The 72,089-nt window shown below is 41.2% G+C and overlaps 1 long non-coding RNA gene across 2 annotated transcripts; it reads right to left on the bottom strand.

Annotated features, from left to right (window-relative positions):
* Positions 1 to 36,231: 36,231 nt before the first annotated feature.
* On the bottom strand, positions 36,232 to 66,544 carry LOC123364488. 2 transcript variants are annotated; one of them, XR_006577127.1, is made up of 5 exons: positions 66,426 to 66,544; positions 64,422 to 64,519; positions 55,554 to 55,620; positions 37,140 to 37,351; positions 36,232 to 36,399 (listed from the first exon to the last, which is right to left on the bottom strand). It is a non-coding gene; the product is annotated as an uncharacterized LOC123364488 (long non-coding RNA). The 2 variants fall into 2 exon arrangements; XR_006577128.1 differs by lacking the exon at positions 66,426 to 66,544 and adding an exon at positions 66,275 to 66,299.
* Positions 66,545 to 72,089: the final 5,545 nt, after the last annotated feature.

The following is a 72,089-nucleotide window of genomic DNA, read 5'->3' as shown; positions in this document are numbered from 1 at the left end:
AAAAAATGAAAGCAGGTAAATTTGACAGGCTCTATCTTCCATAAACCCATGATGATTGGCATTAATTATATTACCCTCCTTGAATTCTTTATTAATTGAATCCCATATCCACTGAATTATCTTACCTGGGATCAAGGTCAGAGTAACAGGCCTATAATTACCTGAGTCATCTCATTTGCTCAGCTAGAACAGTGATAAACACAGTATAAAAGCCTAAACAGAACAGGCAAGGGGTGTTGTAGCGGGCCGGTGTGGCTCCCCTCCTCCCCGGAGAGGGTTGAGCCCCGGACACAGGAAGGGGCAGGGCTACAGCGTGGTGAGCCCGCCCCTCAGAGGGTCAGACGGCGACCCGGAAGGATAAAAGCCGGGCCTTCCAGCCCAGTCAGAGCCAGACACTGGGGAGAGCAGACCTGTCTGAGGGAGCTCCTGACGGAGGAACCGCTGGAGCCCCGAGCAGCTGCCTGGACTGGCCGGAGAGCACCCTACCCCGCTACTGGGAAGACCTGCCGGAGCTTCCCCGCGCCACCTATGACGAGGAGCCAGTAGGAGCTCCCCCGCTACCGTGCTGTTACCCCGAGGAACCCCCGGAGCAGGATTGGCCGGACTTCCCCGGGGAACTACCCGATCTACCCCCTAGCCCGGGTTGTGAGGAACCCATGCAGTGGGACTTCCCAGGACCAGACGCCGTGGACCAGGTAGGACAAGAGGGGGATACTGGAAGTGGCCCGGGGGCAGCCGACCTCAGTCAGGGTGCTGACCAGACAATACCCATGTCAGTGTGTTGCGGTCAGGATCCCCACTGACCATCAGCGGTGACGACCGCTGCCTAGGGCCCCGGGCCGGGACACAGTGGAGTGGGTGGGCCTGTGTCCCCCCTGCCACCCCACTCACAGGTGGCAGTTATCCCCCTCACCCTATTGCTCAGCCTGCCACAAGAGGCCTGAGCCCCTGTACTGTTTACGGCTCAGCCTGCCACAAGAGGCCTGAGCTCCCCTGTACTGTTCCCTGCTCAGCCTGCCACAAGAGGCCTGAGCTCCTGTACTGTTCATTGCTCAGCCTGCTGTAAGAGGCCTGAGCTCTCCTTGTACTGTTTGCAGCCCAGCCCCTGCACCAGAGGGCCTGGGCCTTTTCTAAACTGTTTGCAGCCCAGCCCCTGCACCAGAGGGCTGGGGCCTTTCCCAGACTGTTGATACTGTTTGCAGCTCAGCCTTGCAGAAAAAGGCCTGAGCCCCAACTGACTCTGTCTTGGTCACCTAGCCTTAAAGGGACAGGACAGAACCCTCGTGAGACCAGCAGGCCGGTGTGGCTCCCTTCCTCCCCTCAGAGGGTTGAGCCCCGGACCCGCCTGTTACAGGTGTGAACAGACATAAGATGTTTAAAAAGTCAAATAGTATAAGAAAATGTTTTCTAGTAGTCACCCAACTAGAATACACCTCCTTCCCAGTGTGTCTGTTTGGTCCACATTTTTAATAAGTAATATTTCTAAAATATTATCCTCGTGATGAATTCATCATGAAACAATCTTTTGAAGTAAATATCGGGACCCAATTATTTCAGCATAAACATACTTTTAACATAATGCTGTTTAGAATGGGTAAGAACCAGTGTACTTCTGAACGCAGGAGCCTGTGTGGCTTGCAGCCAGAAAAAGGCTGTTTATGGGGCAATCTAGTTCTAGGTACAGACCAGGTACAGGTACAGCCCAGATCTACAGTAGGAGCACTATACTGGTAGAGCACTTGCAACGTCCGTGGATGCCCCTGACACCAGCAAAGGCAGGAGCTTTGATCAGGCTCTAAAAGGGAAGCTGGAAGCAATGTTTTATTGGTCTGACATAGTCTGCAAAATGGTATGGGGAGATGTTTGAGTATAGAAGCCTCATATTATATCCATAGCTGCAGCTACAGTAATCTAAGAAGAAAAGCATTGCCACCAAATCATGTTCAGTATAGAAAGTAGAATGTTCTAAGGCTGAAAAAGGTTAACAAAAGACTAAGGTAGTGTATTGCCTACTCAAGAAACAGAATAATTCTCCTCAATTCAGATTGCAAACTGAAGTCGACATCTGGACCACTGAAAACAGAAATTTAATTCACATAGAAAAGGCATTTGACCCTGAGTCACTTTTCAGGTAGGGAATGACGAGGAGCCTTGTCCTACTCTAGCAATGGAATTTTTGCCATTAGTAAGAGGGCTGCTGCTAAAACTGATTTCTAACTCTACCAGTAGAAAATGTGACAGTTAGAAGATATATATTGTATTCTCAAAGAGAGTCTGGAGGCAACATTTTGTACAAGTCTAATTTAGAAAATAAAAATTCTCAGAGAATTAGAATAAAGAGAACTAACGTATTTAAGGGGAAAAATGCATATAAAATACAGGATATGAAATTAGAAGTTAACAAGATTATAGAATACCTGAGGTTGAATATCTATCCCTAGTACTAATTTGATCAAGAGCTATAACCAAATTACCATTTTTACTTAGTTTTGATTCATTGTATTTTCAATATAGGATTTCCTTGTGGAATGAAGACTTCATTGGCCTTTATATTCAGTAGTTGTTTTACATTGATTTCACTCATTTTAACTTGACATTTGGACTGCATTCCTAATAATATGTCTGGCATGTGATATGAGACAAGATCAGAAATGTAAGGCAGATTAGATTTGTGTAAGGTATTGGGTATGGAGCAAAGGGGGTTAAATTTAATATAGTGGAAAAGTAGAATTTTGTCCTTCAGGTAGCTTTTTATGTTCTAGACTGTTAACCTTTTTATTATAAGCCTCTTTCATATGCGCAGGTGACTTTTTTCAATATTTGATCAGTGGTGCATTTAAAAAAAATACACAATCTGATGTGTATATCTGATATTCCATCAGAAAGGAATTAACTTTTACTTTCTCAGCCATAGTGCTTTTTAGTTTTTCTTTTCTGTACATTTAGTACCCCCATTGGTCTTGTTGCTGAAGTTTGTCTCTCACACATTAATAATTTTATTTTGTTGCATTTACCTAATTTGTATCAGAGATTGCTGAAAACAAATAAAAAGACAGACATATTTCTGGCTCTATTCAAAATAAAGACGACATTATAATCTCTTTGTGTAGAAAACCCTGATGGGGTGTGAAAATTAGTTTCAGACTAAGGACAGGTCTACACTACGGGGGAAAATCGATATAAGATACGCAACTTCAGCTACGTGAATAACGTAGCTGAAGTCGAAGTATCTTATATCGATTTACCTACCGTCCTCATGGCGCGGGATCGAGGTCCGCGGCTCCCCATGTCGACTCCACTACCGCCGTTCGGGTTGGTGGAGTTACGGAGTCGACAGGAGTGCGTTCGGGGATCGATATATCGCGTCTAGATGAGACGCGATATATCGATCCCCGAGAAATCGATTGCTACCCGCTGATACGGCGGGTAGTGAAGACGTACCCTAAGGCTATGTCTACACCGGCAATTGAAGAACAAAACTTTTGTCTTTCAGAGGTGTTAAACCTCCCCTACCCCGAAATACAAAAGTTTTGCCACAAAAAGCACCAGTGTGAACAACGCATTGTCAGCAGAAGCACTCTCCTGCCGACCACACAAACCCCACTCATTGGGGGTGGAAGTTTTTTGTCAGCAGGAGAGCCCACAAACAGCGGCTACACTGCACGACTTTTACTGGCACAACTGTAGTGACACAGCCATGTCGCTAAAAGCTGTGTAATGTAGACAAGCCCTAAGAGATACATTCTGTCTCTTATGCACGTACTCCACTGATATCAGTGGGACCACTTATGAAAAAGGGGAGTAAGATGTGGTCACTAGTCTGCAGAATTCTTTAAAAAAAAAAAAAGCAGCATGGATGTATGTGGAAAATACCCTCCCCTTATAGATAAAGAAAATGAGAGTATGAACATGCTTAGAAGGTCCTGCTAAAATCATCTGTAAATGTGTTTGATTGCAGGCATTTTATTAGCAGGAAACAGTTCCAAGAACAGGAATATTAAAAAAAAAATCATCTAGATTAATGCTTAGGCTCATGTCTGTAGAGCTGACTACATGGAGCTGTAAATTATGAGCTGTATGCTTCAAAGAGTGACTATGAATTACATAGTTTCCATTTTGTCCACATTACGTAATAGAAGCAAAACCTGGCAAGCATTATGTTTTAGGGCATTTAGGGCAAAATTTTTAATCTGATTACTCTCACTTGCTCAATGTAATGCTCGCCAGTCTTATCTTTCAGCTCTGTAAATTAACGTGTTATAAAATTCTAGCATTTACCTCAGAGAATTGTCTAAAGCTTGTTGCATTTTAATACACTAATAATTTTACGAAATGCTCGTGAAATTTAAACTTGCTAATAGTCAAACAAAATATTCAGTTATGAATTTAAGTATCTATAGAATAAACTGCAAAAATTAGCATCACACAAGCAAATTACTTCTTGGGTTTTTTTCCAAGCACAATCAGCTATAAAAACAATTTATTATGAATCTGTCTAATACAATTTAAATTTCAGAATGTTCAGGTATCAGGATAGTTCAGGTATCATAGATACGATGAAAATGGATGCATAGCATTTTTGCTTACCACTACATTTAAATACTTTGCTTGTTAAGGTTCATTTATGGAGGGCAATATTTCTCAAATTCTGCAGCTACAATCTCTTCAAAGGTAGGCAGATTCTGCTCAGGGGAAATTAAAAGATATTTTTTTCTTGCTTGCTTGATCATTTTATGTGGGTCTAGGCCAAAGTAGACCTGTACAGTAAGGTACTGAATATAGTCTGAGTCTGAAGTACAAGTGATCTCGGAAGAAGGAAAAAATGAGGGGCTACCCAGTCCACATTTCCAAACACAGATTAATTCTTTTAGGAGAAAGGGGCAAGTGATGATTCCCTTAACACACCTTCTTAAAAAGGTATCTACAAGCATTACCTGAGGTGCTCTCAACCCAAAGCTCGGGGTAACTGTACTCTTTGTCAGGCGGTGTCAGGAACAAATCAAAGGGGGACACAGCACATCTATCTGATTAAAGATTGGCACAAACCCAATCCAAACATACTATTTTATTAGATCTCAAGCATACACAAATATGCAAAAGGGTTAGAACGCCTCCAAACAATAGTTACCCACGGTCTGGAGAGGTCTTGAGTAGTCACACAACAAGGTTTAAGTGGCCAGCAATCCGCGCGTCTCTGGGGATTTCAAGAGATGTCCAGAAGGTCAAATCCAAATCACTCAGACCTCTTTCTCTTTTTATGCTCAAAATGTCACATAGCTTATCAATCACCAATAACTGCTGAAGCAGTTTATTAAGGAGAAAGTTTCAAGCGGCTAGTTATACACATGTATTTTGCAGAGCCTGTAGTCTCCTGCCCCCCTGAAGTAAAATATAGATAGACTTCCTGTCTTTCCAAAACCGCATACTTCAGCAGTTTGAAAGAAGCAGGACAGGATGATGCAGGATCATGCTCAATTCTCATGGTCACTCCCCCTCCTTTCCTGGCCGGCCTAGTTATGCTAAGGCTGCTACAAAGGCCTTGCAGGTGCTTTTGGCAATAGGCATAATTATCAACTTTCCAGTACTGGCAGTGGCCTAGGCATTCTGCTGCACTGCCAATGTCTCCCCTAACACCGGGGGAGGCCTAAATATTTTAACCGAGCCTTATAGAAAAATACTGTAACAGTATTTAAGAATTCTTGGTACAGGGGAAAGTTCTTGATTTAATTTATTTTTGCTCTGGTTGATCTTCTAATAGCCAAACATTTGATTTTGTACATAGAATGATACTATTTGGCCCTTATGTAGCACTTTCATTGCCTGTTATTCCTCTGTATTTCCTATGTTAACACTTATTGTACCTGTTTTATACATAGGTAAAATGTGGCATAAAGATTAAGTAGCTTATGAAGGTCACACTAATTCAGCGGCAGAAATGGAAAAATAACCCAGATCTCCTGACTCCTCAGTTCTTTACTCAAATCACTAGAGCACATTGCTTTCCCAATAGAATATAGAAAAAAAGTAGCACATGAGCATGGTTATTTCTAGTTAGAGCTCGTCTGTAGTATTAAAAGTCACCCAATCTCAAAATTGAAAGCAAAGAATTAGATAAAGAATGAAACCACAAGGCCTTGCTCATTAGAGCACACAGATTATAAGAGCCTGGTTGATGTTGAACTAGTATTTAGTTTATGTTAGCAATCACTGCATTCTGAGAAACAAGGTTAGGGCAGCCATTCTTTTCGGTTCCTAGTTCTATAGGTTATTAATTTGTGGAGAAATGTCCTTTGTTTTCTCCCACTAGTAAACCTACAAATGCTTTTAGAAACATTTCCCCCCATAGTTATTTTGAGATGAGCAATGGCCTATCATCTGGTTGCCAATTTGCAAGCTGATAACCATTAGCCACTCAGGAGCCACCACAGATGTTCTGAGGTGAAATCAGATGCACAGTTCAAGCATTAGGCTTTACAAATACCAAGTTCTGGTGAGCCTAGTAAACTTTCTTAAACAGGTAAAACATAACATAAAAATCCAGAGAAACCTAATAAAGAAAGATAAGGACAATGGATAGGGCCTCCACATTTCCTACAAAGAGAAAAAGATGCTGCTTTGCACAGAAGCTCCTGCTAGCTTACAAAATGATTACTATAAGTTAAAGAAGCAGCTTCCCTCTAGAATTTAAAGGGCCACCAGTAAGTAAAGGCACATCCTGGGAATGATTCCTATCTATCAAAGGAGTAAGTTTGTTAGTAAAAAGGTGATTATGGGCTATGACCCTGATTCTGTAAGTACTTATGTATACAAGTAGTTCTATTTATTTCAATAGCACTACTCGTGCTCAGATAGTAATGTGTAAGTGTTTTTAAGACTGAGTTGTGAAAAAAACATATAAACAATTTAAGACTAAACCTGTTTGCATTGAAATAAATGCAGTAGCAAGTCCTCTGCTGGAATATTAAGATAAATTAACTAGATTGAGAACTCAGGTTTCCTTTAGTGGTCTCTCAAGCTTAAAATGAAGTTCTACTCTGGAAAAATGACTACGAAGTAGTACCATTTTACTCAACACATGTATATCTTGGTTGTACTCAGGGTAATATCTGTAAGAGTGACAAATATTTTCCTTCTGTTAGAAATACAGAGGTAGTATTGCTACAGGAGAGAGAGCATTACATATAATTAAATGAACTAAGTTCTAACCTAGGCCCAATTCTGCTATTAGCTGTAATTTTGCAACCCAGAGAAGATACTGGAGATTTCACAGTTATGTCTGACGTCAGATTTTAAAAAGATTATGCTTTATTATTGTTGGACCAGAAAGAATACAACTTGACTTTCAGATCCCAAACTCTGTTTACAGGGCTGACAGTTATCAAAAAGTGTTTTTTGTGGAGGGCTTTTTGTTTGTTTGTTTATTTGTTTTTTGGTGTAAGTATGGTTTTATCTGAATTCAGAGTGACTATAAACAGAATTTTCTTGGCTAACTTCCACAAAGATAGTTTTCAGAGAGGTGCTGCACTTTAATTTATGCTCTCGCTTTAGTATGTCTACATTTTTTTAATTAGTTTTCTTAAATTACTTCATCTTGTGTCTTAAGCCTCCACCAAACCCTCATGTATGTTTTGTGGATGTAACATCAGCTGCATGGAATAAATCCACCAGGTCCTTAAAATCCTCTTACCTACCAGTCAATCCAAATGGGAGCCTGTGACGATGGTAGCTGTCATCACAATCTTTTGGGATCTTTTTGAAAGTAATGCTTGGAGAGTCAGTTGAAAAATTTGCAATGGAATAGTTTTCCATTAGAAAATGATGATTCACTGGAATAGAAACATTTTGTGGGAATATGTTGATTCTGTCAAAACTTTTGATGGAAATCAGGCAGGCTGTCTGGCAGCCTGGCTGATGGGCAAGCAGGTTACCTAGCTTCCTGGCTTCCCCACTGGTTTGCCCCCTGGCTGCCAAGATCTTTGGCTAGCCATCAGACTCCTTGGCTGCCTGGCCAGCTGGCAGGTGGACACCAAAACAGAGTGTTTTCTTTCATCAGAAACTTGCAGTGTTAATATTTTGTTCTGATGTGAAATTAAACAAAAGAAATATTAATTAAGCAGTAGAATAGACTTCCAAGGGGAGTTGTGGAATTCCTGTTGTTGGAAGTTTTTAAACACCTGTCTGGTATACTTGGCCTTGTCTCAGTGCAGAGGGCTGGACTAGATGACCTCTTGAGGTTCCTTCCAGCCCAACATTTCTATGATTCTATAAAATGTCAACAACCCAGAATTTCCCACAAAATGGAAATTCTTTTCTGGCTAGCTCTGAATGAGTGTAGTCATTTTAAAATTACAAGGCCATCCACCAGGCCAGGTCTTGTAGTTGACTTAGCAGCAGCTCATGAACAACTGTTCTGCAGGCCACTAGCAGAAATAAGTGTGTCAGGACAGATGTCTGATCTCTGTCAATTTCTCTGAGGAGATCAATAGACTAACACTGTGTCTGTATCATATTCTGATTCGAAGTTTGACTGCTTAGGAACTAACAAATGGGAGATAATAGATGCTACTGGTATCAATTAACTAGCAGCATCTAAATTGTCTTCCCCAGTAAGGGGAGATTAGAGAATGAGTGATAATGAATATCGTGCAATAGTTTCTTGAGGAATGACTGTATAGTCCAGAGCAGAAGGACATGGCCCCATGTCTTAGAGTTCCATACTGACCATAAAGCAAGAGAGTTGTAGTGAAAAGAGGCTTTTCATCCCCCACACATTGTGTAATTTAAATTATTAGCCTAGCCTAGTCTCAGTCTAGTGGAAGTATCTCGTGAAGAAAAGAGCTCTTCATATCCTAGATTGTAAGACCAGGCTGGATCATCATAATGGTGCTTTCTGATCTCCAGTGTAATACAGGCCCCAAAGTAATTCCTACAGCATTTAAAAAAAAAAAAAATTAAAAAAAATCTAATCCTGATTTTGAAAAATTGCCAGTGATGGTTCCAGCATAACCCTTGCTAAATTGTTCCAATGGTTAACTGCTGTCAACATGTTGCAGCACAATATATAATCCAAAAGTTATTGCTGAATTAATAAGTCAAAGTCATATCTTGTGGTGTGTAATGGTGAGCTGTCGATACTAAAAGTGACAGCTTATGAAATACAGTTAACAGAAGAATTGAGGAAGGGAAATGCTTTTTTAAAAAATGTGAAGATTAATGAAAATCACTTTAAAAGCAGAAAGGAATCTAAAACTAATGCCCATACACAGTTCAGACTGTCTTTAAAACATTTTTATGCTACAAAAAATCTACAAATAAAAATTTATTTGGGGACAGAGTGCAACTCCTGAAAGAACCAGTATGTATCTTCTCAAACCATCTGAGGTTGGAATGATTGACATCACTCCTAAAATGAGTATTCTCAGGGAGTGGCTTTATTATCCTCTCATTTACGTAGGTTGTGTTCTGGTGTCAATCCATTGCGGCTGACTTACCCCTGTTTAAGTAAGAGGAGAATCAGGTTCAGTATGTTGTCAGTTGGACTCTAGGGTTGCCAAGCAGTGTGTGGGTGGTTTGAACAAAAATCTCATTACTAGCTACATTTTGTGTATGAAATGCACCTCCCACACACTGCTTTGAAAATGTAACCTTATGAATTCTTATTGTGTATCCATGGTAAAATAATTTCATTTTAAGCTCTCAGTCTGTGACCAGCTGTCCTACTAGCAGATCTATGTGATTGATTTTTTTCCTAAGCCTCTCAGAAACAACACTTTTTTCACATGTAGATTGTAAGACTTGATTTCAGATTAAATGGCACAGCCTTGGGCATCAGCATGTTAATATTGCATGATTCAATTTGAGGATCTGAGTTTTGACCTCATGACAGGAACTACACATGAGGAAAAAACAAGGTTGCTTTCCGGCAATGTACAGCCACAGTCACCAGAATTGTGAACAAGCATCTCAAAGCTTGGGGGCTCTAGCTCAGTAGTTTACCATCATTTGCCCAGTAGCATCCCTCTCAACTGAAAGCTTGAATGTACTACTTAGTCTTAAAGATCAAGTCTAAAAAATCCATTGAAGGTCATGCTGTTAGGCAGGATAAAAATTCACACTTTCCTCAATAAGTGAAAGGGAAGTCTTAAGTTTTTGATAGGTAACTTATTACTTAGTAATGTTCTTCCTGACATAACACTGTCATAGGTGTAATAACATGTTAGTTAGTAAGGGGAAAGGTAGCATAGACGGAGTATAATGGTGCATAGTGTTTTTCATTCATTGATCTTAAAGCACTTCACAGAAGAAGGGAAATATCATCACGCCCATTTCACAGATGGGGAAACTGAAGAGCTTAGTATTGACACACAAATTCCACCATCTTTAAGAGGTGTTTTTGTTTTATTTTGGTTTAAGGAAATGAATCAACACTTTAAATTTGGACTTGCAGCATAGTATTGGTAGCACATTCTTCAATGTCAATGGCTTCTAAACCTTCTATTTTCTGAAGCATCTACAGCTGTTGCTGTCTGTGCTGATTTAGCTGCAGTTTCTGTAAAAACTCTGTATTTGAAAAGCCACATTTGTGGATTCCTTTTGGATTTTGGGAACTCTTTCTTGTGGCCCTGCCTTCTGCCCACTTTTATGAAAAGGCATAAAGAAATCCCCATGTCGTTTACAACAAAGCTAATTTTGCATAAGAAGCCAGATGCCTTTGACCTTGTTTCCTTTCATTTATGGGTAATCATATTTATTTATGATTAATCACATTTTGTATACAAAGCTGTGATCTATTTTTTCTTGATATATGAATTCCTATATAATACAGGCTATAACTTGAACTTAGATGTCTCAGTGATGGTAGAATTTTAAAATACCTAGACAGATTAGATAAACAGACCTTTATTTTGCTTCTCTTTTATTTTATTAGTCTCCACTGCTGCTGTCAGAGGCTGCTGTTTGGATGTTAGAATTAATAAGGAATCTGGACTGAGCAGCACTGCCACATGCTTATGAAACAATCAGAACTACAATGTCAATCCCATGTTTCTAGCTTCAACACCCACACTAGATATTCAGTTAAGTGATAATGGTAACAGATTTGCCAAGAAGCCATCATCGTGGTTCATACCAGAACCTTGAACCTCTTCACCTGTATAAAGATTGACGGAAGACTCTTTAATGAATATTGACTTTGGCTACTGCACAAACTTACCACATAATCTTCAAAAATACCTCTTCATTTAATCTTCTCTTTTTCCCTCCTCTCTGAGCTAAAATCCTTTATGATGGATCCATCCTAATGGGAGCTGAAGCCGCCCACTTGTAAAAGCATCATTCACTTCACCACTTGAATGGAAGAAAAATAGTCTGTATCTGCCAGTTGTAGTTCAAGTGTCATTTTTTTTTAGAATTCCCAGCATGGGATCCAGTTACATTTTTGTTAGGGATCTATTGCTGACCATACAAAGATTTAAATGACTAATCTTATTCACAAATTATCATTCACTCCCTCTTGGTGCAATGGTATATATATCTCCAATGGATCATGGTTAAGGCTATGTTTATGTCATGGATATCATGGAAGTCACCGAATCCGTGATTTCCAGAGACCTTGGTGACATTTTCTGCTTCAGTCCCTGGAGCTGTGGGACTGGAGCTGGCAGCCAGTGGGGCCCCGGCAAGGTTCCAACAACAGGCGTTAGCCTCCTCAGAGGGCTTGTCTACACTGGCAAGTTTTGTCGCCCAAAACTGCCTTTTGGCAACAAAACAGCAAGAGCGTACACACTACAATGGGTCTTTTGTTGTGAATGCCCAGTTTTGGAAAGAAAAAAAAACCTTCCACCCCTATGAGAGACTTTAGTCTTTTCCTCTCCCTTTATTGTAGACAAAGAGCCAGTGTAGACACTGCTGATTGTTTTGTCGACAGAACTGGCTTCCGCCAGTATCCCACAATGCCTGCCCTGATTGCTCTGCTCAGTGTTTTGATCTCTGCTGCCCTGCAGGCATGCACCCCTCCCCTTTGAAAGCTCCGGGAAGTATGTGTGCTGCTCCATTTGGGGAACTAACAAAGAGCAAATCATTGGAATGCTCCTGTTCTGCGCTGCACTAGGAACACAGCGGCAGGCAAACTGCTGCTGCGGGGGGGGGGGGGGGGAGAGACGGGAGACGGAGGGGGACCGACTGCTGTGCTGCTTTGCCATTCCTCAGCATGGAGAACTCACAGAGCTTCTCATGATGCTGCTCTCGGCAGCTGAGGGGGCTGTGGGAGAACTCAGAGAGAAGCCCAAGATGCGCAGCGATCAGCTCTTCCTTCCCAGAACACTGAACTGTGGGATACATGCCCACGGTGCATTGCTCACCCTGTCGATGATGATTTCCCCAATGCGGACATGATCTGTCAACAAAGGGAGGAAGTTTGAACACCCTTTGGCAATTTTTGTTTTGAGTGTCGACATACGTTTTGGTATTGTTTTGGTATTGTAGACAAGCCCAGAGTCTCCCTGCAGGTTTCCAGCAACAGGTGACCCTGAGGAGGCTGTCTCCCTGCAGGGTTCCAGTGACCAGGGACTGCTTCCTCAGGCAGCCCTCCTCAGGGTTCCAGCAACCTGAGACAGCCTTGCAAGGGGGTAAGAAGGAGAGAACCCTGTAGCTCCCAGCCACCACGGTGGCAGGGGAAACCATGGAAAGAATGGGTCTGCCGGTGCAAATCCAACACATCGTTTTACTATGCAGAGTAGAGAGCCCCTGCTCCAGCCAGGACTCTCAGGTTTTCTAAGATCCCTGCTCCCCAGTGGGGGACTTCCCTGACTCTGGGCAACTCCCCAGGGTCAGCCGCATTTCTGTTTCACTTTGGGGGAAAAAAATCAAATGTTTAGGGATATCAGAAATTCTTGCGGAATGGAAATTCTCAGATTTGACTAGCACTAGTTACAACCCAGTAAATGTAAAAATGACCGTGTCTGTCATTTCCCTCAGGGTGTTGTGGTAATTAATGCACGCACGTTAACAAACACAAGGTAATGCACCAGAGGAGAAATAATTTCAGCTACTCATATGCATTGCTTGATTCTAAATCAGGTCTAGTAACTCAGGAAATAGCCCTGTGGAGTCACTGTGGATAGCGTAATGAGAAAATCTTCTCAATATGTGGCAGTAAAAAAAAAAAGTCAAGATGCATAAAGAATGAAATAGGAGACACGGAGACTGTTATAATTGATGTCACTATACAAATAGATGGTATGGACTCATTTGGACCCTCCCCTTTTCAAAAAAGATATAGCAGAAGGGGTCCAAAGCCAGGCAGCAAGAGTGATTGTGGCACAAAAGGCTTCCATCTGAGAAGATACTGAAAAGATTTGGGCTGTTTAGTTTTGTCTGTCCCCTACTGTGTGGAAAATAGAACTCCCTGTGGTCTCCAGCCCAGGAAATTATAAGGCATTGCTTTCTCTGAAGCTATCTATACAAAGTGGAAATTTTAATCAATTCAGTGCAACAGTTTTATGAGAACTGTTTTTTAAAAGATCCATCACAAAGGAGAGAAATGCAAAATTGCAGAAATAACAGCTTATGAAAGATATTGCAGCAGCTCTAACTGATGCCATTTGTTTTTCATATTTCTGTCCTGCATTCTTTATTTCAGGAGCACTGATTAGAAACTCATGGCTTTAAGTGTTGAGTCTGAACGTGTGATCAAAGAACAATGCATAAGCATGGTTTTATACCCATCTCTTCCCCATTATCATTTTTGTTTGTTTACATTTCCCCCCTTTTGCTCCTTCTCTTATTTCTTCTGTTATGCTGGGGTACAATTTCCAAAAGCATCTAAATCCCATTTTCAAAAGTGACTTAGGAGCCTAATCCTATTGACTTTCAGCGAGATTTAGGGCAGGTCTACACTTCAGGTCTAAAAAGCTGCAGCTGCGCCACTGTAGCACTTTAATGAAGAAGTTACTACACCAATAGGAGAGCTTCTCCTGTCAATGTAGTTAATCCACCTCTGCAAGAGACGGTAGCTATGTTGATGGGAGAAACGCTTCCATTGACATAGCACAGTCTACACCAGGAATCAGATCAGTATAATTGCATCACTCAGTGGTGTGGATTTTTCACATCCCCGAGTAACTTCGTAACATAGATGTAAGTTAGTAGAATAGAATTGGCCTTAGGCTCCTAAGTGCTGTCATTTTTGAAAATGGAGGTAAGTACTTCTGAAAAAATTTACCCGTTGTCTCTACCTTTATTTATGTATCACAGATAGCACAAAAACTTTTTGGGTTAATGACACCACCTCGTTATTATAATTTACTCTATTTTCTACAGCAAGATTCAGTATTTGAGACCAGAATTCTATGCTCTTTACTAGTTTGTGGTTTGCAACAGAGAATGATATTGACCATGTAATAAGACACAAATGAATCTTTAGTTCAGAGTTCAAAACTGTTGTGACATTTGAACAGTACAGAGTAGGGTGACCAGACGTCCCAATAACAATGGGACTGTCCTGATATTTAGGCATTTGTCCTGCGTCCCAACTGATATTTGGTTGGGACGCAATTTGTCCCAAAATTTCACACTCCTGTTTCTTGGTTTTTTTTTGTTCCGCTGGTGGGACTCAGCCCCTCCCTCCCCACATGTGTCCTGATATTTTCTTCATCCCATCTGGTCACCCTAGTACAGAGTAAGCTGAGTCCATCCAAAGTTTTTTGGGGCCCTCTATGAAGAATCCCCAGTTTCTTAAGAAGGGCCCAGGCAGACTTACATCCCAGGTAGCCAAAACTGCCCCTAAGAAAGGTCATAATGGAGAAGGTCTGTTGAAATCTCATTTAACATCTTAAAAACAAAACATAGACTTTATAAATTGCAGAATTGGGAATTTCTTCTTTAATGAGGGAAGATCCCTCTGCTATAATTTAAACTTTGGAAACCACTTTTGAGTAAGCAGTGTTTTATAGGGTTTGAGCCAATGCCCATTTCAATGGGCACTGAATCAGGCCTTTGCTGAATTTCATAAGCTGTATACAGCTTACAATTTAAACACCAGCTAGTATCTAAGAAACCTTTTTCTCCAACTAATAAATTCTTATATGGACAGGAGTATATTTTTTCAGTAAGTGTTTTTGACTACAATGTGAAAGGACCAATTCTACATTTACACGGAGAACTTTACACTAGTGTAACTCCATGTATTTTGATGGAGTACTCCTATTTGCACTGGTATAAGTGAGGAGAGAGAGAGCTGTTATGTATACTGAAGCTAACTTGTCTATGAAACTATTACATTGGAAAGGTCAACCATCTGTCATTACATAATTATACTTAGTGTGGTATGTTCTGAAGTCTAATTTGTTTCTGCATCAGTTGCTTCATTTACAACTAAATCCTAGTAAATGGTCTGTGAATCTATAATCCACATATATCCCCTTTATGTTATGTTACTCTGGTTCTTGACTGAAAGCACTCCAGAGAATGTCTGTGAATTATAGGTAATAATGAAGGAGTTGTTGGCTCTAATAAACATTAAATTCAGGCAAAACAAATATATTAAATGATTAAAAGCCACGGAAAATCATGGCCTCTTGATCTTGCAACAAATGGAATCAACATGGTTAAAAGTATGTAGATTTATTTTGTAGGCAAAGAGTACACTTTTAATAGAACTATTTATATTTACATATCACTGAACGTTGACGTATTTTACACTGAAATTCCCTGAATAATATTGGGCCAATTCCTAGGCCGTGGCATGTTTGCAGCATGGAACCTACCAATACTGTGTGAACTAGCCAGAAACTGCGGAGGGCAAACTTGAAGACTGAAGGCAAAGGTGCAACCACCTATATGACCTAAGGAGACTTTGACTGAATATACATGAATTCTGCAGACACGCTGAGAGAGGAATCAACAGGATAGTAAAAAGATGCAGGTTGGGGGGGGAAGTTCCCTTCATAATTACACCAGTGGCTGCAACTATGCCCGAAGAGGAACATTTACATGTATATACACGCAGCAGCTATATAAGTCTCATTTACAAATTATAAATGCCGGAGTGCTGAGGGAATGATACTGAGACAGCCCGAACGTTCACAGTGTTTCCCTGATTCCATGCATGATGTTATGACAATGGACTCATGGATCTCGCCTCCCCATGAAAGACATTTATAATTAGGGCCCTACAAATTCATGTTCCATTTTGGTAAATTTCGTGAAATTTACCAAATATTTACCAGATATTTAGATCTGAATATCTAAAGATTCAGATATTTAAATCTTGAATTTCATGGTAACAGTCTGGGTCCTGACCCAAAAGAGGGTAGGGGGTGCGGGTTGTAAGGAGGTTGCGGTATTGCCATCCTTACTTCTGTGCTGCCTTCAGAGCTGGGCGGTTGGAAAGCAGCAGCTGTTGGCCAGACACCCAGCTCTGAAGGCAGCACCTCTGCCAGCAGCAGTGAAGAAGGGAGGGTGGCAATGCCATACTATGCCACTCTTACTTCTGGGTTGCTGCTGGAGGCGGTGCTGCCTTCAAAGCTGGGCACCCAGCCACCAGTTGCTGTTTTCTGGCTGCCCAGCTCTGAAGGCAATGCAGACGAAAGGGTGGCAATACTGAAAACCCACTACAATAGACAGATTTCATAGGGGAGACCAGCTTTCACAGTCTGTGAATCATTTTTCACGGCCATGTGTGATGGGTTGCCCACTTTAAGGTGCCCCCTGATGTACTGGGATGCCACTGAGCCCACCTGTTCCTCCAGCCTGGGCTCCTTTTACCCTGTCCTACTGAGCCAGGCTCTTCAGCCTCCTCTAGTGCACACAGGCAGGGCCACACCCAGCTGCAGAAAGACACACACACTGAGATCAGCTCTGGGAAGACTCAGCTCAAGGGACTTTCCCCAGCAAGTGCCCCAGCACTCAGGTGTCCACCTACCTTTGAGTGCAGACCCAAAGGTATATTGTCTTGTGCTGTATAGAAAAATCTGCACAGCTCAAGCTCATAAAAATTCACCCTCTCTCTCAATGAGAAGAGAGATATGTACAGCTTCTTCCCCTCCCCCCACCTCATATGGATTGCACAAACTGGGTTATGTTATAAACAAGAAATAAGTTTATTAACTACAAAAGACAGATTAAGTGATTATAAGAGATAGCAAACACAACAAAGCAGATTACTAAGCAAATAAAACAAAAACACACAAACTAAGCTTGATTCACTGAAGAAACAGGTAACAAAATGTAATTTCTCACCTTAAATGTTGAATTAGGCAGGATGCAGAGTTTCTGTAGCTCAGAGTTCCAGTTACTTCTTTTTACAGACTGGACCCCTGTCCCAGTCTGGACTCCCCACTGCCTTTCCCATCAGGTTAGTTCCTTTGTCCCTTTATGTTCTTTCAGCAGTCCTTCTTCTTGGGTAGGCAATAGAGGAGAGTCCAGATCGACCCCCCTCCCCAGCCCTTAAAAAGGATTTACCTAAGGTGGGAATCCTTTGTTTGTTCCCCATCCCCCTACAGTGGAAAAGTACCAGCAGTGTCCAAGGTGGTATTCTGTATCAAGTGGAAGGGCCACCTGACCTGGTAGTGTCACAGCTATGTCCCAAGACTCCTCTCAAGGAGAGAGATATCTTCAGTCTGATTGTTTCTTCCTAATGGGTCATTCAGGAGGATCGCCTACTATTTGGTGGGCATTCCCCCCAAATATACACACAATTGCAATTGTTACATAGTCAATATTCCTAACTTTAGATACAGAAATGATACATGCATACAAATTAGATAATCATATTCAGTAAATTATAACCTTTCCAATGATATCTTATATGAGCCATCTTGCATAAAGTATATCTTAGTTATGCCATATTCATATAATAACCATATTTCTATGAAGAATATGGGGGTGTAACATCACACCTTGCATTTGATAGGCCCCTATCTATAATGGAGATAAGGCCAACAGACTAGACTGCCCTACAGGATGCCTCTGTCCGAACCACATGCTACTCTGCAGTCCTTAGTTTAAAAACTCCTCTGCAACTTTTTTAATTTTACATGCCAGCAATCTGGTTCCATTTTGGTTTAGGTACAACCCATTCTTCCTGTCTAGGCTCCTCCTTTCTGAAAAGGTTCCCCATTTCCTAAAACTTGAATCCCTCCTTCTTATTCCATTGTCTCATCCACACATTGAGAACCTGCAGTTCTGCCTGTCTACCTGGCCCTACATATGCAACTGGAAGAATTTCAGAGAATGCAACCATGGAGGTCCTGGACTTTAATCTCTTACCTAGAAGCCTAAATTTGTCCTCTAGGACCTCACTCCTATGTCAATGGTTCCTTAGGGGGGAGGGATAGCTCAGTGGTTTGAGCATTGGCCTGCTAAACCCAGGGTTGTGAGTTCAATCCTTAAGGGCCCTTTGGGGATTGGTCCTGCTTTGAGCAGGGGGTTGGACTAGATGGTCTCTTGAGGTCCCTTCCAACCCTAATAATAATAATCTATGATTCTATGACCAATGGCTCCTCTCCAGGACTGCACATATGTCTGTCTAGATGTCTCAAGAGATCTGCAACCTTTGCACCAAGTAGGCAATTCATCATGCAGTTTTCCCAGTCATCACAAACCACCCAACTATCTATAGTTCTAATGATCAAATCCCCCATTACTATTACCTTTCTTTTCCCAATAACTGGATTCCCTCCCCCAACGAGGTTTCTTCAGTGCGAGAGGATACCATGACATCATCTGGTAGGAGGTTCTTAACTATCTAAGTGCTGGCCGCTGCTTGCCACAGCTCCCACTGGCCGGGAACGGCAAACTGTGGCCACTGGTTCCTTTCAGTTTGTCAACTCAAAACATTTAATTTGGCTTTTCCAAAGGGAAAATTTTGTTGATATAGATCATTTCCCACAGAAAAGATCCACGAAACCCAATTTTTAGCCAAGGAAATATTTAGTGAATTTTTTTTGAACAATCCTTCTGTGAGTTGAAGCCACTGGCAGAGGTTACACGGCCACTGAGGGAAGAACTTATTTATGATGGCTTGGGGGTTTAGTAAACAATGATCCCATTAGACTTCATAAAGATTTTTAAGAAAATGTTTATATACTAAATTTTCCACACATAGTACTAAAGGGCTATCATTACTAAAGGAGGAGGTTATCTGCAATCATTTTTCAAACCACTTCATTCATGGATCGCTGGGGGGGAAAGAACATTCTGTTGATGTAATACCTAAAATTCACTGCACTGCTTTATTGCCTTCTTGCTGAGCTCCTGGCAACATGTGAAGCACAGACCCAGATGTTGCTACAGAGAAAGGCTTATTCTATACCTTGGTATCCAGTAATCCTGCAGCAGCCAAATGTGTTCCCAGAGAGGTCATAGCTATTAATTCTTGCTTGAAATGTCAAAGAAGAAGCCAGAAGAATGTTAGAAAGTGATGAAGTTATAAGCATATAGTAGTTTTCTTGACAGCTGTTAGTGTTTTAAAAATGTAAGTTGTATCATATAGTTGATGTTCATATTAAAATATTTTGCTTTGAATTTGACTCATGGATTTCCCTTGGCCTGTCTGGCTTAAAGATACATAAGATGAGATGGGACAGCACCAAAAGAATGATCCACTAATATTTTAGCTTGTTAGGATCAGCTAGAAGTTTTTTTCTGAATCAGTTCCTTAAAAATTAGTCTTATTGAAACATTTTTGTACTTAGTGACAGATAATAGTCTTTCTTATCAAACTAGTGCATTAAAGACTCATTCACCCTTGGAATTCTATGCTAACATCTTGATTATTTCAATGCTAATTGCTTTATTTTCTATTTTGTGCTTGCATCCTCCCCTCAGTAGAACTATTTAAAAAATATCAGTTGGCTGGTTCATGGTAGCAAGTCATACTAAAAAATGAGACTCTGGCAGATCTGCAGTTGACAACTTGCTACCCTGCCAATCACATCTGATTGCCACATCTACCCTGTCAATGCCTACCTCAGGGAGGGTAGGCTGCTGTGATAGTCAAGCCTCTGCTTGCTTGACTCTGGCAATCTCCTGGTCACAAATCTTCCTGTTTAACAGAGGTGCTAAGAAATCTGTGGAAAGGCAATTTTCAATATTTGGGATTTGTGTGTGTGACTATAACAGCCTTTAATAACTGCTCTTTGGCAGAACACCCAAAGAGGAGAAGGACCTATTATTACTGACACCCAACTGAGGTCTCAAGTGGACAAAGACTATGCTCTTGGAGTCAAATTTCCTGGGCTCTAGTCAACACAACGTATGTGCAGATAGGCTTAAAACCAGTATTTCTGCAGCACACGGATCGGTTACAAGTTCTAGCAACATTGGAGCATTCTGACTCCCTATACCCACCTTATCTGATTTCAGACCCATCTGTTAAAGGGACTACTCTACTTTTGTTGGCCAACACTTCACATCCAGTTAAGAACTTAACAGTCACACTCACATACCTGCTAATGAGGTAAAATAATGCAGCTTGTCGTTTTTTATTTCATATGATGGAAACCAATGAAGACATTCTCACCCAGTTGAAAGCAATTTTGCCACTTATGTCAGTGGAGTGTTATTAACAACCTCCCATTGATTTCAGTGGGGCTAGAATTTCACCCCATATGAATGATCACACTGTAAATAGGCAAACCCCTATTCTACATCCTATTTAAAACAGTGCACATGCAAGGTGGATTATACTGACTCACCTTCTTTCTGTGGTTTGCCTTTATTCAGCTGACTCCAAGACTTAATTTCAGCAATACATTCCTGATACAATAATATTTGAAACTGTTCACAACATAAATCTTAACCAGGCGATTTCTCTCTAGGACTGGATTATACTGTCAGGACTCCTTGTGCCTCTAGATGGCTCTTGCCTCAAAGACACACTTGGCATTCAGTGTTCTGAGCTGCATAAATCTTTCAGTTATAAGCCCTGGTTGGAGTTGCTCATAGTGTTGAAATGTTAGGACATAGAATAAAAGGACACCTTGTGGGTCTGTCTAGTCCCCTGCTATTGCAGGCAACCCCACCATGTAATTCCTTTCATAAACTTATCAAGCTCCTTCTTAAAACCAGTTACATTTCTTGTCCCTGCTACTCTTATTGGGAACCTGTTCCAGAACCTCACTCCTCTGATGGTTAGAAGCCTTTTTTTTTCTTTAATATCCAGCCTATGTTTACTCATGGCCTGTTTATACCCATATGTTCTTATGCAACTTTGTCCTTCAGCTTAAATACAAATGTTTCCTCCCTGTGTTAATATCTCTAATGTATTTATAGAGAGCAACCATCACCCTTCTCTGCCTGTGTTTTCTTAGTCTAAACAAGCCAATCTCTTTTGTCTCCACTCATAAGATAGGCCCTCCGCTCCTCTGATCATCCTAGTAGCCCGTCTCAGCACCTGTTCCAGTTTGGATTTGTCTTTCTTGAACATGGGTGAGCAGAACTGCACATGGTATTCCAGAGGAGGTCTCACCAGTGCCTTGTACAAGGATATTAATACTTTCCTTTCTCTACTGGAAATACGTCACTGATACATCCCAGGGTCCCATTTGACTTTCTTCACAGCCATGTCACATTGGCAGCTCATAGCCATCCTGTGATCAACTTCCCTGTTTTTTCCAGTGAGATCCCAGTTTATAGCAGAAATTCTTTAGTCCCTAAATGCATGACCTTGCTTGTACTATTCTTTGTACTAAACTGTTCCATGCTTGTCTCAGATCTGAGAAAATTTAACTGTGTTATTTTCTTTTAAACTATTTCGAGTTATAAAATGGTGAAAAACACTGCTGGAACTTTTGAAGTCCCTGAAATTGTGTTTAATTGCTGCATTCACACTGCATTCATTGCCATAGTTAGGGCTTGTTCCTGCAAGCTAGAGATTACTTGTAATTCCTCTTGAAGGTGTTCATTACCTTTCACGCTCACGGTAGGTAACATTTTAAAAACAGCAAAGAATCCTTTGCTGCTTCTACAGAACCAGACTAACACGGCTACCCCTCTAATTTTAAAAACAGTTTTGCGGACATTTGGATGATCATACATAATGCTACATAAATAAAATCATTTTATGTAACTTTTATATTCGTAAGAGTGGAACTGTCACACATCACTATTTCTAAACATGTCATAGTCATTTGTGACTTTGTTTTAATGTGTCTGTGGGCATTTTATTCATACTGCAGACCCTACATGGATGTATTGTCCTTCCTTAGTTTCGTTTCTGTTGCTTTTTTCCCCTCTTACAAGTTCATATTTTATTCTAGTGGTTGAGAAATGTATGTGTTCCCCCAAATACATAATACAGGATTCTCTTTAGGCACTGAAATATCAGCTTCTGAAAATCCCAGTGCCTATGTTTAGTGCATTTTCAAAGTTAAATGAAGTTCCAGTTACTTAGATACCTCTCTGGAAAAGATTATATTCTTTTTAAAGCATATCACTTATAAGATAAATCATGATCAAATCCACAATGGAAATCTAATGCCAATTCATCCTCAAGCTACAAATCAGTTCTGGGGCAGGTCAGTGCTATAAATCTGTCCCACATGACCACAAAGCAGTTATAATGTTTATCAAAATGGACTATTCACAAGCTGCAGGCCCTCCGTTCCGTGCATGGACATTGCATGGACATTTGCACAGCACTCCGTGCATGGACATTTGCACAGCACTCATTTCCATAATGCATGTTTTATAAGGTGCATGTCACACAGTACAGTCTATAGGCTTACTTAGCACTGGGCCAGAGCTTATGAAAATAACTGGTTTTAATTTGATTTTGGACTATTGCTCCTATGCACAGATGATACACTATATAACACAGTAAATAAAAGACTGTGTCCATCATTTTATCAGGTCAGGAGTATTGCATCTTATCTTTTAACACAGAGATTCCCAATACATGGCCTGAGAACCAATGGTGATCATTTGCGATAGAAAAAATAAAATAAATCCCAATTAATAAACTAACCTCTCATTTGCAATGAGGTTTCAAATGCATCTGGCTGTTGACATTAGACTCTCCTCTTAGGGTTTTCACTATGATAAGTTTAAGGTGATAGTTTGAAGCCAGCAGGAGGAGTGTTGACATTTCTGTTTCCGGGGATGGGGAGGTCTCCTACAAGCCATATGAAAAGTGGAAGAGAGCTGACCTCAATTTGTTGCCAACACCTCTGCTGTAAATATGTTGAATGACTGACAAATGCACCATGACAGACAGTTTAAACTGTCATTCACCATGAAAATAGTGTTATAGAATCATAGAATTCAAGATCAGAAGGGACCATTATGATCATCTAGTCTGATCTCCTGCAAGATGCAGGCCACATAAGCTGATCCACCCACTCCTGAAATAATTCTCTCCCTTGACTCTGCTGTTGAATGCTCCAAATCATGATTTAAAGACTTCTAGTAGCAGATAATCCACCAGCAAGCGACCCCTGCCCCATGCTTCGGAGGAAGGCGAAAAACCTCCAGGGCCACTGCCAATCTACCCTGGAGGAAAATTCCTTCCCGACCCCAAATATGGCGATCAGCTGAACCCCAAGCATGCGGGCAAGACTCTCCAGCCAGACCCTCTGGAAAAAGGCTAACAATATCCTATCATTGACCCTTTGTACTAATTACCATTGTGGCATGTTATTGACCTATTGACTAAACCCGTTATGCCGGGGGTTGGGCAATCATAACACCTTGTTGAAGCTGTTGGATGCAATAACAGTTCCAGTCAGGCTAAGTGACAGACCAGATAAATGCCCCTTTGCTTAGTGATAGCCAACACAAGGGTAAACTGCCATGCAAGGACTAGAGCACATGCAAGCCTGGGCAATGACTGGGCCATACGATCCAAGGGCTGACTCTTTGATAACAACCACAGATAGATAGATTTGATTGCTGCTGTGTGCCTGGAGTGGGAGACAAGTGTGAGATTAGTGGCAGAAACATCACCCAAGCAAGCAGACAAACAGGGCAGCAAGGAAGCTCAAAACCCAGAGAAACACTGTAGCATAGAATCATAGACTATCAGGTTTGGAAAGGACCTCAGGAGGTCATCTAGTCCAGCCCCCTGCTCAAAACATGACCAATCCCCAACTAAATCATCCCAGCCAGGGCTTTGTCAAGCTTGACCTTAAAAACCTTTAAGGAAGGAGATTCTACCACCTCCCTAGATAACCCATTCCAGTGCTTCACCACCCTCCTAATGAAAAAGTTTTTCCTAATATCCAACCTCAACCTCCCACACTGCAACTTGAGACCATTACTCCTTGTTCTGTCATGACCCTACATTGGGAAGAGGAAGAGGAAGGGGAAGAGGAAGAGGAAGGGGAAGGGGGTGGTGGAAGACAAACAAACCCTAAGAACTTTTGGGTAGAATGCTGACTGGAAAGGGGCTTAGTTTCTCTGCTCACAGTTCCATCTCCTGCTGTTTGATTCCTACCGTGTTCAGGGAAACAGACTTCGTAAATAAACAGGATTGCATAAAAGAAATATCTGACTCAGTCATCAATTTATTCTCTAAATATTTGAGATCTTGTAGGTTGTTTCTACTGGCTAGCCATTGGGTCAAAAGGGGTAACAATAGCTTAGAACCGACTGACTTTATTATACCTATACATCTTTACTCATGATCAGTTATTTAATTTTCCCCATTGACACAGCTGGCCTCTAGCCAGCTGGTTAAGAATAATTCAGACCAGATGATGAATGTCAGTCTCTTACCTTTCAATCTTTGTTTAAGATATGTTAGGATAGTTAAAGACAAAGACAGAGTGTGCCTTAATTTCTGACATAAACTGCTGGCATCCAGGTATTTATTTTTCAGCCATGGTGCCAAGCTTGTTAACTGTTCAGTTTGCCAATTTATTGAGCTTCTATTCATGAGAAGTTGGCTAAGGCTTTTTGAAAGGGTTACACAAGCCCCATGTATTATGTAACAAGATGGATCTAAATTCTGCAGCAATTTCTCTGCATTTCTGGTGGAAATTCTGCTGATACTTCAAATGCATTTTTGAATGGATTGTTATTAAATTAAATATGAAAATGAAAAGTTGAATCAATATAGTCATCCCCGTGTTATTGATTTGATATTAAATCAGTAACAAAACAATCTCTTCCATGAACTCTTCCTGCTTTGTATTTAATGGGAAACTTGGCTATATAAGCACACTATCTAAGACAGCAGTAGGTAGCTGGTTGATTCAGTGGTACTTTGAGATCATCAGAATAGATACTTTAATGTATTTACAAAGGACAAGCAGAGGCGTTATAACAATTAAGGGCCAGAACCCGAAAACATGTATTAGCAAGCTTACTGTGTGCAACTCTGTGTCTTGCTGCTTTAAGTTATTCACCTCTCTGAATGGAGCATTCCTCCAACCTGGACAAGACAGAGAGAGTCAGGACCAATAGTTTCCTTCCTGGCCAACAAGAGAGCAAAATGCAAAACCAAGAAGAGTTTGCTTCAGCTCAGGGTTGTGGGAGAAGTCCCTCAGCAACTACTCACACCAAGTATACTATATGCACCCTTTCATCTGATTCTAGCAGGCAGACTGAATAACTTCAAGGTGGGAAAGACCCTCCATCTTGTTCCCTTTCAAAGGCCTGACTATTTAGTGTGGGGCATGTACACTATCACAGCCATCAGTGGAACTTCCCACAGTAATAAGCACTACATCTGGTGCAAGTGTTCCCAGGAACAGATCACAACTTTTTTCCACATAGAATGGGTGACTGGACTCTGGTGCATATTGCAAAATTTTCTCGTCAAAGTATGGTCATTGTTATTATTTGTACTAAAGTAGCACAAAAAGCCCTACCTGAGATTGAGGCCCCATTCTTCTACGCGCTGTAAGAGAGACAAAAAGAACAGGAGTACTTGTGGCACCTTAGGGCTAGTCTACACTTACCGTCCGGGTCGACGCGGTGAGTTCGACTTCTCGGAGTTCGAACTATCGCGTCTGATCTAGACGCGATAGTTCGAACTCCGGAAGCGCCGTGGTCGACTCCGGTACTCCACCACTGCAAAAGGTGGTGGCGGAGTCGACCTTGGAGCCGCGGACTTCGATCCCGCGGTGTCTGGACGGGTAAGTAGTTCGAACTAGGGTACTTCGAGTTCAGCTACGCTATTCACGTAGCTGAACTTGCGTACCCTAGTTCGACCCCCGCCCTTAGTGTAGACCTGCCCTTAGAGACTAACAAATTTATTTCAGCATAAGCTTTCGTGGGCTACAGCCCACTTCTTCAGATGCATAGACTGGAACACACAGACAGAAGATATTTAAGAGAGACAGGCTCTTTCCTGAATTGTTCACAATCTAAGTGCACAAGACAGACAAAAGGAAGAAGGAGAAAGAGGCAGAGAGAGGTCACCGGCAGACCAGAGATACAATCAGATCTCCTGTACACCCAGTCCAACACTAGATTATGTTGCTTCTCACATTAAATTAACCATATATTTACAGAAGAGAGGGGCATAGAAAGAAGTGGAAAAATAATTGTTCAATCGAAATCAGAGTGATGTGCACATTATTCGATGCACATCCTTTTGGAAAAACGTTCAGTAAATGATTATAGGGTTGTTTGTGTATTTTTTGTTTAGCACAGAAAATACATTAAACAGGTTTATTTGAAAAATGATGTGTCCTTGGAGTAAATGAATCTGAAATAGACAAGACAGTAATTTAGCAAATGATAAACAATGTTGTGTAAGGTACAGTTCTCATGGCTGACTTAATTTACTCAAATAGATAAATCCATCAAAGCATAGATTCACAACATTTTTGGCTCTTACCTTCTTCAAGCAGTAAAGCTGTGGCACTATCCATGACACCAACACTGCTGAATCCGCTTTTAAAAACAGAACACAGCATTGTATATGAATACCCACCCACAAACTTTCACTTCTGATGTGCATGCATCTTTCTTTGATGCTATAATTGCCTTGTGTATATTTTAAATTAAATTACAGTACATCACTAGACAGCTGGGAATGCAATTCATAAAACTACATTCATGTGGTACTGAACTTTTAGCACAAAGTACAAACCTGGAAACATATTTTACAAAAATACATGCCAACATGGGACTTGATTCCGCAGTCAAAAATTCATCCAGTCTTCAGCAGGAGTTGTGGCTAAATCCAGACATAGGATGGGATCCAAAAGGCAGGAGTACAAGTTGTAAGTAAACAGTACCGTCAATAAATAGCAAAATAACCTGCTTTTCCATACAGTAGTAGTGGAGGAGGCAGAGTGGTCCAGTGGATCAGGCATGGGACTAAGAGTCAGGAAAGCTGGGGGAAAATCCTCAGCAAGTGTAAAAAGTGTCATAGACCTTTTGAAATCAATGGCACTATGGCCATTTACTTCATCTGAGAATCTGACCCCAAGAGTTCCATTCTCAACTCTACCACGGACCTACTATGTGACCTTGGACAAGTAACTTCACCTGTGTGGGTCTCTGTTTCCTTCCCACTATTTGTCTGCCTTCTCTCTTCAGGGTTAGACGCTTCAAACTGAAATTAATGAGGCTCTGTACAGGATCAGGGTTGCACGTGGGCAAATCTACCTGTAGGATTCAGCTCTTGGATTGTAAATTCTACAGGGCAGGGACCACCACTTCCTGTTCATAGAGGGCCCTTACTGTGCTCGGTGCTGGTTTCTACTGTAATACAAGTAATAAATAATAATGTCAAATTGAAATTTAAACGGGCCCTAAGATATAAAGTTGAGTAACCACAGTTTAGCCTCATTTGTCCTTTGCAGATTTCATTCTTTCTTCCCATAAATGTATTAATGCCCTTTTCTTTACTTTAAATGTAACACCTCAAATAGAAAATGTAGATAAAGAAAACAACCCAAATTGGGTCATACTGATCTGTGCAACAGTGAACAACAGAACCAGGAAATATCACTTTATGATCATAGCTGACATTGTCTATTTCTTATTAAGAATGTGTCTTTTTTTCAAAGATAGCCAGAGCTGTATGATCATTTTATATAAATCAGCACAACATAAAATCATTTACAATAAATGGCCAGAGCAGACAGTGGGTCTGAATTAACAAGCCACAGTCAGTTCTTATTTTTTTTTAAGTTTCTTCTTTAATAAAAGAATCTATATTATAAAATAGAGTAGAGAGGCTGCTTCTTTACTTGACGTGTACATTTTAGAGTTTTGCAGCTCTAGGTTATTGTGTATTATAGAAAATGCTATTGAAATACAGAGAAAAGGTGTTACACAAATCTAAGAATTTCAAAGCGTGCAATCCAAAGTTATTTGGTGCAATATGTGTGCATATGTGGCAGGGTGCTGCTAAAGAGGCCTTAATCAGCTCCTGTCACTCCATTCCCAATCCAATCCCCCTGTTTGGGGCTGGGTAGATAGCCTGATGCCTGCCTGGTAACTGACAACACCTGCCAGCCTCATTAGCAGGAGCTATAAGGTTGGAAGGCAGGCAGGGGAGAGTTGAGACCAGGAGGGAAAAGTCAGCTTTGGAGTGGTGAGGCCAAATTGTGTAACTAGTGGGAATGGGGGGATGATGAACACACAATTAAGAGCATGAGTGTTACACCAGCTTGGAGGGTTCCTGAGGTTTTAAGGAGTGGGGCCAAGGGGCTGAATCCAACAGGGCACAGTGTGCACCTGTTACAACCTATCTCAGGAGAGTGGTTAATAGAATTACACTCTTATTTGAGTCTGTTACTATATAGCAATTTTTGCAAATTTGTTGTTAGCAAGTATGGGAAGGGATGTGTCTAATGAAAGCTTTCAGAAAGCCAAATAAATGTACCATAGGGCATTGAGGGCTATTTGGTAAAAGATTTAGGGCCTGATCTAATGCTCTCTGCAGTCAATTATCTTTTCTTTGATTTCAGTGGGTTTTGGATTAGGCCCTTACCTAAACCTTGCTTGACTTGCTCATGTGAATGTGATTCTCAGGTATGGTCTGTTTGCCTGAAAACTCTGACTCCTGTCTGGTCAGCTGATGTTACAAATATAAACTGGCCAAGCCACACAACAATTAAGTCATAGGTGCAAAAAAGTGTCAAGGCTAGTTAAGAAGCTTGTGGGTTTGTAATGCAAAGTTTCCCCACCAATATTTCCACAATAGCTTTAATTGCTGCTCTGTTGGGACATCAGTCCCCAGAGACTAGTCCATGGAACTTAATACAGTAGAACCTTGTTTATTCATACTAATATCTGGGAAACAGTGCAAATTACAGACCTTGAGTGTTACTGAGTGGGCACAAACAAAATATGACTGTCACTGGCCTTGTGGTTTTCTGTTTGTTTTTGTTTATCACAAGATGGACTGTATCATATTTAGCTCATCTATTTGACAAGTGTAATTTACTTTTCAATCAGTGACTCTTTGTAGTATAATAAATATACTGTAGCATATTTTGTAATGTTTGGGGATTTGTAACTTCACTATAGTATCTTCTATGACAAGATCTCTGGCAGTATGTCTATTCTGCAAGGGGGAGGCAGCACAGATAGGCAGAGCCAAAATAGCTTTATAATAATAGGTATATCTCCATATATTTATCTCATAGAAGTGGAAGGGACTTTGGGTCATTAAGTCCAGTCCCCTGCCTTGATAGCAGGACTAAGTACTGTCTTTTTTTTTTTCCCTTGGTGCTGAGCCCTAAATAGCTCCCTCAAGGATTGAGCTCACCACTCTGGGTTTAATAGACCACAGCTCAAGCCACTGAGCTATCCCTCCCCACCAAAAATCCTTCTGGAGAATGGAGGCATTGATCCCGCTACCTCTCATGTGCTAAACAAGTGCTCTACCATTTGAGCTAATTCCCCTTACAATCTTTTGCTTGTGCTAGCTGCTAAAGATAGCCGTGTAGGTGCAGCAGCAGGGGGCTAGCTGCCTGAGTATGTACATAAGGTCCCTGGTAGACTTATAATCAGGAGGCTGTGTGTGTTTAGCAAATTGAGTGTTAATAAGATGCTATCAGATTTCCAGCAATAACATTTAGGGAGAATCAACATTTCTGCTGTATTGTCTGAGAATAATGAGAAGAACATGGCATGTACCTGTAGAGTGGGTAGTAATGTAGGCAGCAAGGTAAAACAACTATTAGAGGTTTATCGTAACTTGCTGAAACTAATCATAGATTGTCAGGGTTGGAAGGGACCTCAGGAGATCATCTAGTCCATGCTCCTGCTCAGTGCAGGACTGATCCCTAACTAAATCCCCAAATGGCCCCCTTAAGGGTTGAACTCACAACCCTGCATTTAGCAGGCCAATGCTCAAACCACTGAGCTATCCCTGTCCCCTGTGACCATCATAACAATTAAGAAAAATCTCTGGACTGACTTCAACCAAACTTACTGAATCAAATCAGAAGCCCTTTAAAATCTTGGACATCACAATAAAATAGAAAATTAGGAATAATTAATAACTCCATATTGATTCCTACTTTCCATGTACCATTCCCTAAGAATTCATTCAATTAAGCACTGTCCCAAAGCTAAATGTCTGACTCTCCCTGTACACTTCAGTTCCTTTCCAGACACCAGCCTGATTTTCCCCCAATTAGTCTTTCACACTATTTCCATATCCAGACAGATTCAGCCACATCAGCTGAATTATTCCCAGATCTGTCTGATACCTTTGATCTGAGCATAAAAGGCCACTTACCTGAGTTTTATGCCTATGTAACCTCATTGACTTCATGGAGGACATCAAATTTAAACCAGGGTGTGTTAGATCAGATTCATGGCCAGCTATTCCAGGTTTTCCAAGACACATTCAGATGCTAATGTGCAAAACACATCCCAGAACTTTATATAACCCACTGGAAGGATTATCACTTCTTGGATGCTTATCTTTCCAATTTTCAGCAGCACCTCCAAAGGCTGTGTTAAACTTTCAGTGTTGTAATGAGCCTTCTAATTAAAACATGAACCAACCTCTGAATGTTATGATGATCTGCTCCCGCAGCTTCATGCAAGTTTTTTTTACATAAACCCTCATAATAAGTAAAAACTTAATCTCATTCAAGTTAGTGTAAATACTTTTCCCTAAATATTAGCACTTGAAATAGTTTTTTAAAGACTTGTGTAGTTTCACTGACAGCTAATGATTTTGTAAAGCCACTTAAATATTTGCACACAATAGCTTTTCATTCTTGATTTACTAATATCTACGGTCTTAAGTGACATTCACCACATATGTATGTCACATTTGTCTTATTGATTGTGTGTTCCCTAAAGGTAGCTGGCTATTGTTGTCCATGTAAATAGCTAATGCAACATAAGTAATATGGGTCATAGGTCAATGATCAGAACAGGGAACTGAGATATTAAATATTTTAACTAATCCATTAATCTCACACACTCACAGGGATGAATGAGTCTTTGCTCAAATACATAGTCATAGGGAAAAAAAATTCAATAAACTTTTTTAGAGCTGTAGTACACTACAACTATGATCTGAATGTCTGGAAGCAGCTACAGTCCCAGATGACTCTTACTTGTCAATTTAAAAGAAATGATATCTCTACACTTTGCCAAACACTTTAGTAAATTTAAAACATCTTGGCAAACAGCATGTGAACATTTCCAACACACATTTTGATTCACCCCCACTGAATAAGAGTTGTGGAGTTCACACCACTGTTATAGAGTGGGGAGCAGTGCCAGGAGGGGAATTTCTCCTTCAAGAAGGACATCCCTTCCCTAGCACCAGCACCCCTCCTCCCTCGGTGAGCTGCAGGGGTACAGGAGAGGGTGGCATAGAGTTACTCCACCATGTCTGTACCAAGCAGGGAATCCCCTACACTAGAGCATTTCTACCCACTATTTGGTACCTTTATGCTATCAGGGCATCATGAAGGGCCTGCAGCAAGCCAGCGAATTGGCTGTTAAATCTTGGGCCCTGCAGTCCAATATAATGGAACTTCACAGGGGGCTCCTAATTTACTGTATCTTTGACCAATGCATGTTTTTAAAATACTGAGACCCTTAGTGCAGTCTGGTGCCTTCTACAGCCAAAGAGGAATTATTTTGCATTTGTTTGCATGAAAATTCCATCACTGTCAGGAATAATTTAGCAGTGTGCAGAGGGGGACCAAACTTTTTCAGAGGCAGAGAAATCTGTTTTCTTAAGTTACAAATAAGTTACTGGGCCAAGAGGCCAGCATCTGCTTGCCTGAGTCACACAAGTACATTGGTGTCACAGCTGAGAATGCCAAGGCACTATCCATTGAGAGACTGCTCTGCTTTGATTAAGGTGTTCTAGCTAGTTTAGTTTAACTGGCACAGCTTTGCAAAATAAAAATAAAATAAAATAAAGCAACTTCAGTGATGTAAGAGTGTCTGTGTGTTGGACCAGCGGGAATTAGAAGCCCTTGTAGTGTATAACTTAATTGTGTGTGAGTGGAGAGAGGAAAATGTGACTTGTTGCAAGCTTTGCTTCACTGTAATTATATTGTTCTGTCATCAGATAATTGGGAGATAAAATGACTGCAATCAACTGCAGTTCCTGTTTTCTGGGAAAAGAGTAGACAAGTTTTGAAAACATTTATAAAGACAAGTAGGTTGCACCTTCATTTTTTTTTTTGTGGTTCCTATTTTTCAGTGTTTTGTATTTCTCTAAATTCAGTTACTATTACTTGAATGCATTTTCCTCTGATAGTACATGACAAAGGGCTGTACAATTTGTTATTAAACAATCAGTCCCAATGGCCTTCTGAAATTAACAGAAGTGCAATTTGGGGAAAATATTACTATTGAAAGTGCAACATAGGCATTGGCTTCCCACAAGAGCAACAAGTGGTGACAAAAAAGGTCTGGTGCTTATGATATTTATAATTCTTTTCCAATGAGAAGAGATCATTCAAAGAGACTTCAACTTTTGTTTCTTAAAAATAAAAACTAAAAACAAGAATAATACAGGCTTTTAGGTGTACAATAAATAAATATAAGTTGATTAAGTTTAATTCACTGGTTCTTTGAAATAAATGGATTTGGGATATAAATATAAATTAGTATACATAAGAGGATACTTTGGACACTGGATTTTGTCATGTTTCAGAGTGCTAGCCGTGTCAGTCCGTAACAGCAAAAACAACGCGGAGTCCTTGTGGCACCTTAGAGATTAACAAATTTATTTGGGCATAAGCTTTCATGGGCTAAAACCCACTTCTTCAGCTGCATGGAGTGAAAAATACAGTAAGCAGTATATATATGAAAAGATGGGAGTTGCCTTATCAAGTGTGTGTGTGTGGGGGGGTCAGTGCTAACAAGGCCAATTCAATTAAGGTGGAAGTGGCCTATTCTCAACAGTTGATTACTTTTGTAGTGCTAACGAAGCCAATGCAATCAAGGTGGATGTTGCCCCTTTCCAACAGTTGACAAGAAGGTGTGAGTATCAGAGGAGGGAAAATTACTTTTTTTAGTGACCCATCCACTCCATCAAATTAGGCCTGAATAAAGACTAGGAGTGGATGGGAGGCAATTCAGAGCAGTAGTCAAGTGTGTGCAGGTGGACAGTCCATACCAGTGGCAATGGTCAGAGTTCTCAGAGAGATCAGTAGCCAGAAGAGCCAATCCAATGGGTCAGGTCAGGAAGGCAAGGCAGGATCAGGCAGGGAAGAGTCAGGCAAGGCAGTTTGAGTCACAGATCATTGCTTGCTGATTAGATGGCTTCCTCTTCCTGTTGAGGCCTTTATATAGTCCAGGTACCCAATTAGAGTACTTCCAGTCTATCCAATCAGATGCCTAGGATGTGGCTGCTACAGGCCTGTTGGTCTTTAACAATAAGGCTGTCAGTCATGGGCAGCAGTTCATGGCCCAGGACATAAGGATGATGCCTGCTGACCTGGGTTCAATATCATCTGCTTCTGTGGTGTTTTTATGCCTTCTGTCTCTCTCACACTCAGCTCCATCAAAATAATATCCACCCCTCTATTTACATTTAACCTTCAGCAAAACCCCTCTGCCCACATAGCTCAGTTTCAGATCAGCCTTGCACATGGTCTGTGTTTTGGGTGGTGGCTCCTATTGTTTCAGCTATCTTACTCCAAAAGGAGCTTAATTGCTTCTTACATTTATCTTGAATAAAGGGCAGCTGTTATGCCCACTAGCTTCAATAAGGTTCTACCCAAGTCTGGCATAGTAATATTTTATATCTATTGGTTCACCCATCCCTAGTAGTCAATAGAGCTTTTTTTTATTTTGGAATGAACTGCTGCTTCCAACATTTAAAATGCAACTGAGCTGTTTAAAATTGGCCCTCTTGAAATGCCTTCTACCACTGAACAGAATACCTTTGGCAAGAGAAGATTATTGGTTTTTTTAAATGTTTTATATTTTGCTGTGCAGAGCATAATCCTTGGCATACCATAAGCAACCCGAGGTATCAAACAAGATATAAATGGAAACAATTATTCTGGATGTTGTGCAATTTAGTAGAATCAACACTTTAAAATAACCTTTTATTTTAATGCAGTATAAGCAAAATGAAAAGAAAATGTACATTTTAGTTCCTGGAATTCTGTCAGATTCCTGGGATGGGCCAAAGCTAGTTTAAATGCTACATTTAAAATAAGATGCGAGTGAAAAAAATCAAGCTAATGTTTTCATGTTGCTTCATGTAATTAATTGGAATACATTTCAAGCCACACCTGTGGCTGATTTTAACATATTCCTGAATGGAAACTGAATGACAGAAAGTTTCAGTCGTTTCTCGATAACCTTTTCCCCAATGAATGGTTCCAATAAAGTGCAAATTCCTTCACAGTATTTCATTCTGCCTAAAGGCAGAAAGACTTTTATGAATGACTTTTATTTTCCCTGATCTACATGAAATTGGAGCATGAACTAAGGGAGTGAGTAAGAGGAGGAAAGGAGAGGAGAGGCTTAGGAGGGCTGTTCTTCTCTGTGTGTGTGTCTTTTGTGTGGTAGTTGGCTGGGGAGCGTGCAAGAGCAGGCAGTGATGTCAGTCTGAGCATCAGGATGAGGCAATGCCAGGCCAACACTGAGGACTGTGGAGTGCCAGGAACCAGTGAACAACAAGAATCTTGTCACATCCACAGGAGAGAAAAGAAGGGAGACTGGACTAGCATGATTCTGTGCTTAACTTTGTGCGCCTAAGTAGTCCCCTGGAAGGCTAGACTCCTCACATGTGTGAAGTTATTCTCACACAAAGTCCAAGGTTTAGAACTGTTGTATCTGCTTCCTTTATTGACTTAATCACATATGAAATTCATTTCAGTTCATGTAAAGTTGCAGAGCTGGAACTTTTCTTTCAAACCAATATCACTCTTTGCAAAGACTATATGATGCTGAAACACGGAGCAGGCAGACTGTAAGGATATATATCAAGTTGCTAGGATTAGACAAAGTGGCCACGCAAATGAAGTTATGAAATTTGAGCATGGGAGTGACTCTGTGGTAAGCCTTTGAGCATACACTTCCCCTGTGGTTATTCCATATTTTTCCAGGTTATTCTGACTGGTGTAGCCTGCTAGTACCGGCCATTTGTGGAGACAGGATCTGGATTACACAGATCATTGGTCTGATTCCTAGGAACACAGATACTGCCATACGGAAAGTGCTTTGCCGCCTTTCCATCCCAGCTCCTCAATCACAAAACATCACTCAGACCACAAGAGTAATCACTTTCATGGTGTTAATTAAGACTAGATTGAGTTCTTTCATGTATTTATAACTTTTCTGTTCATTCTTCACTCTAATGCCAACTTTACCAAAAGGACTGTTAATCTTTTAGAGAAGGCAAATACAGACATGTTTCCAATTTTTAAGTTATACTCATTCTTCCTTATTTTTAAATTGGGATCAGCCAGGGTTATGCTGTCTCCTCCTCATGCAGTGTCTGGTTTCTAAAAGCCAAAAGTAAAGTCATAAGTGTCTGGCAATTTTTGATGCATGCTTGAACCAAAGCTTTTGAGGTTCACCGATCACTTGCTGTGACAGATCTTAAGCATTGTTACTCAATAAGGGAAAACATTAGAAATTAAATAAGCATAAAATAATTTGCATTATCAGCATAAATAAGCATAAAATAAAATAAATAAAAGCATAGCCACATATAACACAAAGTCAAGCAAGATGATGCTATCCCTTTATTTGCTATGAACAATGATCAGACAATGTGAATCCTGCAGCCCTAGTGGGGGAAAATAAACATTGCAGAGTAACTTGCATTACTTAGAATGAACAATAAGCTAAGCTTTTGTTGTTGTTTTTTGCTTTCTCCCCTGGCCTTTTTATCAACTCTGATATCACTGAAAGCCATTTGGTAAATCAGCCTGCCTTCACTTCTCTCTATTAGTCAGTGATGTGCCAGCTTCAAGATAGCAGAATTCACAAATCCCTCTCAGAAATATCCTCTTCACACTAGTAAGCCTGACAGCTAGTTATCTGCAAGAAATTAAAACAAGTGTTTTGCCTAACAGGTACTTTACATCCAATATGATTTTATGTCCAGTTCAAGAAGCTTTTCAATTTCATTTTTGGGATTTGTTTTGTCTGAACCAGTTTACATACTGAGAAGAAACCCAAATACAGCAAAATTGAATGATCTAGAATCCAGCGCAGCCTTAGTACAATTTTTACAAGTATTTTGTATTTTAAAGAGCACTTTTCCTTTTATTTGTTCTATCCACCTTTATTTTTGGTAAATGCTATGGATTACCTCATACTAGGCAGCACTGGCTATATCTGGCTTACCATCCATCAAAAAGCCATTCTATCACAAATGCTACCTTTTTCCTCCCAGTATTCCAGGAGTTACCTGGACATCATCTTTGACTCCAATCTCTTTTTAGACCTGCCAATCCAGGCTGTATCCATATCTCACCATTTCTTCACATTACCCAAATCTTGCCTTCTCTCTCCAGCCACACTGTCAGAACCCTTCCCCAAGCTCTTATCTCCTGTCTGCTCTACTGTAACTTGCTCCTCTCCTGACTTGCTTCCTGTCACTTAACTTGCCCCACTCAGTTCCATCCAAAATACATTTTTAAGGCCAGTTTTCAGGGTCCCCATTTTGAACATATCTCTCCACTCTCCAAATCCCTAATCTGGCTCCCCCTTTCACAATGCATCAGACCAAAACTTTTGTTTTAAGGTCACTCACAATTTGACTCCACTCTACTTACCCTCTTGTTTCTTATTGAATTGTAACTTGCTCTCAGTTCAGCCAACACCATACTCGCCACCATCCATTTCCCATTGCTGCCTTTCCATCTTCTTCCATGTTGCCTCCATGCATTGTATGAGCTCCCAAATCCATTCACAAAACCTATTCTCCATCAAATCTCTCAGGACTAAGTTGATCATCTCATCTCTGCCAAGATGTCAGGAGAAACGCCTACAGGCAACAGCCGAACAAGTAATATTACTGAAGACTGTCAGGTTTATTAATTTTCATGTATTTCACTAACTTTTTCCTCCCTATCACAAAAAAGATTTTGAAAACAGCAGTCTATGCACGTAGCAAGTCTACATAGCCATGTGATCCTGTTCTTGCTGCCTTAGTATTTTCGTTTTTGGCTATGTGCAGCAACCAACTGTTACATCTTCAGTTTGTATGTTTCTTAAGGCAGAGACTATTATATGTTTGCACTGCACCGACCACAGTGGAGCCCCAATCTGATTGGGGCTGCTGGCCACTACTGTAATAAAAATAATAATTTTGGTCATTAGGCATCCTTCAGAACTCCATTAGCGAAGAATAAGCTTCAGACCTCTATATGCTCAGTCCTGAAATGTTATCCTGACCTTATTTAGGCCTGTGCTTTAGAAGGGAATTACACGCATGTCGTGTGGTCTAGGGAGTCTGATCATCTGGTTTCTATTCCACACTTTTTTTACCTTGACTTTAGGGGTAATTTATCCTTTTAATACCTTACAGGTATTAAAGTAGATCTGGTCAAAAGATTTTCAGCAAAACTTTTTGCTGTAGGAAAAATTCTGTTTTGTCAAAACCTAAATGTTTCCCTGTAATGTATTGATTTAAATGAAAATTTCATCAGGATAGTTTCTCAGGTCCAGGATGGAATTTCTAGTCAAAACCTGGATTTGGCCTAAACAAATTGCTTTGTAAGTTAAATTGAGAGGGAGAGCAATGAACAAATATTGTGATTATCGGTTGTTCTACAGTGAAGTACTCCTGATGATTTGTTGTTCTTGTCATAAAATGCTCTACTGAATATGCATTTTAATTATTTTCAGACTTGCAACAAGAATATCTTATTTTAGAAAATTTCTTAGTTATATTATGGGTATCATTAATCCACAATTTGGAAAGCATAGAATGTATTCACTCCATTTGTTATGTACCCATGCAGCTGCATATTTCTAAAGTGATGTGCTGTACTCCTGTCTTTTTATATACACATTATAAGATCTGATCTCTCCCCTTGAAGCATGTATACTTCTGTACCCATGAATGGGAGTTACATGTGTTCAGCCAAAAGGGAATAAGGATGGTATTTTCAAAAGCATTTAAGTGATTTAGGAGCACAAATTTTCTAAATGTCTTAAATGCGTTTGAAAATCCAAATGATATTTTGTAAATAAAAATATGCTCAATCACTGAGACTACTCAAGGGATTTAAGTAGTGGCGATGGCATAGCATATCACTAACATTTTTCTAACTTCCCCCCCAAAACCTTCTTAGGAGGTGTGGAGCACACAACTGACTTCCTTTGCCAGTCTTTGAACTGCTTGCAAGTGAATCTTTAAAACAAAAGTCTCTTTCAACCTTTGATCTCTTTACTACCATTCTTTTGGCAATAGTAATACACACACCATCTGTAGATCCTGTCTAGACTAAGGACAGGTCTACACTTAAAATGCTGCAGAATCATTGTAAAGACACTATAAGGCTGACAGGAGAGCTTCTGGCATCAGCGTAGCTAATCCACCTCCGTGAGAAGTGGGAGAAGCTCTCCTGTCGACATAGCTCTGTCTACATCAGAGGTCTGGTTGGTATAACTGCATCGCTCAAGGGTCTGGATTTTATGCACTCTGAGCCATGTAGTTATACTTAGTGTAGACCTGGCCTAAGGCTTTGTCTACACAGGAAAGTTTTTCATTAAGGTGTTAATTTAAACCAATATAGTTATACTGGTATAACCATGTGTGGACACTCCTATTCCAGTATACAAGTGCCTTTTTACAATTTAGCATATTTTGCTTGGGAAGGGGCTTAAGATAAACCAAAAGAGCCACTTATACCCTGCTAACTATCACATTTTAATTGAGTTGTGTTAAAAATGTGTTAACACCCAGTGTAGATGGTATTTAAACACACGTTTAATATGTTAGCTAGTTGTGGTCAAATACAGACTCTCCCTAGCGTTGCTCATAACCACGTAACTTTCTTTTTTAGATAGAAGCACCATTTTCTGCCTACATTTGGTGCAGAGTGCTGCTTAAAATCATTTTAAACAACAGGTTTTCTAACATGTTTGAGAAATACACCTCATTTTCCTAGTCTTGATAGGTCCTTAGTGTGCATCCTTTAAGAAGGAAAACAGGGGAAGAAGACCTTGCAGTTTTGGGAAGAATCTGCCAAAAAACATTAAAATGAGATAACTTAGTGTTAATATTTCCTCTGTCAGTTTCAGAAAAGAGTAGATTCTTTCCAGAGAGGAGGATTGAATTAAATTGCAGCACAATCAAAATAGAGATTTGGGAACAGAAGAATTTGATGGGCTACATTTAGATAAAATATTCATTTAAAGACAGTGCAAATGAATTGTCTAAATTAAATTGAATGAGTGAAAATGAGAAACTTGTTACAAACACCATCAAAGAGCTGTTTCACCAAGACACCAGAGTATAATAAATTGTCTTCTAAATCTGCTATTTAGAAAAATGACTGATCTTGACTTATTGAATGGAGTGAAGTTAAATTCCCTCAAATGATATCCAGGAAATTGATTTCAATTATCTGAATATAAAAGGGTACTTAAAGGGATGTAAAATTAAATCAATTTGAGATAAATTATACCCTGCTTGTCCTCCATTTTGTTAGTTGTAATAATGGCACATTCCTTCTATTTGATATAATAGTCCCATTTTTGTAAACAAACTTGAAGTGAGAAGCTTTTTTAGAGAGCCAGTAAATTAAGTGGAGAGTAAGGTGGATGGAGGGAAAGAAATAAAAATTAGCTTTGTTTCAACGTCAACAAAGTGAAACCTCGGATGAAAACTGATTTTTGAATCAATGCTTACTCCCATATTTGATCAACTTACAGTGATTTGACTTCATATTAATTTTGTGACTAGTTCTCTGATTTTCAGATTTGATCTCTACTTTCCCCCCAAGCCACTCCACCAAAAATGTTTTGTGTATAGTCAGGGAAATATTTTTACCTGGAAGTCTGGTGTTAATTGGACAAGGAGTTCTTAAGATAGGAGTCTGGATAATTGAAGGGTTTAGTTTTTGGAAAGGTTTCCTAATTTTTTTAAAATGTCATATTTCACATACAGGTTGGCTTCAAAAATGGTTTATTTAGATGACTAGAAGGAGAACTGGTTCCTCTAACCATTTTAGAAAGTTTGGTGCATTAATTTTAGAGTCACTTTCTACATTTTTTTCCCAAGCTTGAGGTCTCTGCTAAGTTTACAAACTCTAGAGGATTTTTTTGATGGGGTTTAAGAGGTTGTATGTGCAGACTGTGGTCTTCTTAAAAAGAGAATGATCCTGCTACATCCTCTCTTTCCAATGTTAAGGGTTATCTTTTCAAAGCAACCTCTTGAATTTTCTGGATGTCCATTTAAATCCAAAAATCCAACATTCAGACCAAAAATAGTTGAATATTTAAGTTAATATTTGAACATTGACCAAAATACATTTTTTACTTTTTAAAAAATGGGGGATTAAAAATAGCTCTGTGGTAGCAGGCAGTATAGATATTAATTAAAATGATTCATTATAAAAGTGTTTTGAGATCTATGGATGAAGTGCACTATATAAGATCTAGGTATTTTTAAATTTATAAATTAATTTTCAAAATGTAAGTATAATTTCATACATGATAATGCAGAGATGTTTGAATGGTATCAGAGGGGTAGCCGTGTTAGTCTGGATCTGTAAAAGCAGCAAAGAATCCCGTGGCACCTTATAGACTAACAGACGTTTTGCAGCATGAGCTTTCGTGGGTGAATACCCACTTCGTCGGATGCAAGTAGTGGAAATTTCCAGGGGCAGGTATATATATGCAAGCAAGAAGCAAGCTAGAGATAACGAGGTTAGTTCAATCAGGGAGGATGAGGCCCTGTTCTAGCAGTTGAGGCGTGAAAACCGAGGGAGGAGAAACTGGTTCTGTAGTTGGCAAGCCATTCACAGTCTTTGTTTAATCCTGAGCTGATGGTGTCAAATTTGCAGATGAACTGAAGCTCAGCAGCTTCTCTTGAAGTCTGGTCCTGAAGTTTTTTTGCTGCAGGATGGCCACCTTAAGATCTGCTATTGTGTGGCCAGGGAGGTTGAAGTGTTCTCCTACAGGTTTTTGTATATTGCCATTCCTAATATCTGATTTGTGTCCATTTATCCTTTTCCGTAGAGACTGTCCAGTTTGGCCGATGTACATAGCAGAGGGGCATTGCTGGCATATGATGGCGTATATTACATTGGTGGACGTGCAGGTGAATGAACCGGTGATGGTGTGGCTGATCTGGTTAGGTCCTGTGGTGGTGTCGCTGGTGTAGATATGTGGGCAGAGTTGGCATCGAGGTTTGTTGCATAGATTAGCTCAGGAACCAGAGTTACTATGGTGCGGTGTGCAGTTACTTCTGAGAATATGCTTCAGGTTGTCTGTGGGCGAGGACTGGCCTGCCACCCAAGGCCTGTGAAAGTGTGGGATCATTGTCCAGGATGGGTTGTAGATCCCTGATGATGCGTTGGAGGGATTTTAGCAGGCGACTGTATATGATGGCCAGTGGAGTCCTGTTGGTTTCTTTCTTGGGTTTGTCTTGCAGTAGGAGGCTTCTGGGTACACGTCTGGCTCTGTTGATCTGTTTCCTTATTTCCTCGTGCGGGTACTGTAGTTTTGAGAATGCTTGGTGGAGATTTTGTAGGTGTTGGTCTCTGTCTGAGGGGTTAGAGCAGATGCGGTTGTACCTCAGTGCTTGGCTGTAGACAATGGATCTTGTGGTGTGCCCGGGATGGAAGCTGGAGGCATGAATGTAGTCATAGCGGTCGGTAGGTTTTCGGTATAGGGTGGTGTTAATGTGACCATCACTTATTTGCACCATGGTGTCTAGGAAGTGGACCTCCCGTGTAGATTGGTCCAGGCTGAGGTTGATGGTGGGGTGGAAGATGTTTGAATATCATTCATTGAACATGTTTAGCAGATACTGCCATTATTTGTGCAATAATTTATTCAACTAATGTTTTCCCCAGCATTTGATCAGCTCATATTAGAATGCTCAGTTCAAGAGAGTTCAGCATCATAAAATGCATGTATTATTTTCTGTGTCATGCCTCTTTGTCAGGCTATTCTGTTCATGGTGTGTGAATATTAGAATATATTCTTTGGATTGGATGAATAGTTAGCTTCATTTCAGTTCTTGTGGGTTGTAACCTATCTTCAGTAGATGGTTAATCATTGCCGCAATTAAGGGAAATGTAAACAATGCACTGTTTGTGTGCTACCTGTATTTAGGTTATTATTCACAGACTTTGGTAAGTTTTTATAAAAAATAAATAAAACACTATACTGCTCAAATTAGCCAAGAGACCAGAGTAAATACAATTCAACACCTGGCATTGAACATACTCTGCTTTCTTTTAATGTGTTTTGCAAAACTAAGATCTGCGTTTTTTCAGGCGGTATATACGTTTTGGAACAAATTCAAAGAGGTAATGAGAATCTGCAACCATCTCCACCACATGTGTTGCAAATGCTCAGCACCCCTCAGGATTAGCCAAATGCTGTGCATACAGCTTCAGGCTAAATAAACCCCATGATCATGACAGCCGGAGCTGCAGAAAAATCAGCCTTCAAGCGTAAGTTGCCAAAGTGAAGGGTTCCACACAGATACTTTTACTGCTGATTATGGGTTAATGCTGTCAATACCTTTCCTTCTCAGTGTAGAGTAGTTCCCAAAAGCAGAAGGCAGACTGTTGCAGTAACATGCTGCTCCTCTTGCACTCCTGCTAATGCTGACATTCCTCTTGGGAAAAAAACTCAGCAGAAAAATGTGTCCCTTTTAATTTTTTTTATTTTATTTTATGGACAGCTCCACTCAGCACACTTTTCTACCCCAGCACAACTGGTGCAGGTCCTAATCCCACTTTCAGCCTTGACACTGCAGTTTATGAGTATACTCAGCTGTTACTGAAACTGGTAATTGTTCAAGACTAATGTTACAGTTAATCAAAAATTGCCTCCTGTTTCATGGCAGGATGTGTGTCTTTAATCAGTGCAGTTTTGGTTGTATAAAACATTCTTCCTTAGTCTAATAACTGTATTTGTCTGTCTATACTCTTTCCATCTACCTATCCATCCAGAAGCATATTAATTTTCTATCAGGCTTGTTTGCTTTTATCAAGAGAGAGACTGATTAATACAAGATTCATATGCAACAGCAATTCAGGTGCTAAATTAAGTCATAAGAACAAACAAATGGCTATACTTGGATAGACCAATGGTCCATCTAGTCCAGTATCATGTCTTCTAACAGATGCCAGTGCTAGATGCTTCAGTGGGGATGAACAGAATAGGGCAATTATTGAGTGATCCATCTTCTGTCATCCAATCTCAGCTTCTGGCAGTCAGAGGTTTAGGGACAGCCAGAGCATGGATTTGCATCCCTAATCATCTTGGCTAATAGCCATTGATTGGTTTCAGAGTAGCAGCTGTTTTACTCTGAAACCTGTCATTATGCAAGGCACTGCATTTAGCCGTATGGAGTGGAAATCCATCAACTTCATGAAAAAACTCGTACAGATACAGACAGACATCTTCCTTTCCAAATGCAAACAGATGGACATCATACAAAAAGGACAAAAGGTAAAAAATCCATTACAATCTATATATCACACAGACTATGCTGACAGATTGAGCCACACACACTCAAAGAAACTGCAAAACCACCTGATCAACATCCTATACAGCAAACAGGGGAAGATTAAGACTGAACTCTCAAAACTAGATATTCTCATGAAAAACCAACCTTCTACACAAACTTCCTCATGGATAGACTTTACAAAAACTAGACAAGCTATTTACAACACAAACTTTGCTTCTCTACAAAAGAAAAAGGACACTAAACTGTCTAAACTGCTACATGGCACAAGGAGCCACAACAGTAGTTCCTTTAACCCACCCAACAATATTGTTAATCGTTCCAGCTATTCTCTTAGCCCAGCAGAAGAATCTGTCCTATCTCGGGGCCTCTCCTTTTAGCCATTGATTGGCCTATCCTTCAAGAATGTATCTAATTGTTCAGTTCTGTTTGTTATGCACAAGTCTTTTTGTTAGTCAGTCACTTTGCCACTGATTAAAAGCCTGGGTCTTTATGTGAACTGATGATGATATATTCCTGCTTTCACTTTGCCCTGGAACAGTACTCAGTATTCTATCAGACATGCATAATATCATACGTTCATGTGGCTTACACTAATAAACCTTCATTCACAAACATGCCAATTAAGGTGATGCAGATATTTCCCCCCTCCAATGTTGTATGTCATCAATTTAATTAGAATCTTTGTATAGGAAGTATAAATGCATGTTCTTCATGCACAATGCCCTGAGCTCTTTGACATGCTAATTAGAATAGGTAGAATTGCTTCAGGAAAAAAAAATCAGCCACCCCAGCTTAGAAGGGGAACAATGTCCAACAACTTTCTACTTTAAATAGTTACCCAAAAAACAATTTAGTTTGAATGCAATATGGATTAGTTTGGTTAAAGAATAAAACAAGTTTATTTACCTACAAAGAGAGAGATTTTGAGTGAGTACAAGTACAAGGCATTAAAGTCAGAAATGGTTACAAGAAAAAAAATCTTTCTAGTGCTAAAACTTAAACTAGAGTTGTTTCAAGATAAATTTCTTACCACAGGTGATTGCCCATCAAAGCTGATGACACCTGGTTTGAGGTGTCAGCTCATCCTTTGTCTTAACTTATCTACACCCCAGACTTGTCTGGTAACCACATTTCAGTCATAATTTCATTTTATGTTTATAACATTACATATAATGTTGCTACATACATTTCACTATGATATTATTGACCAGTGAGTTATTAGTTTTCAAACAATCCCTCAAAAGGCATAGTCTGTAGAATTATTACAATACTGTGAATACAGGGGTCTGAATGCAAGTGCGCATTCAGTCACACCTGCCAATTCCCTGCAACCCCGCAAAACATGACCCAAACAGCCATCTTCCGAATGGGAAGAAGATTTTTGTTGACTCTCTCCCATTCCATACTGACAGGGAAAAAGGAAATACAATTTCAGTCTATATCACATCCTTAAGAACCACTCCCTAACAAACACAGGCTGGAGTCTAACTAAAATAAAGAGTAGAGTTGGTACCTGAATGTCCTTGTGTCTTTACTAACGTCTTCACCCTTCCCTTTTATTTAACCCATTTTTCTTCTTTCCCAGTTACATACTGTACTTTTGTTTCCACTTCATTCCCCCTTTTACTCCTTTTTTCTGTCTTTCCAAGTCTCCCATATTTTCTGTCTCCTTCCCTCCTCGACCACCATTTCTCACTCCTTTACCCGTTTCTCCTTAATTCACACTCTCCCTGCATTTATGCACATGCTCACCCTGAATTCATGCTGCATTCATATACACACAGCTTCATCTCCCACAGAATGTAGGAAGCTTCAAGTATAGTGAGGGCTCAAGCTGGGCATATGAATCTTTGGGCTGGTGATTTTGTTCCACCCAGACCTCACACCTCTCCTGAAGCTATCACCAGTAGCGGATTAGCCACTGGGCCCAGGGGCTCTCAGCCAATTGGAGGGGGGTCCCTGGAAAAATACTTGACGCTCTTGCAGGGGAAATGGGGTTGAGTGTAGGGGCTTTCCCTGCTCTGCCTGCCCACCCGGCACTCCTGCTGGGGGAGCAGAGGAAGCCCCTGTGCCCCAACCCTGATCCCCGCCAGGAGCGCCAGGCAGATGAAGCGGGACAAGCCCCCATGTCCCAACCCCATTTCCCCTGTGTCAGAGAAAAACTCAGTTCTCGCTTTTTCGTTTGGGTGCAGCAAAATCAAATACTTTATTATTTCTCCAGTAATTACAATGGAGGGAGAGAGTGCCATAGGACACAGGGTCGCCCCAGTCCTGGACAGGTCTCTCAACTGGTAAACAATTACAGCAAGCCTTTATACTTTTGTTACAGACAATAACTAGCAATAATACAGACAATAGAGAGCAACAACTACATTTTGTTTATACATAAGCCATTCTGCTATCTTGTTTGTCTCACTCCTAAGAAAAGCAAGCCTGCATATTTGGTTATCAGTTACAAGGTCGTAATAACTTTGTACACAGTTCTTTCCCCATGTCTCACGCTATCCTTGCTTCTAGAAGTCTCACGTCATTAGGGTTACAGCTGGGCTAACTCTTGCTAACTGACTGACATGTGTTAAGATCCCCTTCAAATCCTTATTAATTCTTTCCCTGCTTCCACACTCCCCCCTTTTGTACTTCTAGTACAACAAATATTTTCAAATCTCTATTTGCATTAATTCGTGGATTTCAGATTCCACATCAGATGTTTCAACCTTAGGGGTTTTGATTGGATGTAATGACAATGCATGATTAGCATGAACATGAAAGGTATTACTATCATTACGTTATTTACAACAACAACAACAATAACATAATCCGAAGCTAACTAACAATACTACAAACAATAACATTCCCATAGGAATAATATAATGGGGCTGTTGTACAATTTTGATTACAAAGCACAAGACATCATACTTAGTACACAAAGTAGACACTCTATAAGCTGTATGAAAGGCATTCTTTTCAGCTTGATATATATTCTGAAGCATGTGAATTTGCCCTTGCAATTCAGAGATTCTTTGAACCTCTGGTAACAATGAAAGCAAATTTGGAAACCGATCAGGCACTACTATAGTCCAATTAAAATATATCTGAAATCGAAGAGCTACTTACAACATTCTATCTGCAGGCCAGTAAATAATATGATTGCCTGCAGCAGTGGTAAGATTAATATGTATATCTTGCAATGTGGTGGCTGTAACATACACACAGCTATCATTAGCTTGAAAAAGTGGGCGTCCTGTCAGGGTAGTTCCTTGACCTCCACCCTCTCAGCAAATATTGTCATAAACAGTGACAACTTCCCCTGGCTTCAGTTTATAGATACACTGAGCTGTGGTGGTTCTAACGGCTAAAATGTCCATTGACATTTATCCAAAATGTCAGGTGTTATTCTAGGGATACTGTCTATAAATCAGTTAGGTATACCAGGTGGTCTAATTTCCCAGATGTCTCGGTAAATAATTCAGTCCCACATGCATCCTCCTCATGGACCCGGCAGGATTCGGTATGTGGGAGCCCCCCTAACCAGTCCAAATGCTTGGAAGGAGCACTGTGAACGTCCACATTTCCATCCAGAAAGTTTCCAAGTATGTTTCCATGACCATAGATCAGATGGTTCCTGATGTGTCTGTAAGGGCAGTGGGCCAAGTCTGGTGCTCAAGATCCCTCGGAATGGCCATCATCTGGTCATTCAGGAAATCCTGAGTTTCTAAACATACTAGATCCCACTGCAATGCCTTCCCAGCCTCAGTGATATTCAATACCATCTCTGTCAGTAACTTCTGGGTCATAGAACTAAGGGTGGAAATGACATGTAACTCACCAACTCCAGCCTGTACTTAAGATAGCTGAGCTTCAAAAATAAGGCTAGTGGCCTTTTCTAGTTGGCCCAATTTCTTATCATGTTCCTGGCTTTTAAGAATATTCCAAATGGCTACTACATTATTGGCCCCAGCCCACAGGGATCTGGTCAATTCCCTTCTTGTCCAGAGGAAATAACCCAGGCTTTTTGTTGTGCTAATCTAATGGCAGCCCCTTGTGAGCAATCTGGGTATGTAAAAGTGATCTGAAAACTGGATAAGGGCAATGTCATTTAAAATCCAATTAGGGAGGGCAATACATACTGAAGGATTTATCCAAAACACAGGGCGCAGCCTGTAGAATAAACCCCAAAATCCAATCAATACCACATTCCCAAGCATGGGTCCCACAATTTTTTTTTTCCTGCCAGTGTGTAATTCTTTGTTTCTTCACCAGGGTCAGTTCTCAATGTCCTTTCTGGTCAGGAATTCCTGGACTTTGGCAATGTCAGTGGAGTGGGTGTTTCTTCTTCTTTCCCGAAGCAGTCGTGGTTCAGCATCCTACAGGGGAGATTACCAGACATCACCCTGTAATGGTTTTGCTTCTTCTAGAAAAGTTCAAAGGCACAGTAGATTTGTTAGTGGACAAGGGAGAGGTTACGAGCACGTCACCTTGTCCTTTTTCCTGCTGTCCAGAAGGTACAGCAGAACTAGAAGAAAGAATAGGCTAATCATCAGTAGGAAAATTCTCCTGATGTGGAGGGGTCTTTTTGCAGTGAGAATCCTGGGTCCAAGCAGTCAGTCTGTGGCACTTCACAGCGGTGTTGGTAGTCAACAGGACTTGGAAAGGGCCTTTCCAGCGTGGAGCCAAGGCAGTCTTTCGTTGATGGATCTTTATGTAGACCCAGTCTCCTGGTTCCAATGAGTGGCAAGGTTGCACAGGATCCTTCGGTAGTGCTTCCTTCACCTGTGTATAAAAAGACTTAACACATTTCATTAGTGCCTGACAATACTTAAGCATTATGTTATCCATCAAATGAATGTCCATCTGAGCTGGGGTTAGTGGGGGTGCAGTTGGTAGTCGCATTGGGCGTCCTGTCAAAATCTCATGAGGGCTGAGTCCAGTCTTTCGATTGGGAATGGCTCTCATACTCATCAGTGCCAAAGGAAGGGCATCTGGCCACTTCAAGTTTGTCTCAGCACAAATCTTGGCCAGTTTATTCTTTAAAATCCGGTTCTGGCGTTCCACTGTCCCAGCAGACTGTGGGTGGTGAGGGCAGTGAGCTGCACATAACTCCTTTACAATCTGTCCAGTAAAATGAGTTCCACGATTACTGTTGATACTCACAGGGATGCCAAAACGTGTATAAAAATCTTTAAGCAGAAGTTTCACAACAGTCCTGGCATCTGCTTTCCTGCAAGGAAAAGCTTCAACCCAATTGGTAAATACATCAACTAAAACTAATACATATTCATAACCACAACATTTAGACATTTGAATAAAATCAATCCGAATATTTACAAAAGGTCCCCAAGGAGGAGGGTGGGCTGCCCGCTTAGCTTTAACAGCTTTACCAATGTTGTGCTGTTGACAAATCACACAGTGTTGACAGTAGGAATGTGCTACAGAAGGGAAACTCGGTGCACACCAATCTATGTTAACTGCAGCAACCATCCCCTCTTTGCTCACGTGTGCCATTCCATGGTATATGCGAGCAAGAAAGGACAGTAACATTTTCGGTGCCACCAAGCGACCATCCGGGGCACACCAAAGATCAGTATGTAAAATGCATCCAGCAGCACTCCAAGAGTGTTTCTCGGTTCGTGATGCAGCCTCCTGGATCTTAGCCAGATCCTCAAGGGAGGCTAGTGAAGGCTGCTCAATTAGGACACAAGTATGTTCAGCCTGAGGTACGGAAAGGGTCGCTGCTTTGGCTGCAGAGTCTGCCAAAGCATTTCCATGGGTAACTTCATCATGAGGGGTCTTGTGAGCGGTACATTTAACAACAGCAATAGCTTCCTACCATCCCCAGCCCTCTGGCTAGAAATCTGAGGTAGCCAGAAGATCCCATGCACAATATGGGGAGTGGGTTAAGTTGTCATGTCATTGCTTCCAAAGACCGTCGGTATGCAAATTTTAACAATTTGTAATTAAAAGATTTGGCCAATGTAGTTTCAATGGAGAGTGTTGGGAATGCTCCCACATCACTCAGGAAAAATATGAATGCTCCAAGCCTTAAGCCACTTTAATACTCACACATGTCCAGACTGGCCACGTCTGTGTATAATGGTCAGAGAAGGGGGAATAGGTGGACGGGAGATTATCCTGTATACAGCGTGTTCAGAATTTCCAACATACTTCTGCTCTTGGGATGGCTGTTCTTTTACACCCTGGAATCTCCTGCGGTGTCTCTTTCAGAGATTCCAGTTCAGGTTAGCTGCCTGTGGCTTTTCCAGGAATTTCCAAGCCACACCAGCTACAGGGTCGCAGAAGCACACTGCTGGATCTCACTGGAAAGTTAAGCTTTGCAAATGTAATTTCAATTCTGTAACTTGTATTGCCTTTGGTTTGCCTGTGTCTCTATTTTTCCACAACCAGCTGGAGCTGAAAGCAGTTTTTCTTTGCACTTAGCATAGTCTGCGCTGGTTCTTGACCTTGAACGTAGAGCAACTTTCCCTTTATCTCTGGGCTAAGCTGAATTTCAAATTAACCCGTTCCTAGACAAATTGCTCACATTGTGTCAGAGGCTTTTCTTTGGTGATTAAAAGCTCTTCTGAGATATATGATCTTATCTAGATTGAAGGTACCTTCTAATGGGCATTGTTTAGATGGATTTTCACAAGTGTGAAGATTCCAATTCTCTAAATACCTGCAGGTTTTAGGACCATAATGTACGTACATGGAATATGCTGGGGTACCCTTAGGGGGTGAGGTGGAATGCTTAGACTGTCCCTTACCCATTTTCCATTTACACACACAGAGAGGGTGCCCTGTCCGCGCTAGCGGCTCAGAAACTAAGGATCTCTCCCTACAGGGCACTCACACAGGAGAGACTAACGGGAATGACCATGACTCTCCTACACCTCCCTTCAGCAAAGAGCGTTGGCTAGTCTCTGGGAGACGGTGCCGCTTACTCTGATTGCATCCAGTGAGATGATCAGACTGTCAGTAGCCCACATGGAAAGGAAGGGGGGGAGGGAAGATGGGTTCACACACTCCTAGACTCAGGAAGCTTCCTCACCGGACAATGCCAGGCCGAGTCAGCCCACCGTGGGTCAGATCTCCTAAAGATCCACTAGTTACCGGGCTTGCGTTAGAGTAGTCCTGATCACTAGCTTTCGCTTCACAGGGTACTCTGGGCGTCTTCCGGTAACAGTCACTACACCAAGGCCTCTTTTTTCTTTTTTTCCTCTTTTTCTTCTTTACCTCTGGTTTTTTTTTATTTTATTTTATTTATTTATTTATTTATTTAAACCACGATGCATCTTTACCTGGTCCGGACCAATACCATGAGGCGGTATAACAACCCCTCTTGAGGCGGTAAAAACCCATCAGCACCGGTGCATTCTAATGCATAGGTAAATGCATTACCTTATGCATTACCTTGGCCAACTCAGCAGTTCCCAATACTGCTATAAACTAACCTTGTTGGTTAGTCCCCAATACCACTTTGCATCTGATCTTGCTGCACAGTCAATAAGTTCAGATGGCGTGAGCCCAACAGAGACAGACGTCCTCACGGACAGTCCTCCTCCGATACCCCAATAGAGATTTCAAAAGGTCTCATACCTCTCATGTGGCGCCATGGGGTTCGAAGGGGAATGATCCGTAGTAGCCGTCTGTGGGTCCGTGGGCGTTGCCATCCCGGACGAGCCCCCAAATTGTCAGAGAAACACTCAGTTCTCGCTTTTTCATTTGGGTGCAGCAAAATCAAATACTTTATTATTTCTCCAGTAATTACAATGGAGGGAGAGAGTGCCATAGGACACAGGGTCGCCCCAGTCCTGGACAGGTCTCTCAACTGGTAAACAATTACAGCAAGCCTTTATACTTTTGTTACAGACAATAACTAGCAATAATACAGACAATAGAGAGCAACAACTACATTTTGTTTATACATAAGCCATTCTGCTATCTTGTTTGTCTCACTCCTAAGAAAAGCAAGCCTGCATATTTGGTTATCAGTTACAAGGTCGTAATAACTTTGTACACAGTTCTTTCCCTATGTCTCACGCTATCCTTGCTTCTAGAAGTCTCACGTCATTAGGGTTACAGCTGGGCTAACTCTTGCTAACTGACTGACATGTATTAAGATCCCCTTCAAATCCTTATTAATTCTTTCCCTGCTTCCACACCTGGCAGGAACACCAGGGTGGGCTGGGGAGATTACAGGTGGAAGGGTCCCACACTTTCTCTGGCCCAGGGCCCCACAAACCCCTAACTTGCTTCTATCACTCTGCAACTTCCTAAGAGGAAGGAAGTCTAGGGATGGATCTTCCTCCTCCTGCTGCTCTGCTCTCCTTTGCTCTCCAAAGTAAGGGATCTTCAGCACCAGTGGCCAGCCCACAGATCCTTTAATTATATCTGTCTGTAACCACTGTGAACAGGACAGCTTCTTTGATATCAGGCAGTAGTGGAGGCCCTGACCAGGCAGGAATAAGTGATACGGCACAGCTCTTCTACTAGTCAGAGAGCACCACTTGAGACCGGGCCTACCCCCGATGTCTTCAACTGTTTGGCTCTATTGCTAGCCACCTCATTCCACCCCTTCCCCCCCGTTTGCACAAAAGTGAGTAAATGTAAAAGCAAAACAAAAGAGCCCCAAACCACAGAGCGGTGTCCCTTTAAGTGTGGGACTATATAGAACCCCTAAGTGGGCCTTAACTGGGGGTGTCAAACTCATTCAGTAAAGAGGGCTGAATTCCACTTTCAGTTATAGTTTGTGGGCCCAGGCAGAAATTTAGAACTACATAATCTCCCACCATCCACAGCAGAATGTCCACTGATGTCAATGGGAGGTTTGCACAGAAATCAAGAGTAGAATCAGGCCTTTGTATAGAAACTAAAGTTTTAGTCACTGTTCTTAGTACTTTATTGGTACAATCAGTATCACTGAGTTGGAAAATGTGCACTCCACCCCGTTTTAGGCCACTCCTGTTTTCACCTTTTGTTTCTCTTCCTTTCTGCACCCTTGTTTCTTGGTTTCTCAACTTCTTCTTTGTCTTTGTGTTTGTCTTGGTCTCCCTCTCTGCATTTCCTTCCCTGTAGCAGTGCTTATCCCTCCAGGCTTCATTCCCACCATCTTCTCCATTCCCTCTGCTAATATGACCAGCAATGCAATAGCTCATATTGACAATAAAGTGTCATTTTTAGCAGAGATTCCAATGAGCTGAATAGGGGACAAAGCAGTTCATGCCTCCCCGAGCCTTTGTTTTAGGCTGTCTACAGACTCAGAAAGACAACACTGTATTGGTTTACTCTAGGTTCACATTTGGAAGGTTTTCTTTTCACCCACAAGGCTAGAAACTTACTTTTATAGTTTTAAATGAATGATGAGATTCTGCACAACCTGAATAAGTCACAAGGGACACATAAATACATCAGGTAAGCGAGATCTAGCCTGCAATCTCTATGTTCGAAACTCTTACCTATAGCCAAATCCAACACTACCCAAACAATTGTTCCTTTGAGGTGGAACTTTAAAAATATTAAATAATTTTTCATTGTTACACGTCCTCTGCAACTCCCATTTCTAGCAAGGATTGGAAGTATAAAAATACCTTGAGAGAGGGAGTTCTCGTGGTATTTGTAATCTAAATAGATGCAGGAAATACTGTAAATTTCAAGAGCCCATGTTCTCATGAGTTCCAGTCAAGAGGTCTGGATATGCTTCAGGTAAGTGGAGATAAAATTTTGCATGCTTATTTAAACCAAACAAAAGTATTCTGAGTTTTCCTCCTGGCTACTGCTTGTTTACATTGATATCCAAATAGTGTTGATTGGTTTGAGGGCTTTTTTTTTTTTTAAAGAGTTGTGTAAATAGTTTTTCCATATGGAGGGACCTTGGTATAAGCACAAGGGAATGGAGTGAATATGATGCAGCTTTTGCTTTAACTTTATCTTTCTTGATTTTTAGAGTGCTTTTATATCTCAGCCTTTACAGTAATATGTATACAGTACACCTCGCCATATATAAATCAAACCCCATCTTAGGGAGAAAAGACAGGAAAATAAATCATTTCTACCTGCATTTTTACTTAAATCTGCTCTGAATTAGTAGTTTTTATCAGTACAGGTAGTTTTAGTTTTATAATAGCCAAGGCCCACATCAGCTGAAGTGAAGTGCACAGAGTAACTTCCGGGCATGACATCACAGTTACTGGGAAAACTGCACCTCTGACCTTCCTGTATGTGCCCCCTAATATTTAAGGCCTCGGGCTTTCTCTTCTGTTGGGATGGAATCCTACAGTTCTCCCACTGTCAGACTAGGTGTTGGGTTGCAGTCCCCGGTATATCAACTGTGATCACCTCAGTAGGTCTGAGGTATGTTCAGACCTTGCTCTTCTGTTCTTTCCAGGGCAATGGCAGTGGTCATCAGTAAGGCTACATTTTAGTCATGAGTATTTTTAGTAAAAGTCATGGACCGGACATAGGCAGTAAACAAAAATTCACAGCCCATGCTCTGTCCATAACTTCTACTATATACCCCTGACTAAATCCTGGGGTCGTGGGGGGGGGGCTGCCTGGGGATGCTGCTAGTGCTGGGAGGAGGCGGGGACGCAGGCAGCAGCATGCAGCCCGGGACCCCTGTTGGTGCAGGAGGGTGAGCAGAAGGTGACATGAAGCCCAGGACCTCCGCTGGTGCTGGGTGTGGGGGGGTGGCAGGGCTGGCAGAGTTTGGGTATGGGAGAGGGCGGGAGATTGGGGCACGGGACGGGATGAGGCGGGCTCTGCGTGGTGCTTACCTGGGGGTGCTCCCTGGAAGTGGCGACATCCCCCTCGCTCAGCCCCTAGACGGAGGAATGGCCAGGCCACTCTGTGTGCTGTCTCCACCCAGAATGCTGGCTTCACAGCTCCCATTGGCCAGGAACCATGGCCAATGGGAGCTGTGGGGTTGGTGCCTGCAGGCAAAGGCAGCGTGCAGAGCTTCCTGGCCACGCCTCCGCCTAGGAGCTGAGCGAGGGGAATGTCACCGCTTCTGGACCTTGGAAGTCCTAATTCTCTGGACCCACTCTCTGGACCTGGGAAATCTCAATTCCTTCAAACTACTCCACCCACCTGTCTGTTTTTGTCTCTCTAGAAAGCTGCTTACCATTGACTTCCTCATCACAGTAATCAATACATTTTTTAATAGTGTGTAACCCTTTGATCTGGTAACTTCAACTCTCACTAAAGAAAGTTTAAAACAGGAGCCAGGGTCTCTGAAGCTAACAGCTTGTCCATTGTCTTTCAAATGTGTACCTAGATGTTCTTATTTGTATGTACCTAAATGTTCTCTGTACCATTGTGTGTACCTAGATGTTCTTATTTGGGGAGTCACTGTGTTACTCCCCTATTTGTTCTTCCCACAGCCCCTACTGAATTCAAGCATTATGGTATATCATAAACATTCTACTACTCCAATACAAGTTACATGGTCTCTCACAATAGCAAGGGGACACATCAATGTTCTTAGATTTTTACATACCAGCTTCTACAATAGTCAGCCTCATTTCTGTCGTACCTAGCTAGTGTCATCCCTTACATTTCATTTCCCAGAGTCTGTGAAGAGCTGTCCAGGGATCCAGTGTCTGCATGAGATAAATGGGAAGTAGCATAGGCTGAGTAGATGAGAAGAAACAGTTACTTGACCCTGTGACCTGTATATCATCTCCCCCTGACCACACAGATTACTCAACAAGATAAAACAGCCCAAAGCTGTATTGTATTTCCCGTAGAGTGTTCTTGCCAGGCACTTCCAGAAGAGCTACGCTGTCAGGGAAGTAGGCCTCACCAGGGGCCAAAGCAAGACCTCTGTGCCCATCCACCAGGTTTTGGAGAAGCTCAGAAGGAGAGAGAAGGGACAAGGCTATAGCTTGCTCTTTTGATATAAGAAAATTCAAACTGAAAAATTTCCACAGCATCTCTAAATGATCCTAAAATTCTAAAACGCAATCATCTGGCTTTTCTTATGGTCACTGACTTTTCAAAAATAATATCAGTGGTACATCAGTGCCCTAGGGTCTATATTTTCTGAAAATGTTGTTATGGACATATTTAGTTTTTCCAAGTACTCTCACACTTGCTTTTTAATCAAGAGAAAGTGAGGATGATATAATAAAAAAGCTAATTGCTCAGACTTTTTTTGTTAAGGAAAGATTATTAAAAGCTATTCACCTCAACTATTTTTGAATCCTCGATTCAATTCAGTTTATCTTATTTATAAGAACATAAGAACGGCCATATTGGGTCAGACCAAAGGTCCATCTAACCCAGTATCCTGTCTACTGACAGTGGCCAATGCCAGGTTCCCCAGAGGGAGTGAACCTAACAGATCTACAGTCCATTCTCTCTAGGACTTATTTCCACTGATATAAGAGCTCTTGTAATTTTCTTTAAGCCCTTTGGCTAGCATTAACAACCTGCTCATTTCTCCCTGCCTACTGTGATTGTCTTTTTCTTAACTAACTCTCTATTCTTTTTTGGTTGCTTCCTTCCTTTTCTCTTTATGGCTTAGGATTTTGGGGGGCTTTTTTATTTGTTTTTAAACCAAAATCTTTGAACAGTCTTTCATTAAGCCACATGATCTTTTTCTTGTATACTTCTTTTTTAGAAGAATTGTAATCTGTTGAATCTTGATTGTGTCTTTTAGGATCTGTTGTATTAATTTAAATAGACTATATGGGCTAAAGCTGTTAACATAACCCAGTCTCCATCCAACATTAAACAGTGTTCAGCAACTGTTGGGGTCTGGTGCACAGAGACCTCAGCCTGCTTTGTGCCATGGCAAACACACCATTAAAATCCTTTTTTGACCTTTTATTAAAGATACAGAAAAGAAGCATAACAGTTAAAGTGCAACGTATTACATAAGTCATTCATTTTAACAACACTCCTTGTTCCTTTTCCCTTTAGCTGGGGAGAATTTTTAGAAGGAAAATTCCCTTGTTTGACAGTCTCTTAGATGCTCTTAAAGATAGTAATAACAGTCCTTTTGTGAGAAAGAGAAGTTTGTTGAGATGGCCTAGAGCTGTTTTTGTTGCTGTTAAGGTCTGATCCCATTTCCTAAGGCGACAAAACAAGGCAAACACAAAAAGGGAGAGGAAAAAAACAGCAAAGACACAAGATGCTGCATATGTCTCTGGTGTTCACTCTTACCCACAACCTTACTTCTGGAGAAACATAGGCCCAACACATGGTCCAAACAGCCACTGTCAGACCTGGCAAATTTGTACCAGCACTGGGCTATTTAGGGTGTTGTTTTTAGTTGCCTCTTTCTGTTCACGGTCTTACAGCAATGTTGCAAAATATGCAATCTTGGCCAGTTAACCAGACTCTTATCAGACAGAAGGAAGAAAGGAGAGAGAGAGAAAAGAAAAAAGGATGGGGAAAGAAAGGACGCATGGTGGGACGGGAGAGAAAGACAAAGTCTCATAACCCAACTGTTCTTTGGGATTCATCTGCAGCTAATAGAGGTGGTGATATCATCTTGGTCCCCCACTCTGGCCCAGTCTGGGCAGGATATCACTCAGGATTAGGATGAAGATGGCAGGAGATGCTGGGGGTGGCTGCCATGATGGTGAAGCTCGTTCTTGTAGCCATTCCCCCTCCCCCACCAAAGTCTCTTTCTTTAAAAATGAAAGGGAGTGATGGGTGGAACCCATTATTAATTATTATGATGCCCTCATTATTTTGTCTTCCAGTTAGGCCTAATATCTGATACACCAATTTTGGTTCTTAAATTTCCACTCCCACATTTCCTTGTTTACCAAGTTTTATCTTAACATAATTCTTGAGTTATATCAGTTGGCCTTTTTTGTTTGGACTAATTCAGTCTGTCTCCCCTTTGTACCTTTCCTCACCAACATTTGTTGTTATAGATTATTCTAATATCCTATGAATTTTCACATACTTTTTACAGCTGCGGTCACAATTAGGGTAAATTTGTAGGCCCAGTTACCACAATAGATCCCACAGCCTCTTTTCACTCTAGTGGATTTCAATACTTCCTCCTTTAGTGAGGTTCAAAAGAGGGGTCAAATTCTGACTCTCTGACTGCATGAGCATGAATCCCATCCTACTGCTCGGGGAAGTAGAAATGGAATCTTGGGGCTGGATCAACCTCAGGGAATGGCCACAGAGTTTTTGCAGCCAGTTAGCCATATATAGCAATGAATTATCTGGGGAGTGATGCCTCCTTCAACATGGCCACATAGCTGATGAGATCTCTCCACTTGAATAAGAATTGGGAACATAGTCAGTCAGAGACCTGAGTGGCCTTCTTGTAGTAGTAGTAGGAACTTTAACGCAGCAATTGGTCTCATTTGACCAAACAGCTACCCCACAGGGCATTCAGGGTCTAAGGAGAGAGCTCATGGCCCATACAGTCCCCCTACTCCAACTCCTCCAGCCACCTAATATTATTTGGAAAAAGTTCTGTCTGAGCCCTCCACTGAGCCACCGTGGGCCCAAACTACATGACTACTAAACAGCTACTCCACAGCACAATCTTATAGTCTCCAACTGTCTGGAGCAGGAGTCAGGTTGATGCATAGCTCCTCACAGGAGGAGCACAGAATCTCTGTGTCCATATGATTTGGGCCTAAATATCTTGATTTCTCACAGTTCTTCTCTAGAATCTGGACATTATTAGGGCAGCAGGATTTATACCATCCCTTTGTTAAATTATCAGCTGCTACAGAAGGAAGGTTTCTTTCCTGGCTGACATTGCCTAGCCAAGCTGAGTGTGGACAATGTGCCATCTTACCTATTTTTTTCCTATATTTAGGGGCCTATACATGTAGTTGGGATATTTCAGATTTTTTTTCAACTTTTTTCTGATGCAAAGCATAAGTCATTCATAAGGGAGAAGAATATTCCTCATTCTTTTGAATATGCTTGTAGAATTAAAAGAACACACTAAATATTGTAGCTGACATGTTGAGGATATCTCAAAATGAGACAGATTGCACTAATTTATATGTAAAATGATTGGTAGTGACCCGTCTCAAGAAGAGAATTCTTTACTATCCCAGTTGCCACTCCAAATGCGAGGCGCAAGAAATATCATTCACTACCTGATTATCCTCCTCATTTTGTAGCTTTGCTGCTTTACAAATGACCCATGAAACATGGTAGTCAAAATCAATAACATTCCTATAGTATTCAGATTCTAGTTGATTCATAAAGCTTTGCTCAACAGATGCTAGTACAATTGGCATATAAACAAATGGCCTTGCAAAACTGGCCTAAAAACCATATGGCTGTATTATTCATTGTTCAGTCCTCTAGGCTTCGTAAATTAGAAAGGCATCTAGCAATCTGTTTGGCAACATCAAGTCCTCAACTCAGTTATGCAAACTACATTTAGAGCCCCAGAGATCTAAATTATCCTTTAATATTTTGGATGCCCAGGGCTGTCTCACATTAATAATGAAAAATACCTCTGTCCCTCATAAATCTGTAATCACCGCTATTGTAGATTTTTATTAGAAATGTTGGATCTGAATGTGGAGTTTATAGGCAAAGTTTTTTATGCCATAGAAGTGAATCCCTCATTTTATATTTCTGACACTATTTCTCTTTTGATCAAAGATAGAGACAGAAAGTAGGAGCATAATCCCTCACCCCATACTCAAAAAGTCTAAGCTGATGCCCCTACATTGATGCAACACCACTCATAAATGGCTTTTCTGATCTGTTCCCAAATATCTGCATTGATGGTACCTTCATTTGAAAGTCTCTTCCACTGACAGATTCCTTTTATTGTTATTTTTTTTTGTAATGCACATCAAATAGTTTTGGGGGTTATTGTTAAGCTTTAAAACATCATTCTTCTTTTTACCCCCATCTGTGTGAACTCGGCAGACTTCCATTTAACCTTTTCAGTCATCATCTTTCATATATTTCACCTTCTAACCTTGTACCCTTTTGTGTTTCTCTCTGTATTGTGTACATTTTCTTGTATTCTCACAAAACAAGCAAACACAGCTCAAGACTCCAAAACCTAGCTTTTCATACTAAAGAAATCTGCTGACATATTTAGACAAGCAGCATAACAAACTTCAAAACAAGATTCTCAGCTTTGTACTGTTTGGTGAAGCAAAGTCTCAACCCAAAAAGGAGTGAAACAAAAGATGCCGATACTGAAGGAAGTCTTTCACAGGAATGAACAGTTGATCTTACCCCAGGGGAGCAAAGTTGACACTTTTCACTGCACTAGCCACCCAAGCGTCTGTTGACTGGGTGCAGCCTTCTTCCTACTGACCTATTTAAAGGCTTTCTCCATTTCCAAGCTCCCCATTTCCACATGAACATTGCTTCACTTTACCAGAGAAACTGAGGAAAGGGGATTTAGGACCACTGGTCCTAAAGGGTCTGTACCATCCTTCAGAAGTACACACACAGCATTTCCAGGAATGTTCACATTAGCATGAATCAAACGTTACATTTTTGTATGAATGAATGTATGAATGAATGAATGAATGAATGAATGTAGCATGAATCAAACGTTACATTTCCAGGAATGTTCACATTAGCATGAATCAAACGTTACATTTTTGTCCTCACTTTGTAATGTAAACAACACTTTTAGGCAAAACCCTATCTTCCCCTAAGTTCTGAACATATTAGCCAAGTATTTTCCTGCTGAGAGTTGCTAAGCAACAACCCACAACTGAGTCCTTCTCAACAGGTGTTTCAAATTTCCCTTTCCTGCTGTTGAAGCATCACGTGGAGTTTGGCATCCAAACAAAAAAGAACACAGTTTGAATTTAAAAAAAACTCTTGGAAAAGTGATACAATGGGTGTAGATGCTTCTCATTCCATGCTGAACCCTGTCCCCCTGGTTTACCCTCTATGCTGAGGAGAATTTTGGATAGAGCTGGTGAGAAGAGCTTTATAGGCCTTGAGCATCTTTGCTTGTATACTGTAGGTTCTTAAGAATCATGTCAACTTTGCCTTAAGTAACAAGACAAGATTACTTCAGCATTTGTTGCATTCCAGGGAATAGTGCAAATACTGAGGTAATTTTATTTAAGACAATTGGAAATTACTATTGTAGTTGTGACAACAACTTACCTTCTTATTTTATGTCACATATTTTTCCACAGTGCAATATGTGGCCATGGACAAAGTATTGTCTCCATAACATATGGTGAGGTAGGCTGGTGGTAACCTGGGATTGTTGTCTATTATGCATAAACATTCATTTTACTGTTACTTCATCCTCCCATCATTCCACCTTACCCTTTCCCCTGCTGTTTGCCACTGTTGCATGGCACTGTTATTGTAAACTTTGAGCTCTACAGGACAGGGATTATTGTCTTAGATGTGTTTGCACAGCACCTAGCACCATGGGACCTTGATCAGGATCTGTGTGTGTGTGTCTACACTGGGCTGGGAGCAAGTCTCCCAGCATGGGTAGACAGACTCACACTAGCAGGGCTCAAGCTAGCATGCTAAAAATAACAATGTGGATGTTCTGGCTGGAGCAAAAGTTTGGGCTCTCAAGTTTGCCTTATCCCCTTGGTTCAAAGTCCAAGCTCCAGCCTGAACTAGAATGTTCATGTTGCTATTTTTAGCATACTAGCCTAAGCCCTGCTAGTGCAGATCTGTCTTCCCATGCTGGTGTGCTCAGTCTCAGCTGCAGTGTAGATACATCCTAGGAGCTGTTGTAACAGTCAAATCAATCTGAGGCCAATGTGGTTATTAATAGGAGGCCATATTACATTCTCTTCTTCCATGTTCTGATATACCTATTAATATATCCCAGTGTATTGTTCACTCCTCCTATTGGGCTCCCTGAAAGTGGCACAATGAGATCATGCCCTAGTTTCCTTCCCCACTTTTTCTCTTGGCGCTTCCCTATGTTATTGTTATTTTCTAATCACATTCTCATACTTTGAACTTCTGCATTTTCCCCTCTGTGTATAACCTTGTTTTAAAAGCAAAACCTCATCCTGCAAATATTAGGCCAGGTCCTAACATTCTCAAGGGTCCTTCAGAAAATTCTTTCCCCTCCCCTGTTTATTATCCTTCCTGAAATGTGAACGATAAAGATTCAATTATTTTGCACACACAACACTAGGATTTTTAAGTTACTTATTGTGACTGCATGCTTCTCTCACCTACATTTCACAACACAAAGTCTTCATGCTTTGTACCAAATAAATAAACCTACATGTACAACCTACTGAACAAGACTGTTCAAAAAGATGGATTTTGCCAATGTAACCCAAAATGGCACCATCCCATGCATCATTGTAGAATTGTTCCCTACAGTACATTTTCTAATAACTTGTCCAGCCTATTTAAATGATTCAAATGGTGGTGCTTTCAGTACTTCTTTTTGTGAGTAATTCCAAAGGCTGATATACCTTACCATAAAATAGTTTATTCCATTATTCAGCCTGAATTGCCCTTTGCTTAATTTCATCCCATCACTCCTAATTGTATTCCTTTTTACCAACAGTTTCTTTCCCTCACTGATATCTACAGCATTCCAATAATTACAGATTGATTCTAGTTATGCTGTGTAATACCTTATTCCAAATTAGTTCATTTGAGTTTGAGCAAATTCATCTTTGGCTTGACTCCATTACACTGGATTACATAAGGGGAAATGAACTGAATTGTGTTTCAGCAGGGATGAATTTGGCCCAGTAAGCTTAGCCTGGCAAATTGCTGACAGAAAGGATACTCTGATTGTGTGCAAGTATATGAAGGCTATAAATACAGATGAGGGAGAGAATTGGTTATATTGGTAAAAGGGAATATAACTAGGAGTGACGGGATGAAATTAAACAAAAAGCAATTTAGGGTGAATAACAGAACAAATTACTTAATAGCAAAAGCTAAAAGTCTTTGGAACTGATCACCAAGAGGAGTAATGAAAGCTTCCTCATCTGATCTATTTAAAGTAGCTGGACAAATCAATTAGAAATGTACCATCGGGAACAAGTCTACAGTAGTGGAAGGTGGCATGCAGATTATCTAATGGATCTGTGCTAGCTCTAATATCTGTGATTCATGTTGACAAAATGTCCAGTACAGAGAAAAATGTTAAAGATACAGTTAAAAGTTGGCAAACTGGTAATATGAACAGTAGAGGTTTCATGGTGTCTCATCTTCAAAGTAGTTCAGCAACAACAACTCTATTTCTTTGTAGTTACAGTACACCTAAGTTCTACAGACATTGCCAAAGTCTTTTCACAACTTCCATACCTTCCTGGCTCTATGCATATCAGGGGTCCAAGATGTTTTAAGCAGACAGCACTGGAAACTGCAGTACCAACATACTATGTGCAAATTACAAAACATTCCCAATCAAAGAATAGCCCAAAGGAGAGGCAGTCGGATCCAATGTGTAGGACACTGGACTGGGACTTCTAGGGCCTGCATTCTATTCCTGGGACTGAAACACAGTGCAGCAAGCGATTTCACTTCAGTGCCTCCCGTTTCCTCTACCATCCTTTGTGTGTCTTGTCCATTTAGACTGTAAGCTCACTATACGTCTGTACAGCACCTAGCACAATGGGGCCCCAGACTTGGATGAAGTGTTTAGGTTCTACCATAATACAACATTACCATTTCAGTGAAGAAGTGTTGCAATAGTAAGTATTTTTGTTGCACTTTTATAGGATGTTGCAGCCGAGATTTCAATGTCTTTTCAACTATTAAGTGACTTTGTCTCTCAGTCTTCCTGTGAGGTAAGGACATTATTATTCCCATTTAAAAGATGGGGTGACAGCAACATAGAGAAATTAAGTGCTCAATTTTGGCAGTTGCTAACTGTCCTGCAGAGAGGTTCTGCAAAGCTGCCCTGACCTATGCTAAGCACTGGGAGGGATTGCATGTCACAGTTCCCAGATCTGCAGAGGAAGTACACTCACAGTATCATCCCTTAAGAAGGTGGAGTGGGCACCTGCAGACTGGTGTTGTGGGGAGGACATGATCATGGCCCCACCTCCTTTTGCACCATTTCCTACCCTCTTTGGGGAGGCTTCTACCAGAAAGAACTAAAGGGCACCAGAAAGGAGCAGTCCTTGACCTGGGAGTATACAAAGATAGCACTTTTGCCCAGGCCTTGTGCAGTGGGCACTAAGGATCACGCCTTCTCATATTACAGTCAAATAGATTTATGCATTATTGAAAGAAAATGGTTCCTCTGGTGCATAATAAAATCCTGTAACCTTGATGTAATTGGCTGGAAACACCAGCCTGTTACCTCATCCATACATGAACTAGGAGAGCCTATTAGTAGTTAGAAGAGATTGTCCCACTTCGAGAACTAACGCCGACCCAAACCCCATCTGACCAGCCAATCCACCATGAAAGGGAACCCATTCTCCCTCTGACCACCAACCCTGAGGCTGCAGGATGCTTTGCTCACACTGAATGGCGTCAGGATAGTCCATCTTCTGCTTAAAAGATTTCTGAAGTTCAGGGAGCTGGTGGAATCATACTGGAAGAAAGCAAGATCTAGGCGTGCTGGGAGAAGGGCAAGAAAAGTGGGTAAAGCAGAAGGAGGAAGCAGAAAAAAAGACTTCACTAGTCAAGCTGTTCAAAAAAATATATAGGGATGTATTTATATACCCAGCAGAACTGCTAAATCTTTTGCAGTTTTGCAGAGAATGTATGTTATATAATGGGTCTTCAACCTTTTTCTTGATGAGGCCCCAGTCAACATGCTATAAAAACTCCAGGGCCCAGTGGGGGCAGGAGGGGGGTACTTGGGGCTCTGGTTGGGGTGGTGGGGAGACCCTTGGGCATAGGCATAGTTTGACTTCTATTGGGGGGGGCAAGGGCTGGTGGACTCGGGCTAGCTCCACACAGTGGGGTCCAGGGAGGGAGTGCCACCTCCACCCCCTGACTCACTTCAGCAGACCACCCCTGTCTGGGTTATGGGTGGGGGGGGGCTGCAACCAAAAAATATAACTCAAAAGAGGGACTCAGCTCAAAAAGTTTGAAAACCAACACCATTGTGCCCCCCTAACTCTGCCCATTGGCTCAGGGCTTCTGCCCGCAGGGAGCGCCGGGGCTCGGGCTTCAGTTCCACGGGGCTCCCGGCTTCAGTGGTGGGGAAGGGCACTGGGGCTCCTGGCTCGGGGCAGGGGCTGCCAGCTTGGGTGAGGGGGGTCACCAGCTTCAGCCCTGTGTCGCTCCCAGCTTTGGGGAGGGGGGACACTGTAATGAGAGATTTTGCTCTGAATGTTCTGAGATACCTTGCAGCACCTTAATAGACGCTTACAGATAAATCTTGGAGGGGGGTTAAAAAACACCATAAAATTCACTTCTCCCAATTAACATAATTAAGGTGGTGACAGTATCAGGACACTTTGGTTTGCATAAAACAATAATTGATTTTAAGATTAAGGCCCTAAATCAGGGGCGGGCAAACTTTTTGGCCTGAGGGTTGCATCGAGTTTCGTAAATTGTACTGAGGGTAGGCTGGGGAGGGGGTTGAGGGCCGGTTAGGGGAGGGGGTCGTGGCCTGGCCCCCACCTCCTATCTGCCCCCCGTGGGACTCCTGCCTCATCCACACACCCACACTCCCTGTCCCCTGACTGCCCCCAGAACTCCTGCCCCTGACTGCCCCTGCCACCCCATCCAACCCCCCCTCCTTCCTGACTGCCCCCTGGGACCTCTGCCCCCATTCAACCCCCTGTTTCCCCCCGACCACCATCCACGTCCCCACCCCCTGACCACCCACCCAAACTCCCCTGCCCTCTATCCACCTCCCCCCGCTTCCTGCCCCCTTACCACGCTTGCTGGAGCAGCAGTAGCTGGCAGCATTACAGCCGTGCTGCCCGCCACGCTGCTGCCGCTGCTGCCAGCAGCACAGAGCACTGGGTCAGGCCGGGCTCTGCAGCTGCACTGCCCCAGGAGCTCACAGCTCCACCACCCAGAGCATTGCACCAGCAGCGGAGCGAGCTGAGGCTGCGGGGGAGGGGGGAGACCAGGGGAGGAACCAGGGGTGAGCCTCCTGGGCCAGGAGCTCGGGGGCCAGACAGGACGGTCCCGCGGGCTGGGTGTGGCCTGCAGGCCGTAGTTTGCCCACCCCTGCTCTAAATAAACAGTAATTGAAGTTAGTTTAAATTTAGAAAATCCAACATGGTGGATCAAAATGGTGGCGACAGGAATGACATAGTTTAAATTTAGACAGTGGAAAATTCGAGAAGGTTCCAGCAACTCAGAGGGAGGAGCTCTGCTATCTAAAAATAGGTTAGAGGGAAGAGATTTTACCCAAGATGGTGTCGGGGGAGGAGCTCTGTATCTAAAAATAGGTATGATGTAATAGGAAGGTTCTAGAAATATGCTAATATCTGGAAGCTGATTGGATGAGCCAGGCTAATAAATTATCTTATTTTAAGCAATCAGTATATAAGGCTGATACCTAGCAGGCTGAGTGTAGTGGTAGATTTGGGGTGTCTGGAAGAGCAGAAGTGGTGAGGCAGCCGCAGAAGAGAATGCTACCTGAAAAGAAACAAAGAAGGAAAGCAACAGCAAATGCGGAACTTTCCTGAGAGCAGCAGCACAACTCTGAGGTTGCCTTAGCAATGACCTTCAGAGCAGCTACCTGCCAGCAGCTAAGGCCAGCGGCACACTGCTACAAAGGCAGTGGCTTCTAAGGCAGCAGCACCAGCTCCAGGGAAACAGCAACAGCCACCAGGCACTGACACAGTCATCCTTAACATTGACAGAGCAGAAGGACGACTCACAGGGAATTTGGGTACCAGTGTAAGTCTGATCTTCTTTCTACCTATTATTTAAGAGTGCCTGGGTGTGTCTGTTAATAACATTAGATGCCTGCTTCTGAATGAGATCTCCCCTACCCATCCTGTGACTGGCTGATCACCACTCATAAATCATCATCATGTTCCCATTACACCTCTGGTATTTAGGGCAGCAACGAAGCTCCTCCAGTCCTATCTGTTTCTGGCAAGTCTTTCAATGGTTCCCCAGCTGTGCCCCAAGGTTTTTCAGCTCGGCTTCCACAGTTCTTTGCCATGTTGTTTTCAGGTGGCCTCGTTTTCACTTGCCTTCAGATGTCCTCCTTGTTACTACTCTGGTCACTACTCACAGGATGTTAGATGTTAAATGTTAAATGTTTAGTGTTATTTATGTAACACTAACATTAATACTTGTTTTCTTTTTAGTCTGTGAATATGATGATGGTTTCTCATGTGTATATAGAGGCCATGTATACTACATTGTATTAAGTACAGGATTAGATTGTAACATTAAGACTAAAAGCCTTTGTGTGTGCGGAATCTTTATATGCATGTTACAGAGAATACAGTAGTTTCAATGTACGTGTTAAGTATTTTATGTAGTCTGTGTCTTATTTTGCTGCGACACTTTATTGTATTATTCTTAAATGTAATTCTATTGTGTTTTATTAAATCCTATGTATATTTTCTTGCTTTATTAAACTCTCAATATTTTTTTTATTTCTGTTAAATAAATACTTTTTTAGTTTTTGAAGAATTTCCGCTTGCGTGTCAATCCTTGAGCAGACGGCTGTATCCGTGTCTTTTCAGGGGTTAGCAAGACTAGCTTGCTCTGGGGAGCCTTCTGCGTGTCGGAGACAAGCCCCCTGGTAACACCCTGGCAATTCCTTTAGTGCAGGCCACAACCTTGTTACCCTTTTGTTAAATTAGAAGCACTATCATAGGCTAACATAATTAGCAGGCTTGTGTTCAAGGTGCTAAGAGCCCCACACAAATTTGTAGGTAACATAATTGGCATCTAAAATTTAGGGTAACACCCTCAGCTTCAGCCCTGCACAGCTCCCGGCTTTGAGGGAGGGTGGGGTTTGCCGGCTTCAGCCCCAGGCCACTCCCAGCTTCAGCCCTTCAGAGGGGCACCAGGGCTCCCAGCTTCAGCCCTGTGCGGGGTGCTGGGGCTTGGGGCATCCAATTTCAGCCACAGGGCCCTGCAACCCCCTTGAAAGGGTTCACAGACCCCCAGCTGGCTGCGGACCCCCAATTGAGAACTGTTGTTATATAATATACCACTATTTCTTGTGGCAGAGGTTTTATTTAAGTGGGTGCTTATATTTAGATGCTCAAGACAATATTCTGCCTTCCAAATCAGCAATCCAATTTTCAGACAGACTGAGCACACATCAGCGCCTACTGTAGGTGCAATGCCAGTTAAGTTTTCTAATTCTTCAGCTCTTGTATGATTTTGTGAATGTGTCTTTTTAGCTCCCATTATTTAAATGTAAACTTTCCTGGTTTGGTATTCTTGAGGGACTTAATTACCTAACTACCTTAATTACTGTCACTTGCCAATATTTCAAAGGCTTAGTCCAATTTTTTGCATCATTCCCTGCAGGTGGATAGGACAAATATTCTGATAGGTTTACATGGAGCCTACTCTTTTTAAAGACACTTGAAGGCTTTGTCTGCAAGTGATTCAACTCTGGCAAGTCCAATTTCCTCAAAGAAAGTTATTTCATTTCTTCCAATGTCAACACTACATGACTGTGAATCTCACCTAAATATGCTGTAATTTGTAAAACAATAATTGGGAAACAGAGTTAATAAAAACATATTGACTCTTGAAACACTTAGTTTTCTGGTACATCATGGTACAAGAATGCTAAGATTTATCTGATGCCTAGGTGTCATTGTCTTTTTGTAACTGTCCAAGATCCCTCCTCATTCACAACAGTCACATGAATAAATAATAATTGATCATGTCACTTATTGTAGCCGGTTAGTTTTTAATATCAGGCATTTTTTGTTGGTGAAGATCAATTAATTTGGGTTGGATGAAGTGTGATTCATTACGTCTGAGTCATGATTACTTTTGGATGAACTATTCAAACCACTATGGGTCTCTCTCATGTGGCATTGTCACTATTTATAGAACAAATATGCAATAAGCTTGCACAACTCGCCAAATTTTGCTGAATAGATAATATGCATGTCCCTACGCCCAAACCCTTACATATTAGAAGTCCTAGTGATTCCTACCATCCCACTTTCACTGACAGCATAAGGGCCAGGCAAAATTGCAGTCCTTCTGCCTTGTGTGCTCTCTCTGGGGTTGTGCAGCTCCATCCAGCAACTTCCCCACCACTTTTTGGAGGGCTGTACAAACAAGGCAAAAAAAATGACATACATATTAAAAAGTATTACCACCTAGGAAGCAGCTTTGAGAATTAAAAATGGGCATCAACAGAAATTCATGCAGGGGTATGTCCATTTGTGCGAATAGCCTCAATGTACAGTATCTAACTCAATGTACAGTATCTACTCAGGTCTTATCCAGCATCTGAAAGTGTTATATACAATGTGACACATGTATGTTAGCTACATTATTCAACAGTTGGGACTTTCAAACACGTATGTGCTAACATTTGAATTCTATAACAAATAATTATACCCTGAAGCTGTTTTAACTTGCTCTGAGGCTTGAACAAGCCTCCACTTGCCCTCAGAATTGGGCATGCACAAAAAAGCGTCCTTAAGCCACCTTCACCCACTGATCTTGTGCCACTGGTCTCTAAGGATTTGGCCCAATATGGCTGTATCTTTATCTGAGATAGACAATGCACATATAAAAAAAAAGAGTTGCTTTGTCTACTGCACTTCATGCTGATTACAGTACAACTTGCTGCTGCAGCCCAATGTCCCAACTCCATTGTTTTCTCCTTACGTATGGGATGTCCTGGCCAGGAGAACACTAATTAATTATCATTTTTTCATTAATTATTTTCTCTTTTTAATCATACAAATCTAGGACCCTACCAGCTAAATAACCTTCTATATTAATCTCTTGTGTATCACTAATTTAAAACCTGGCTTATTCTGTTTACTTGAGTTACCTTATTAAATTTTCAGTGTTATTTATTTGTAACTGACTCTCCTGTTTTGTTCCCTAACTGCATTTGCTCAGTCACATACCAGTTTATTAGTCTCACTCTCAAAAATACAAGAGACAAGAAATATAACTGAAAAATGGCATCTTAAGATCAGAGATATCACTTTTTGCATTGCTAACTGGTGCTTATTTACAAGACATTTAACATACTGGTGGAGTTGTAGAATGACAACAAATGATACTCAATAGGGCAATTAATGTCTTTTTTTTTCTCCTGCATCACAGACAGAAAATGAAAAACAAATGAGAATGAAAATTAATGTGATCTCTATTTTTTTAAAGTTAAAACACCTAAACAATTATTTTTTCAACTTGAATTGACAATGCTGTAAATTGTAGCCATTAATTGTCTCTGAAAAATAAAACCAAGTGAAAAACATCTGTGAAAGCCATCAGGAAACACAAAGCTCACATCAAAAGCACATAGCTGTCCAAAATTACAAAGAGTATACATTTATTCTATCATCTTCAGATATGACAGAAAACTTCATTTATGGCTATCAAAGGTATGTGTTGAAACATCCCAGAATAATGATAATTGAAGGTTTTTTTTCAATTTTATTTCATGCCCATGAATAAAGCTAGACAGAAAGCGTTTAAGATCTCCAGCTGTCCACAGTTCAGGTACAACATGGACAGCAGAAATGCCAGTGTCCCATACACCGGATTGCCTCAAAGCTGTTTTGAAAGGACCATATGTGGGAGTCTGAGGGTCGTGTATTCCATATGCCCAATCTTTGTCCCCATTCTGACTAAGCCAATAAGTAGGTGTGAACATGAGGAACTAACGTAAGAGCAACAACTCCGTTCTTGAGGACGTAGTTTACTCTACAGACTATTTTTCCAGTTCATATGGATTCCCGAATCACTGTCAGATGCAAAAGATTTAAGATCCACCTTTGAACCAGAAATGTAGAAGTGGATGGCTTTAAACCCTCATTACCAGTCTCTGGAATGTTATTTTGATGCGGTAATGATGACTACTTAAAATATGATCATCATTAAGGTTTGTATATGCACATATATTATTCCCACATTAAAGTCTGTTGCTTTATAGAAGCTGGAACATTAAAATATAACCTGTATGCAGAACACATACAAATAGGGCCTTGAAAACTCTAAGCCTTAAAAGGGCTATATTTTTATTCTGCGTTGCTTTATATTTTTCCATACTTTGGCCCATTATAATAATATTTTTCACTTATATAGTACCTTTCAGCAGAGAATCTCAAAGTTCTCAACTAGCAATAATGAATTAAATATCATCATAGCCTCATAATATACAAAAGTAATATTTCTTCCATTTTACAAATGGGACAGGTTCAGTGACTTACTCAAAGATTAGAATTAGAATCCAGGTGTCCCAACTCCCAATTCTGTGCCTTTACCCCAGAAGCGGGTAACCTAAACCTAAACTAAACTCCATATTCCCCAAAGGACCAGTGGATAAACTCCGTTTGCCCACATTTTCCCTCGGCTGCACTACTGCTTGACCCCTGTCAGGAATGAAGGTCTGCAGATGGCCTGGGATCAGCTAGCTAACTACAGCTGAAACTCTTCATTGGCCAGGTCACCTGATTTTCAGCATTGCCAGGACTGCTCTTAAACCCAGTAGTAGAACTTGGCCAGTGGCTGCTTACTGTTTATACTGCAGGTGCGAGCATGCCTATGCCTCCCCGTTCTCATGCTCAGCCTTGCTCCAGTCCTGTTCTTGCCTAGTTTTCAGACCCTGCTCGGTTTCCAACTCCTGGTTACTCACTGTCTTGGCTCTGAGCACTAGGCCTGAACACCCATGCCCTGGTCCATGACAACCCCTACTTACCCCTAACATTTCTATTATTTTGTATATATATTTCTGACTTTAGCTTGTTTTTAAAAAAAACATACTTTTTGTTTAGCAAATTAGAGCAAAAAGTTAATTTCCAGTTCCATGACAGCAGTGACTGCTTCAAGAGCTTCTGGGCTGTTCTCTGTGTGAGGTCAGAATGCAATTTGAAAGCTACTATTATAGAAACACGTCAGAAGAGTTGATGCTAAGCAAAGTGACCAAAAAGTATAATTTATTTGTCTTGTATTCTATTAAACTTTTAATTATTTACATGCCTCCTTTAAATTCTTACTTCACGTGAGGCCATTGGCATCCTGTTATAAATTCAGATGAATA

This window comes from Mauremys mutica, chromosome 2 (assembly GCF_020497125.1).
Source record: "Mauremys mutica isolate MM-2020 ecotype Southern chromosome 2, ASM2049712v1, whole genome shotgun sequence".
NCBI classification, from domain to species: domain Eukaryota; kingdom Metazoa; phylum Chordata; order Testudines; family Geoemydidae; genus Mauremys; species Mauremys mutica.
This window is presented reverse-complemented; position numbering and strand designations above follow the sequence as displayed.